The sequence below is a fragment of the Chiloscyllium plagiosum genome, chromosome 5, assembly GCF_004010195.1.
Source record: "Chiloscyllium plagiosum isolate BGI_BamShark_2017 chromosome 5, ASM401019v2, whole genome shotgun sequence".
Taxonomy (NCBI): Eukaryota; Metazoa; Chordata; class Chondrichthyes; order Orectolobiformes; family Hemiscylliidae; genus Chiloscyllium; species Chiloscyllium plagiosum.
The window spans coordinates 31,290,897-31,362,985 of NC_057714.1; positions in this window are offsets into that span (position 1 = coordinate 31,290,897).

Consider the following 72,089-nt stretch of genomic DNA (forward strand, 5'->3'; position numbering starts at 1 on the left):
CAATTTCAATGTTCGCAGATACCAAACCTGGAAGAATTATGAAGTGTGTGGCGGACAGCGTGGAACTCCACCAGGACAGTGACAGTTTTCAGGTTTAAGGCAGATCAAGATCAATGCTGAAAATGTGTTGTTGGAACAGCGCAGCAGGTCAGGCAGCATCCAGGGAACAGGAGAATCGATGTTTCGGGCATAAGCCCTTCTTCAGGAATCAAGATCAATGCAGAGCAGTGTGGTATGATGCACCATGGAAGGAATAACTCAGAAAGTCAATATAAAATATTCTAAAGGGGCGTGTCATTATAAAGGGGCGTAGGAGCAGAGGGTACATATGTGCACATCTTATTGAAGATGTCAGGACAAGTGGGGAGAGCAGTAAATATCACAGATTAGTTTCAGTGTCTGAGCTGTTTACAGGGGGAGGTGTAGGAGGGAGTCTTCGTGCTCCCTTCCTGGGAGGTGGTGGTGACGATGTGTTGTGAGCCCACCCTTCTGCCCACCGAGACCATGGGGATTCCATTTGTACCAGCTCGACACAAAAGGGTGATGGCATCAGGACCACTGTTTCTAAGTTGTGCCAGGGGGAAACGGAGCCGGCAGTGGGTTTAAAGTAAGAATTGCCTTTCACTGAACATTGTTCCTTACTTGGTCGGTGGGACGTGGATGTTTTAGAATCTCCACACGAGACGTCCCAGTCCTCTCCAGCACGTACCAGGGTCATCCCCACATGACGGGCGGAGGAGGGGTAAAGAACGGACATCGGGCATTCCACCACCCGTCTTGGCCCTTTCTGTCCTATTCCAGGCTGTTTCTCCTGGAATCTAGAAAGGGAGGGAGGGAGTGAAGGTGGGAGTGGGTAGCCCTGCAGTTACTCTGGTTCAGGTGGGATGGTGTCCAGAGTGAGTCGGTCCACAGTTTTGTATGAATGCAGTGTTATTTGTGTGGGAAGTAAAGTGGAACGAAAGAGAGAGAGAGAGAGACCGCATTCAGTAGTGAGAGTGGTGGATCATGAACCTTGTTCGGGGATAGGCGCTCTAACAAATATACAGTGCGTTTGCGGGAGCAGAGAGAATGCGGAGAGACTTATCCTGATTGTAGTGGTTCTGTTCGCCGAGCTGGGAATGTGTGTTGCTCCTGATAGAGCGGGGAAGGTTATTGACGCGTGCTCTTTATTGCTGGATACTTCTACAGACTGCAGGTACTGCTCTGAGCTGGGTGGTGAGTTCAGAACATGCTCACACCAATATCCTGTTTACCTATCATTCCTGGGAACATTGGCTCATGTTGCAGGATACTGGAGAAATGCCTTCATTTTAGCACTCTGGAACCATTCACATATCGTTCCATGACACTCTCTCTCAATCTCGCTCACTCTATCTATTCCCCAAACAGCTCCCATTTGTTGATACCTTAACTGATTTCCCCTGCCATCTCTCTCTGTCAGTGATGTTCACACCCACAGCACCCCCTTGTCATGGCGCACTGGAGATGTGGAGCTGTAAATGGATGGGAGCTGCACATCCTGTCACTTCCAGCTTGGGCTGAACGTTTCCCCTTTCTGGGTAGTGATCTCACACAGTATTAGTGAGCAACGTGTTAGGGTGATGGATACAGCACCACACCCTGGTCACATATCTTCTCTGGGTTTGTAGATCAATGCATTGCTATAATGTGCACAGTGTTCCGCTCTGGACTGATTGCAGGGTGGTGTTCAGCAGTACACTAGCCTGGTCTGCGCAGTGCTACATGCTCTGAGTTTATAGTGTCTGGTCTGGTTCTGTGAGGAGGATTGAGAATGTGATATAACTAATCCTTTCAGTTGATATGGCAATGCCTTTATTTTTGTTCTCAATCATGTGATTGGACCCTCCAAATTCTGACTCCTCCGGCCAGTCCCATTCTTCAGTCTAACTACATAGTTCAGCATCGTGTTGTCCCATGAGTAATTATCCAGTTTCAATGTGAATAACTGTTCTGTCTATTTCTCTGGTCTATGGCCTAGCTCATCCTGGAGCATTGGGATTTACCGCAATAAACGGTCACTCCTCAGAATCAACGCTCCGGGGAACATAGCCCCAGCCCATTCATACTCTCCATGTAGCTCAACATTACTCGCCACCACCACCCTACACAACACTGCAACACTGTCAATATATTTGGAAATATTTTCTTCATGCTTTCAAGTTTAACAACATCTTTCCTGTAGCAGTGAGAACACAATTAAAGGCAGTATTACAGAAGTGACTAAAACTAACGAAAGTGAGTATTGCAGATGCGGGAGATTAGAGTCGAGAGTTTGAAAACGTCGAATTTTCCAGCTCCTTGGATGCTGCCTGACCCGCTGTGTTTTTCCTGCACCACTCTTTGAACCCAGTATATATCCAAAATGGCCTCCTTCTTCAAAGACAACCATTTCCCCTCCCACATGGTCGACGATGCCATCCAGTGCATCTCATCCACTTCCCACATCTCCGCCTTCGAATCCGACCCCTCCAAACTCAACAGGATTAGAACACCCTGTTCCTTACCTTCCATCCCACCAAACCTCCAGATGCAACGCATTATCCTCCCCCATTTACGCCACCTACAAACAGACCCCACCACCATGGATATATTTCCTTCCCCACCCCGATCTGCTTTCCGTAAGGAACATTCCCAGCATGACTCCTTTGTCAGGTCCACACCACCCACCAACCCAGCCTTCATTCTTGGCAACTTCCACTGTCACCGCACGAATTGGAAAACCAGGACCCTAACCTCCGTCCGAGACCCCAAAGGATCCTTCCACACCTTTCAGAGTTTTACCTGCACTTACACAAGTCACCTACAGTATCCGTTGCTCCTGTTGTTTCCTCGACATTGGAGAGACAGGATGCCAACGTGTGGAACACTCCAGAGAATATCTCTGAGACACTGGCACCAACTAATCCCTCCACCCCGTGGCTGAACACTTTAACTTCCCCTCCCACCCGCCATAGACATTCAGGTCCTGGGCCTCTTCCACCGCCGAACATTAACCATCCAATGCCTGGAGGAAGAAAGACTGATCATCTGCCTTGGGACCCTGTAACCACATCGGGTGAATGTGGATTTCACCAGTTTCCTTATTTCCCCTCCACCACCTTATCCCAGATCCAACCTACCAATTCAGCACCGCCCAATGTCCTGTCCTACCTGTACATCTTCCTTCTCCCCGTCCACTCCACCTTCCTCTCCGACATATCACCTCCCACACCAACTTCATCGACCTATCACATTCTCAGCGACCTTCCCCCAACACCATCCCCTTCCCATTTATCTCTCAGTATCCTTGGGCCACAAACCTCATTCCTGATGAAAAGCTTACACAAGAAATGTCGATGCTCCTCCGATGATGCTTGACAGCCTGCGCTTTTCCAGCATCACATTCTCGAGTCTGCTCTCCAGCACCTGCAATCCTAAATTTGTCCCTTGAGTTAATGCATCCAGTAATTTCGCCACCAGACATCTTGATTAGCTTGTCTGTTAATTTATCTCTGTCCCTTTCTCCATTATACACAGAGTGGGACATATACAGCCCCGCAGTGCTCTGGCAATACTCCCACATGCAATGAAAACGTTTTTATAAATTGCAAGATTCATAGGCCATTCATCAGTAACCCTCAAGCATTCCATTCAGATTGAGAAAATATTCCCTTTTATTGTGATGAGAAATGTTATATAAGGAAAGGGTTAACTGAACTTGTTTGTTTAGTGACTTTGATTAATCTCGGTCACCATATTTTTTAAATTATCCTAGTGGAGAATTTCCATCTTTTAATGATAAATAGGCTCCATTCAATGTGTTATGCCATCGTATGGGCGGAAGCATCACCGACTGCACTAACAGGGATCAGCAGCTCTAGAGCGAAGGGGGAGGAAAGATCATTATCTGAGGATGTTAGACTTGAATGTGACAACAATGGATCAGAATCTGAGAACGTTAGACTGGAATGTTCCGACAATGGATCAGAATCTGAGTACATTATATTGGAATGTTTCAACAACAGATCAGAACCTGAGAACGTTGGACTGGAACATTACAACAATGGACAGGAGTTTATCCCATTATATTTGGTTTCTTTCTACAAATTATGATTGGTTGTCATTGCATTCGCAGATCTGTTGTGCTCTTCGCATTATTCAATATTTTTATTATCCTCTCCTGTCTATCGTTGGTATTTCTGGTAAGTCTCACCGTCCAGGTATTTTTCCTTTAAACTAATTGTGATTGCATTACTGTTCTTTCATATAGTATTCACTTCTTGCCTGTATTATAGTCCAAGTTGAGACTTTGAATCCAGATATTCACTCTGCAGATCATGTCTAACTGCATCAGTGAACTTGTTTAATTACTTACCCCCGCCTTGCTTCTGACAGTGTTACTCATGGATCTCTGTGCTGAACTCCTCACTTTCAGATGTTAACCATTGTCTCACTGCCCTTGTTATTTAAATATTGGGAGCGTGGTTGTCATTTCCTCTATTATATTTACAAACTCCGTTTCCTTTCTGGGACTCCATCTCATCCCTGGCCAATATTTTGTTTTTCATTCATTTCTGGGATTTGGGTGACGCTGGCTGGCAAGCATTGATAGCCTCCCTCTATTTGCCCTTGAGAAGGTAGTGGTGAGCTGCCTTCTTGAATCGCTGCAGTCCACTTGCTGTCGGTTGACCCATAATGCTGTTAGGGAGGGAATTACAGGATTTTGACCCAACCATTGTGAAGAGACAACGGTATATTTCCAAGTTAGGGCAGTGAATGGCTTGGAAGGGAACATGCAGGTGGTGGTTAAACCAGACGAATCGCAACATTGGTCAACCCTTTGGCCATGAGCTGATTCCAGACACCACGCCCTGACCATTATTAACTTTAACTATTCACTGTTCCAGAATATACTTCACTGGCATTACTCATCTGCTGTTTGAACCTTGAGCTATGTAATACAGAGTTAATGATGACAACAATCTGCTGCTGACACTCTCGGGTTGAAATCTGCAGAAAGAAATCTGATTCGAACTCAGACCAAATGTCCATCCATCTGACATTCATGTGCATGCTGATCTATATCGCTATTGTGTCTGGCAATGCCTTTATTTTAATATCCTCAAGCACTTTAACTCATCAGTCCATGAAACTCCCCTCAGTCTCTCTGTGTCGATTATCCAAATCCCTGCCAGTTGTTCATATTTAACCTGGTTTCCTTAAATATAATTTGCAATACTCGTCATGCTGGGCAGATAATCCAGTTTAGTGAGAAATGCACTAGCATAGTCTGCACAGCTCTCCATGTTGGCCTATCACCTTGTCGTAGCGTATGTTGTTTGAAGTGTTCCGTGAAACCGATTCAGAATTTGATGAAACAATCCATTTCAGCTGATCTGAAAATACCTTTATTCAATGATCTCGCTCTTGCAACTTTGCTTTCTAAGTGATCAATTATTCACTACCCAGTCTTTTTCTCCATATTTCCACAACATGTTCTCCGTTAATTAATTGTCTGTTTCTGCCTTAAATATAAATCTCTATATCCCCTGTATCTTTCCCCAGCCTTGGGCTTTGAGTCTAAAGTGTGTTAAGTGCTGGCATTTTGAAGCTCAGAAGCAATGAAATGGTGTGCTTCAGGCTGTTGTTCACTTCCCAGTGTGTGCCATGTGGTGTTCCACGGATGGGGACGGGGTGGGTGGAGGGGGTGGGGGGTGGGAAAGAGGTGGGCAGTGTGTGTCAGGCTGTTATTCACTTCCATGTGGTATTCCATTTTGGAAAGGGGTGCGTGTGTGTGTGTGTGTATCGGTCTGTAGTTCACTTCCCAGTGTGTCCCATGTGATGCTCCATGTTGGATAGGGGTTACAGTAGCTTTGACTCATATCTTTGAAAGATCGTCTGTGCCTGCTCACTGAACGTCTGACGTCTGTGGTTGTCCCTTTGAGCTGATTGTGTGGTCAGTAACACGAGGAATCCCCTTGAGTATTATTGTAAAGGACCAGGTGTCTAACGTCTCTGACAATTATGTCACTTAAAAAAGGTTTATTTTCTCCTTTCATAGGACATAGAACAATACAGCACAAAACAGGCTGAAGTAAATAACTTAGGAGACTTTTACGATGTTTTTTTAAATAAATCATGATAACAATGGCCAGCTGTCACAGACTGGGCATTCCAGGTTTTCTGAGCTGTAACAATCACCAGGTGCCTGGGGTGGGAGCAGGGTTTGACGCTTCAGTAAATGATCCCTAGTTGCAATTCTCTCTGAAATCTGTCTTGATGTTGTTTCATCCTGAATTGCATACGTATTTTTGCCAAGGGACGAGGGTGTCAATACATTGGAACCGTTCATTAGTGGAACGTACAGTATCTAATATTCTGTTAAGATTTCCAGTCGTTAAGTTATTCTAAACACCTCTTCTTTTTGTATGTACTTTTATTACAGTGTTTAAATAAATTGTGTTTTGCGTAAAGTTGAATGGTTTGACCAGCCGCATCACATCCGGAGCATCCATTTCACATCAACCTTTACTGAAAGGAAGTGGGGTGGCAGTGCTCAGTGGTTAGCACTGCTGCCTCAAAGCACCAGGGACCCAGGTTCAATTCCCACTGATGACTGCGTGGAGTTTGCACATTCTCTCTGTATCTGCGTGGGTTCCTTTGGGTACTGTGGGTTCCTCCCATAATCCAACGATGTGCAGGTCAGGTGAATTGGCCATGCTAAATTGCCCGTAGTATTAGGTGCATTAGTCAGGGGTAAATATGGGGTGCGGCTGGGTGGTTACTTCTTCGGTGGTTCAGTGTGGACTTGTTGGTCCGTATGGCCTGTTTCCATTCTGTTGGGAATCTAACCTAAGAAAAGGATGGCGTCCAGGCTGCTAGCTTAAAGCAATTTAAGGCAGTCTGGTCTGTTCCATAGCAAAGTGGAGACAATTGTCCAGTTGGAAATCGATAATTCCAAACTGGGTTCATAATTAGAATCCCCACAGTGTGGAAGCAGGCCATTTGGCCTAACAAGTCCACACCAACCCTTCAAAGAGTAAATTACCCAGAGGCATTCCCCTCCCCTAGTACTCCATATTTATCCCTGACTAGTCAAATAACCTACACATCACTGAACAGTACTGGCAGATTAACATGACCATTTCACCGAAACTACATATATTTCGACTGTGGGAGGGAACTGGAGCACCTGGAGAAAACCCACGTAGGGACGGGGAGAATGTGCACAGGGAGATTGTTGGACTCAAAGCCAACATCTTGTCGTTGTTAGCATCCCATATTGTGGGTGCTGAATTCGGTTGGGTTGTACAATGATTTATGTAATAATGGCTGTCTCTAAGATTTCTCTGGGTGAGGGCAAAGTGAAGTTGGAGATTTTACAAAAGATGAGCAAGGCAAAGCTTTTAGGATTAGCAGACAAGCTGGAGTTGGGTTTGTGTTTGTCTGTGAGAAAAGGAGATAATTACAACTGTAGTTTGGCATTTAAATTTTGTTGGAAAGACCATCAGAATCTTTGGAAATGGCTAGAGTTCATTTGCAGATGAGGCAGATTGAATACAAAAAGGAATTGAGACAGTTTGAAATACGATTAAAAGTAGAATTAAAAGAAACGGAGAGGAAAAAGAAAGACGGAAAAAGAATGAAGAAAAGCAGAAAGAGAGAGTTTCAACTTCAAACATTTGCAATTTGAGAGGTAAGACGACTTAGCAGGGTGGAGATGAAGGGAGTTGTAGGCTGGATCAGGAGGATAGTGAGGGTGAACAACTCTATGGTAGCCAAAGATCTGAGGAGGATCTGTTTAAGTATGTACAGGCATTGTCGAAAGTTGATGAAAAGGATGCAGAAGTCTTTTTAATTTCATTTGAGAAAGTGGCTAAACGGATGCATTGACCACTGACCATGTGGGTTTAGTTAATCCAAACAAAGCTGGTCGGTATAAGGAGTAAGGTATTTGCATTCCTATCGGAAGAGTATCTGGAGAGTATGAGGAGGTGAAGAAAGACATCTGAAGTGCATATGAGCTTGTGCCAGAAGCCCACAGACAGTGATTTAGAATATAAAAATGTGTCTCTCATTAAACGTACATTGAGATTGGAGAGTATGAGGAGGTGAAGAAAGACATCTGAAGTGCATATGAGCTTGTGCCAGAAGCCCACAGACAGTGATTTAGAATATAAAATGTGTCTCTCATTAAACGTACATTGAGATTGAAAGGATTAAACAAAGTAATTTTGAAAGGTGAATCTGGGTATTAAAAACAGAGCAAACCTATGACACTCTTAGAGAGATTCTTACTTTGAAGGATTCAAAAACTCACTTCCTGCAGTCGTGAGATTCGTGGGGAAGAGCAGAGAGTTGAAATGGCATGATTCGAGTCTGAAATGGCTGATGATCGTCAGTTGCTCCATAAATCAAAATTTGGCTTCTGGGAGGGCTTGAGAAGAATGTGCAAGATCTTAAAATATACACCTGTGTGTAAGGTTTAGTGGCATAGGCCAGAATTAGCAGGTAAAGAGGTTACAGCATTAAGACAAACAGAACCGTGTAAATCCATTAAGGTGAGGCATGAGGAAATTTGTCATTGAGAAGGACTATGACAGCGATGAGAAGTGCTCCATTATGTAACGTTTGTTTGGAGTGTCTGGTGACGCCATCAATTGTAAAATATTTCACAGTTGGGAAGGAGGCCTTGAACTTGCTGTTGTCATTATAACATTTCAGCATTTAAGTTGCCAATACCGTGTCAAGACAAATACATATACTGAACATAACGCCTGAACGATTTTTGACAAATTTAGGGAGAAAACGTCCAGTCTGTTCAGAATTGAATTGTTGCCATTCAATTTGGAAGTTATACAGATGACCGGACGAGAACCCATACTTGCTGACAAGTTGTCGAGACTTTGATGAAAAAAAAAACAAAGGCGTTCTGTCGCAGAAGTAAACTGACTGAAATAGAATAGAGTTGTGAATGTTAGCACGCTTAGTGTCAATGTAATATATGTGTATTGCAGTCTACTGAACCAATAAGAATAAAAGGTTTAAATGAGGCCATTTTTGTATATTGATTTTTTTTCACGTTAGAAAGGTTATTTTCTCTTTGCTTTTTTTTTGTAGAGATGTCTTTAAGGCAGAGATGCCGAACTGCCATCTGAAAACAGCTTAAGTAAATAACTGAGAAGAAATTTAGGTTTTATCAAAACATTGGTAACAATGGAAGGGCATTGGACAGGTTTTCTCGTTTTGATTTTAGCTGCAGCGTTCAGAAGCTGCTTGGGATCCCAGAAGGGTTGGAAGTTTCAATGCATGATCCACAGTTGCCAATCTCTCTGAAAACTCTCTTAAAGATGCCTGCTGGATTGGAGAACTTCACATAAGATTCTGTGTTTGAATTTACCTTTTTGTCAAGGGATTTGTTAATGGGATGTCCCTGCATTTGCGCAGTTAATTAGTAGAAGGCACTGTATCTAATGGTGGCGTAGGTGTTCCAATAGAGAAGAGATCGCAAATTGTTCTTCTCTTTGATTGTGTCTTAATTGGAGCGTTTGAATGATTTGCATTTTGCTTTACGTTGAGTGGGTTGACCAGTTGCAACACATCTGGAAAACACAGTTAACATCTACATTTGAAATAAGGAAAAGTTAGGGTCTAGACTGCCTGCTTAATATGTGTTGACGGGGTCTGGTCAGGTCCATAACACTTGTAGCTGAGGGGCTTCTGATTGTCTCCTGCTAGTGAAAGGTTAGTGGAGGTGCGGGAGATGGTTTTCTGGAGGTTGTGCAATGAGATGCTTCAGACATTCAGAGAGACTGGAGGATTTGGTGACCCAACTCTGGATGGAGCCTGGGAACTGCAGTTACAGCACCTGGGTCTGTTACATGAACACCAAATGGAGCAGTGGTTGCAGAGAGGGGAAGGTCTGAAACCACGGAGTGAGGATGTCTGGGGAAAGGGATCTGCTGGATCCACCCCGGGTTTTCCAGGAACAGCTTGCCAAGCTTTTCTCATTCCCTGCTCGACCTGCATGTGAGGTTTCTGTGGTCTGCACAAGGACACACAGATGTCTCTGCACATAAGCACTCCGAAGTTGCTCTCCATTTCCAGAACATGTTAGATTCCTCTGATCAAAATGGTTAATTCCATATTATCCACGTTAAACTTTTGCTGCCAGATTTTGGCACATTCAGCTAAACTGTTCATGCCCATTTGTACATTTTCTACATCTTCATTACATCAACCTAGTTTTCGACTTGTTTTAGTGTCAGCTGAAAACGTGGCTGTAGTGTTCTCTCTCCTCTCATGCAAATAATACAATCGATGGTAAATTGTCGGGTCATGTGGTCTGAACTCTATGGAATCCCAAATGTTGCCAACCACTAGCGAAACAACTGTTCTATCTCTCTGCATTTTGTTGGCTCACCAGCCCTCTATCGAGGCGAATAAATTCCTCCCAAACTCATGTCCTCTTATTTTACAGCTTAGTATTTTGTGCAGCGTTTAATCAATGCCTTTACAAAGTCCAGGTACTTTATTTTTCCAGGATCCCTGCTGTCTACTTCGCATGTCACATCTTTGAAGAATTTGCGCAAACAAATACTTTAAAAATGCTGATTCTGATGTATTTACTTTGCAAATCCCCTGTTGTTAATTAATTAATTATATAGTCTCACAAATTCTCTTAATTCCCAACAGTTTTCTCACAAACTTTTATTGACAAGTGAAGCTGATTATCCTAATTCCCAACTTTTCTGTATCCTCTATATTCCCTTTCCCATGTTCCTCTGAAATAAGTACAAAGCTTTAAAAAATCTGCTCCATTCCCTGTGTAATAGGCATTAGTGTCTGAATGGATTCATTCAGTTCCTGGTTTATAAGCTCAATGGCTGAATGTCCCCACGGTGTTCCCACATTATAGTCTCGATGGCCGGAATATCCTGATTTACAGATTCAAATTCTGCTTCTCCTCTTCCTGATAATATGTCAGAAGCCTGAAGCATTGTGGAATTTTCCTGTTGTTGTGCAACATTTTGAGTGGCTGAAAGATCTCTTCATATTCCTTCACAACAGGCTCGAGATGCTGAACAATGACCTCCTGCATCCCTGAAATAGGATCGAAGGAGTGATTTGTCGTCTTCTGTTCCCATACAACAGACACATGGGTGAATTACCTCCACCTTTCCAGAACAAGTTTCAAATAATTTTATCTCCTTCTTTAATTCTCGTGCTGAATGGCCTCCTGTCATTCTAGTGTACCACTCTCTTCCAGTTCCTGTGTAGAGACTTGAGGAGGCTGAATGGATTGATCCTATTGCTGCATAACAGGATACTGGTGCCTCCTGGCCTATTCTGCATGCAGTGTTATAGACTCAAGGGGCTGTTTGGCCTCCTCCTGTAACTTATAACAGGATTCAAGGGCTGAATAACCTTGTCTTGTTCTGGTGCAACAGGGTCGAAGTCCTGAATAACCTGCTGCTTCCTGTGTTACAGGCGAGAGAAAGGGAATTGGTAGTGTAATTGGCTTCTGTTGCTGACTCTTTCCGGTGTTCTACGTAAAAATAAGGTCACTTTTTATCCTTGTAATTTCTAATGCGTTTTGGATCATCCTGATAATCCTCCCCTTGTCAGTTAACCGCTTCATTGCAGGAATCAGTTGAAGGAAGCATCTCTGATCTGTTACAGAGAGAAAAGTGGGGGAGAAAATAAGAAAATTAAAGCAGGTCAGAGTGTACAAGTTCCAGCAAAGCAGCTCTTGGACCGGAAATACTGGAATGAAAGGATCCTTTTGTTGGAGACAAAGGCTAGTGGTGTATCTCAGGAATATGTCCTTGTGTACTAGCTATTCGCAAACATCTCAAACATTTGGTTGACGGAATCAATTGCAATTTATCTCAGTCTGCTGTGAGAGAAATGCACTGAGGAGATCCTCGGTGATGATGAGAATGCGGGAGGCTCACTGTGTTGAATGACCTACTCCTTTCCTGATGTTTCTGTGCAGTCTGTGGGAAAGCTCTGTCAATGTTGTCATAAGCTCTCAGATGTTAGGAAGGAGGTCTCTGCAGGGTCAACAGGACTATGATTCCCATCCCATTTTCTGATAACGAGGCTGGTGCCAGCTGTTCTGTCGGGTTATCATTCAAGACCAGGTAGCTCAGTCGGTAGAGCATTCGACTCTTAATCTGAGGGTCCAGTGTTCGAGTCCCCACTCGGGCGTCGGATTGTGGGTGGCACAGTGGTTACAGCACCAGAGACCTGCGTTCAATTCCCGCGTCAGGCAACTGACTGTTTGGAATTAGCATATTCTCACCGTGTCTGCGTGGGTTTCCTCCGAGTGCTCCGGTTTCCTCCCACAATCCAAAAGGGTTGTGAATTGGCCATGCTCAATTGCCCGTAGAATTACGTGAAGGGGGGAATGGGTCGAGGTGGGCAGCGGTTCGGTGTGTACTTGTTGGGCCAAAACACCTGTTTCCACACTGTAAATAATCTAACCTAAGATCACGGATCAGTTTGATACAATTGAATGATTTGTTTGACTGTTTCAGAGACTAGTGAAGAGTTTATCAAATGTCTCTGTGTCTGGTGTCACTCTTAGGCCAGACCAGGAAAGCACGGGAGATTCACTTCCTGAAAGTGTATTGTTTACAATCAACATTGGCTTCAAGGTCACAGTTACTGACACCAAATTTACGTTCTCAACATTTTATTAATTGCTTTTAACTTCCACCAGCTACCAGAGCATTATCCTGGTCTGGATTAGTAATCCAGTGACATTTCCTCAACAGCACCATCTCCACATGGGGAACTATCAGAAACCACATTGAGCAGGTAAATGTTGTGCTGCTTTAGTCATACTGTAATTATTTTCCTCTGAAGGGACTTATCATAGCAATTTTCCACATAGCCAGATAGAAGTCAGAATCGGAAATGGAATGAAACAGCTTCCCCAGAAACAGGCCTTGTTGTATATTGCCTATGTCATATCTACTGTGCTCAGATGTTTCTTCATGTCACATAGAGCGAATCAAATTATTTGAAAACTGCCATCTGTGGTGCTGTGGGCATTCTGACGAGGTGAGTTGAATCATAAACTCAACACTTCTGGCTCAGTATGGTGTAGATACGAATCCTTGTCTATTGCACTGATATGCAGGGCTGTTCAATTATTTAGGATGGGGACATGTATATGACCTTCTCCTGCAGTGAGTTAATTAATCCATTGATGACTGGGTGTGGCAGGACTGCTGAGCTTCGATCTGATCTGTTAGTCTTGGGATCATTGCGCCCTTTCGATCAGATGTTAGTTCTGCTGTTTGGAATGTAACCAGTCAAGTGTGGTAGCTTTAACGGGATGTCAATAGTTTTAGGTACACATGGTTCTGACACTGGCATGTTTACCCTTACTCGTCACTGAAGCATAGATCAGCTTGATGGTAATGGTAGCGTGAGGGATTATCCAGGGCAAAAAGTTACAGATTATAGTTTTATATAATTCTGCTTCTGCTGTTGCTGTGGTCTACAGCACCACATGGAATACACGGTTTGAGCTGGAATATCTCTAATACAGTTCTGCTGCCTGTTGCCCTGTTCACACCGAGACCCATTCACCCATCAGCCATGTACTCAGTGACCTACTCAGTTTCTGATGTACATGTCCAATTTTATATTCTCATCCCACTGAAGGTCTGTCCATGGTGTCACACTTCCAGTTTGTCTCATTCCACAACACGGTTTAATATATTCATCTGAATCATTTCCCTCCCACTGTGTGCTACCTTCTGTGTTTAGAGTGAATGCATCTCCCGCTGTTTCTCTCCCAAAGAGTAAGAGCTCTGTAGTGTCAGTGATGCCAACCTTACGTAGTTTCAGAACCAATGAATTTGTGCATCTTGTGTTATCTTTCACTCCCCGGTATATAGCGCTCCAGGTTGGACAGGGGGTTTGAGCAACGTTGACACACATCTTTGAAACGTGTTGAAAAACAGAAATTGCTGGGCAAGTTAAGCAGGTCTGGCAGCATCTGTGGAGTGAAAGTAGAGTTAATCATTGGTTCCAGTGATCGTTCTTCAAGGCTCACAGATTTTTTTTTTGTGCTGGTTTCAGATTTCCGGTATCAACAGTCATTTCTTTTATTGAAAACGTGTTTTGTTCATTTCTGGAGAACCCAGCAGATCTGCAGCATCTCCAGAGACAGAGAAACAGAGTTAGCATTTCAAGTCCAGTGTGACACTTCTTCAGAACAGAAAAGGATTGGAAAAAGGACTTTTTAATCCCTTGCCAGAGGTAGTGGAGGGGTGACGGTTGACAGACGATGTGTAGGTGCAATGCCACTGCCGAATGTACTTTTGTTTGTGGTAAAAGAGAATCAAATGTAAAATGAGTATACATTACATTGTAAAGGGGGGAATTGGGTCCCTTAATTGAAACAAACGATTCACAAACAGGGCAAGTTCATTGGGAGATCAAGAGAAGGAATGTATGAAGATTTGAGAACAGCCATAATGGCGTCATGCTGTGAAGTTATGGAATTGAATACAAACTTCTACAGGCTGTAACGTACCAAAGTAAAATGTGAGGTGTTACTCGAGCCTGGGTTGTGCTTCATTGGAACATTGCAGCTGCCCAGGACTGAAGTGTTAGCATGAGAGCAAGGTAGGTTATTGAAATGGGAAATAATGAGAGGGTCAGGGTTATTCCTACAGACAGAATGGGAGTGTTCCTCAATGCAGACTCTGTTTGGTCTCCCCAATTTAAAGGAGACTGAATTGTGAGCAGCAATGACAGGAGACCGGATTGAAAGATTACAAGTGAAATGCTGCTTCTTCTGAAAGGTGTGTGCTGGGTTGTTAAGAAATGAGGAATGTGTCGGTGATCTTTTCAAATGTCCAAATGTATTTCTTCTTATATGTAGAGTTCATAGTTCCACAATTTGGAGAGAGTAAGTACTACAGGTGCGAGAGGCCAGAGTTAATAAACTTGGAGCTGCATAAACACAGCAGACCAGACAGAATCAGAGGAGCAAAAAGGCAATATTTTGATCCTGACCTTTCGTCAGGACTGGTGAGGTGGAGGGGAGCCTAAAAATAGAATGATGGGATATGGAAGGGCAAAGGGTAGGCATGATGGTGGTGTATACATGCAGGTATGAGATTACTGTGATTGGTCTGTGGGAAGGATGGAGCAGATACGTGAGTGAGATGATGGACAGGTGGGTCTGGTCAGGGAGAAGGAACATGGGATAAGGTTGCGTGTGGAGGGACTTTGAAGCTTCTGCAGTCAATATTGAGGCTATTGGCCTATCAGCTTCAAAGGTATATCTTCAGGTGGTGTCCCTCTGACAGTGGACAGGCTAAGGATGGGCATGTCCCCGGACATGTTGGAGGGGGAATTAAAATGGAAGGTAACTGGAAAGTCAGGTTGGTTGTTGTGTTCAGAGCACTGGTGCTCCATACAGAGCCTGGTCCTGCCCGTCCAAGCACGTCTCCAACTTCCGATGTGGTCTCCTCTCTACCAGGGAGACCAACGGGAGATTCAGGGACATATTCATCGAGCATCTGCTCTCTGCACGCTTTAACCAACCCGACATTCCAGTTGCCATTCATTTCAATTACTCCCTCACACCCACCCCCCACCTTGCTCATCCAGCGACAGATCCATTCTTGGCCTCCTCCATGGGCAGAATGAGGCCAAACGGAAACTAGGGAACACAACCTGATCTTTCAGCTGGAGAGCTTACAGTTCACTGGTCTCAATATTGTCTTCACTGCCTTCAACATCTCTCCACCCACAGCCTCATTCCATGTTCCCCTTCCCTGACTTGACCGAAGCTGTCCATCTTCTTATTCGCATATCCCCTTCCCACTGACCAATCACATTATCCCCTTACTTGCATCCCCTATCGTCATCCAATCTATCCTTCCCTCAGCTCCACGCCCCTCCCTCTATTTACTTCCCGGCTCCCCTTCCCCGGCCCAATCCTGATGAAGTCTTTCAGCCTGAAACGTTGATTTTCCTGTTCCTAGGTTGCTGTCCGAGCTGCTGTGCTTTTTCAGCTTCATATGTATAACTTTCTCCGCAGAAACCGATTTTATTGCGCTTTTTATACATTTATTTTAGTCTGTTTACTGACAAGCTTATCTCAACATTCTCACTACAGGGTCAAGGAAACAGTTTCTTTGTCACGAACGTTCCTGTCTGCTTCGAAATGATTTCCTTTGTTATAACTTTTTTAAACCGTACTTTCAAGTCTGCTGTTCGCAGTATGATTGTAAATGTAACTCATGTTATGCTGTAGCTTAATCACACCACGTCCAATATGTTTCACAACTTCCTTGTTCTTATACTCCACGCATCTATTCTTAAACGTAAGGATCCATTAAGTCCTTCTCTACAACAGTTTCAACTTGCCTGACCATTTGTAATTTCCTGTCTTCTGTGTCCCTGTCTCCTTAAACGGGGAGGTTACATTTACCAGTTCTCCCTCACTCCAAAATTTCCTGAAAAATCACCAGCAATGCCTCCACATTCACCTTCGGCATCTCCTTAGAACTACGGTGTGTTCTCCAACTGTTCTCGCTGATTTATATAGAACATAGAACATAGAAGAATACAGCGCAGTACAGGCCCTTCGGCCCTCGATGTTGTGCCGATCCAAGCCCACCTAACCTACACTAGCCAAATATCCTCCATATGCCTATCCAATGCCCGCTTAAATACCCATAATAAGGGAGAGTCCACCACTGCTACTGGCAGGGCATTCCATGAACTCACGGCTCGCTGAGTAAAGAACCTACCCCTAACATCTGTCCTATACCTACCACCCCTTAATTTAAAGCTATGCCCCCTTGTAATAGCTCACTCCATACGTGGAAAAAGATTCTCACTGTCGACCCTATCTAAACCTCTAATAATCTTGTACACTTCTATCAAGTCACCCCTAAACCTTCTTTTCTCCAATGAAAACAACCCCAAGTGCCTCAGCCTTTCCTCATACGATCTTTCTACCATACGAGGCAGCATCCTGGTAAACCTCCTCTGTACCCGTTCCAGTGCCTCCACATCCTTCCTATAGTATGGCGACCAAAACTGCACACAATACTCCAGATGCGGCCGCACCAGAGGCTTATACAACTGCAACATGACCTCAGTACTCCGGAACTCAATTCCTCTACCAATAAAAGCCAGTACGCCATATGCCTTCTGCACCGCGCTATTTACCTGGGTGGCAACTTCAAAGATCTGTGTACAACTTCATCTTCCCCAGCTCCTTCTCCTTCCTGGTGGTCACTTTACTCACCTCTCCCCTCTGACTGTCTTGAAGTTCTGACATTTTACTGGCGTCTTCCACCGTGAAGACTGTTGCAATTTATTCAATTCCTCTACCATTCCATTGCTTCCCATAACTATTCAAGCTTCATTTGCAATAATTCCTTTGTTGGTTCTTCACTCCCTGTCTTCCTTGTTATATATCTAAAAAAATCTTTAAATGTTCTTTTACATGATTAACAAGCGTAATATCATATTTCACCCTCTCCTCCCATTTGCTGTTCTTAGTTATCCGTGCTGGAATTTATAGGCTTCGTAATCGTCTAGAATCCCAATACTCTTCACCACATTGTGCGCATTTTCTTTTGCTTTTAGCTGTCCCTGAGTTCGTTATAACGCACGGCTGCCTTGTCTTCCGCTGAATATCTTTCTCCTTACTTGGGATGAATTTCTGATGTGCTGCTGAATTATCTCCAGAAACTCCTGTCATTGCTGCTTCACCATATTCCCGTGCTCAGCTCCCCTTCCAACTAACTCTGGCCAACACCACTCTCGTGTCTTTTTATTTACATTACCCAATTTTAAGCCAACTCATCCAAAAATGACCAATAGATGTAAACTGAAGGAGGGAGGTTTGAGACATTGGACACGAAGAACGATTGGAGGATTTATTAACTAGATGGAAAGACAGTCACAGAGAGAGAGAATATAGACATGGAGATGTAAAAATAGGGAAGTCTAAATGATTGATAGAATTAGATGTAGTTCCGTATTTCGTTTGACAATTCCTGTGTGCTGTGGTCCTTTGTACAGTATATGTGCAAACAGATTAATCTGTTTAAATCCTGTATTTGATACCAGAACTTTTATCTCCATCAATATGACAGGCACCAACTGTTGAGAGAACCCAGTATATGTTTCCCAGTAGAAATTAGATTAACGGAAACATGTTGGCACATCAGAAGCAGGGATTTATCACATCCATACGATAAGAATGAAAGATTAGATCAGGGAATGCCAGAAACAGGCAGGAGGCAGACGGTACGTTGAGAGTAGGGGAACATAACCTCTCAGCTGAAGATTAAATAACATATTAATATTTTATACATTTTGCGCATCACATGCATCATGTTTGTTAAGTCTGTCTCTCTTGTTCATTCTGAATATGTTGCACACATATGCACAATCTTATCTTTCTGCACACTCACACACGCACACACACACACACTCTCACACTCACACGCGCACACACACACACTCTCTCACACTCACACACTCTCACACACAGACACGCACACACACACACAGACACACACACACCAATGACTGTTCAGCCATTCCATTTCAAATGATTCTGTTATGTTTACATTGTCACTTGCCATTCCTTCTTCTGAATATATTCTGCTTCTTTCACTGCATTTTATTTTATTCTGTCTGTTAAGAAGACAGTGGGGACGGATGGGGATTTCACTTTACTCCTCATCAGTCTCCACAGCCACTGTCTTCTATTCCTTTCTGTTTCTTAACCCATGAAAAATACGTACTGTGTCTGACCCTTGAATCCCAATAAACAGGTCAATTTTAAACAGAACACTTACTTTTGCGCGAAGGCTACAAAAAAATCTCAAAAAGAAAAGGCATACAAATTGTGCAATAAGATGTTTGCATCTTTATAAACAGATTATAGAATTGCATTATGTAAACGATAAACAATTAACTGGTAAGAGTTGTGAAAGAAAAATCCAGGGAAATCCGTATTTCTTGTGTATGTTCAGGGCAGTCGTGCCCAGAAGCAGTTTTTATATTGGAAGTTGTTGTGGTGGAGGAGACTTCTGTGTGGTAACAACATCTCGATTGAAGCTGTGTAATGATGACTATTCAGGCAGGTTACTGTCCCATCCTCGCTCTTGTTGGTGGTTCCTGGTAAGTCGATCTCTGTCCATTTACTAATTTTCTAACCCGTTGTGAATGTCATCGTTTGCTCTGTAGTGTCTATTTGGCAAAGATCCAAACTATTGTCTTCGCTTTCAATCACAATTTCCATTTCTATTCCATGAATTTCATATCCCTCACTTACAAGCATCTGAGGAGAAAGGAAAGTGTTCATAACCAAGATTACCCCATTTTATGTTGAACTGATTTATATCTCAATATTCTGTCTACCTCAAAACCTGTCCACTCCCACCGTCACAATATCCCCAGTCTTCACTTCTGCCTCAACACTGTTTCTGAATGAACCATCATCCACACCTTTCCAGTTACAATTGTCTTCTGGCAACTCTTCTCGTTGTACATATTTTGATCACAAAAGTTTTCTTACCTCGACCTGGACCTATGCCAGGTGCAAAGTGTGAAGTCAGTTTGATTCTAAAATGAGTTTCAGCATAACCTGTAATCTCACACGAGGGAGAGGACCAGGAAGTGACAGTTTCATTGAACTGTCTTGATTCTAGAACTTTCTGAGCAGGAGTGGGTATCACGTCCATCATCTCCCAATTGCAGTACTCTGATGTATTCACACAGTGACAGAATCCATCTCTGCCTGCTGCTGTCTCCATAATGGAAGGTACCGAAAATCTTCTCGAAATAAAATGGGACAGATTGACTGGTGAAAATAAGAACATGATTAGAATTAATAAAGTGAACTCATTCAACAACTAATTGAATTGAAAGTTGACAAGTTACTGCACCAAATTAGTTCCATTCGAGGTTTCAGGGAAGTGGCATTACAGCTAGTGAATGAGTTATAGAGTCATACAGGACAGAAACAGACCCTTCGGTCTAATCAGTCCATGCTGACTATTCCAATTCCAAACTAACGTAGTCCCACCTGCCCGCGCTTGGCCCATAGCCGTCCAAGGAGAAAGTGAGGACTGCAGATGCTGGAGACCAGAGCTGAAAATGTGTTGCAGGAAAAGCGCAGCAGGTCTGGCAGCATCCAAGGAGCAGGAGAATCGATGTTTCGGGTATAAGCCCTTCTTCAGGATAAAAGTTAGGTAGGAGCGACTGGGAGAGGGGCGTTGGAAATGCGATAGGTGGAAGGAGGCTCAACACTACAACTCCCCCTCCCACTCCACCAAGGACATGCAGGTCCTTCGACTCCTCCATCGCCAGACCATAGCAACACGACGGTTGGAGGAAGAGCGCCTCATCTTCCACCTAGGAACACTCCAACCACAGGGGATGAACTCAGATTTCTCCAGTTTCCTCATTTCCCCTCCCCCCACATTGTCCCAGTCAAATCCCTCGAACTCAGCACCGCCTTCCTAACCTGCAATCTTCTTCCTGACCTCTCCGCTCCCACCCTCACTCCGGCCTATCACCCTCAACTTGACCTCCTTCCACCTATTCTAACGCCCCTCCCCCAAGTCCCTCCTCCCTACCTTTTATCTTAGCCTGCTGGACACACTTTCCTCATTCATGAAGAAGGGCTTATGCCCGAAACGTCGATTCTCCTGTTCCCTGGATGCTGCCTGACCTGCTGCGCTTTTCCAGGAACACATTTTCAGCTCCCATTTCAATAACCTTCCTTGCTCTCATGCTGACTTTTCGGTGCTGAGCTGCTGCAAGGACACACAGACCATAGGGTGAAAAATAAACTTGGACAGAGTAAGGCGTGCAGGTTACAATACGCAGGATATTCAAAAAATGATCAATATGAAAAAGATCATCATTATTTGGAGTTACAGAGTCCATTCATCAGTCTAATATAACATCGCTAATACTTTATGTTCCTGAATGATTGCTCCCTACATTAATGTGCCGTCGGCATGAGGTCCTACAAGAAAAAATTAGGGATTTCGGAACGAACTTAACAAAGTAGGACATTGGAGGTAGTAATCTCAGGATTGCTACCAGTGTCAAGTGCTAGTCAGAGTAGCAAAGATAGAATAATCAGGAAGAACATGTGGCTTGAGAGATGGTGCAGGAGGGAAGGGTTCTGATTTTTGGGATATTGGCACCAGTTCTGGGGAAGGTGGGGCTAATACAAATTGGATGATCTACATCTGGGTCGGACTGGAGCCAATGTCCGATGGAGTGCATTTGCTCACGCTGTTGGGAACGTTTAAACTAATGTGACAGGGGATCGGGAAACAAATCTGTTTGGTGAACAGAAAGGAGGTAGTAACTAAAGCCTAAGTAACTAGATAATGAAATCAGCATGACTGAGGGGAAGAGGAAAAGGGAGCGGAGGATGAACACAGAGGGACTTGCAGTTTTAATGAAAGATGTATAGTGGGTAAGGCAGATGAACTTAGGGCTTGGAATAGTACCTGGGAATATAATGTTATTGATGTTACTGAGACTTGGTTGCGGGAATGGCGTGATTGGCAACTAAATATCCCAGGACATTAATGCTTCAGGCCGTGTAGAGAGGAAGGTAAAAGGGGTGGATGACAAATGTCACTGGTCAAAGAAGATGTCACAGCTGTGCTGAAGAGTGCACCATGGAAGATTCGAGCAGTGAGGTTGGAGGAGGGTGTATGTGTGTTTCTGTGTATATCTATTTAATGGCAAGAGACAGTGTGGCGGTGGAATGTAGCGTGTCTGTGTTTCTGTGTCTATGTGCTTACTGGCAGAGTCAGGGTGGTGGTGGAGGGTTTTGTATGTATGAGCATTTCTGTGAATATCTGCTTAAGGGAAGTAGGCAGGGTGTTCGTGGAAGGTTGTATGTGTGTTTTTTATGTATATCTGTTTAATGGCAGGAGTAAATGTGGTGGTGGAGGGTTGTGTATTTATGAGCGTTTCTGTGAATATCGGTTTAAGGGCAGTAAGCAGGTGTTCATGGAAGATTGTATGTGTGTTTCTCTATATATCTGTTTAATGGCAGGAGACAGGGTGGTGGTCGAGAGTTTGTGTGTGCATTTCTATTTATATCTGCTCAATGGCAGGAGGCAGGGTGGTGATGGAGGGTTGTGTGTCTGTTTCTTTGCATATCTGTTTAATGACAGGATGCAGGGTGGTCATGGAAGGGTTGTGCGTGTGTGTGTTTCTGTGTACATCCGTTTAATGGCAGGAGACAGGGTGGTGGTGGAGGGTTGTGTGTGTTTGTGTTCCTGTGTATATCTGTGTAATGACAGGAGACAGCGTGGTGGGGGAGGGTAGTGTGTGTTTGTGTTCCTGTGTATATCTGTGTAATGGCAGGAGACAGGGTGGTGATGGAGGGTTGTGTGTGTTTGTGTTCCTGTGTATATCTGTGTAATGACAGGAGACAGGGTGGTGAGGGAGGGTTGTGTGTGTTTGTGTTCCTGTGTATATCTGTGTAATGAAAGGAGACAGGCTGGTGATGGAGGGTTGTGTGTGTTTGTGTTCCTGTGTATATCTGTTTAATGACAGGAGACAGGGTGGTGGGGGAGGGTGTGTGTGTTTGTGTTCCTGTGTATATCTGTGGAATGACAGGAGACATGGTGGTGGTGGAGGGTTGTCTGTATGTTTCTGTAAATTTCTGTTTAATAGCAGGAGACAGCGTGGTGGGGGAGGGTTGTGTGTGTTTGTGTTCCTGTGTATATCTGTGGAATGACAGGAGACACGGTGGTGGTGGAGGGTTGTCTGTATGTTTCTGTAAATTTCTGTTTAATAGCAGGAGACAGCGTCGTGGTGGAGGATGGTGAGTGTGTTTCTGTGTATAACTGTTTAATGGCCGGAGAGAGGGTAGTGCTGGAGATTTGTGTGTGTATTTCTGTATGTATCTGCTTAATTGCAGGAGACATGGTGGTCGTGGAAGAATGTGTGTGTGTTTCTGTGTATATCTAATTAATGCAGGAAACAGTGTGGTGGTGGAGGGTTCTGCGTGTGTCTGTGTTTCGGTGTTTATCTGTTTAATAGCAGGAGACAGGGTGGTGATGGAGGGTCGTGTGTGTATTTCTGTGTGTATCTGTTTAATAGCAGGAGACAGGGTCTTCGTGGAGTATTATGTGCGTGTGTTTCTGTATACATCTCTTTAAGGGCTGGAGACAGGTTGGTAGTGGAGGATAGTGTGTGTGCATGTTTCTGTGTATAACTGTTTAATGACAGGAGACAGGGTGGTGTTGGAAATATGTCTGTATGTTTCTGTATATATCTGTGTAATTGCAGGACACAGTGGTGGAGGAGGGTGTATGTGTGTATGTGTGTATTTCTGGGTATATCTATTTAATGGCAAGAGACAGTGTGGTATTGGAGTGTAGAGTGTCTGTGTGTCTGTGGCTATGTGCATAGCGGCAGGAGACAGGGCGGTAGTGGAGGGTTGTGTATGCATGAGCGTTTCTGTGAATATGTGCTTAAGGGCAATAGGCAGGGTGTACGTGCAAGTTTGTATATTTGTTTCTGTATATATCTGTTTAATGGCAAGAGTCAAGGTGATGGTCGAGAGTTTGTGTGTGTTTGTTTCTGTGTATATCTATTTAATGACAGGAGACAGGGTGGTGATCGAGGATTGTGTGTGCATTTCTGTGTATATCTGCTCAATGGCAGAAGACAGGGTGGTGATAGAGGGTTGTGTGCGCGTTTCTGTGTATATCTGTTTAATGGCAGGAGACAGGGTGGTGGTGGACAGTTGTCTACATGTTTCTGTAAATTTCTGTTTAATAGCAGGAGACAGCTGGTGGTGAAGGATGGTGAGTGTGTGTTTCTGTGTATAACTGTTTAATGGCCGGAGACAGGGTAGTGCTGGAGTTTTATGTGTGTATTTCTGTATGTACCTGCTTAATTGCAGGAGACAGAGTGGTCATGGAGGGTTGTGCGTGTGTTTCTCTGCATATCTGTTTAACGCCAGGAGACAGAGTGTTGTTGGTGGGTTATATGTGTGTGTGCCAGTCTGTTTAATGGTAGTTGATAGGGTGGTGCAGGGTTGTGTGCGTTTTTCTGTATACATCTGCTTAATTACAGGAAACAGACTGGTGTTCGTGGAGGGTTGTGTGTGTGTGTTTCTGTGTATATTTGATTAATGCAGGAAACAGGGTGGTGGAGGAGTGCATGTGTCTGTGTTTCGGTGTATATCTGTTTCAGGGCAGTAGACAGGGTGGAGGTCGAGGGTTGTGTGCATGTATTTCTGTTTATATCTGCTCAATGGCAGGAGAACAGGGTGGTATTGGAGGGTTGTGTGTGCGTTTCTGTGTATAACTGTTCAATGACTTGACACAGGATGGTGCTGAAGATATGCATGTATGTTTCTGTCTATGTCTGTGTATTTGCAGGAGACAGGGTGATGGAGGAAGATGGTGTGTGTGTTTCTGTGTATATATGTTCAATTGCAGGAAACATGGTGGTGGTGGAGGGACTTGTATGTGTTGCTGTGTATATCTGTTTATGGGTAGGAGTCGGGGTGGCCGTGGAGGTTTTTGTGTGTGTGTGTGTGTTTCTGTGTAGACCTGTTTAAGGGCTGGAGACAGGGTGGTGGTCGAGGGTAAGGTGTGTGTGCATTTCTGTGTATACCTGCTCAATGGCAGGAGACAGGGTGGTCTTGGAGGTTTGTGTGAGTGCGTGTTTCTGTTAATATCTATTTCAGGGCTGAAGACAGGGTGGTGGTGGTGGAAGGTCTTGAGTGTGTGTTCCTGTGTATATCTGATTAAAGGCACGAAACACGGTGATGGTGGAGGGATGTGTGTGCGTTTCAGTGCATTTCAGTTTAATGACAGGAGACAGGGTGGTGATGGAGGATTGTGTGTGTATTTCTGTGTGTACCTGTTTAATAGCAGGAGACAGGGTGTTCGTGGAGTGTTGTGTGCGTGTGTTTCTGTATGCGTCTATATCAGGGCTTGAGACAGGGTGGTGGTGGAGGGTAGTGTGTGTGCGTGTTTCTGTGTATAACTGTTTAATGACAGGAGACAGGGTGGTGCTAGAAATATGTGTGCATGTTTCTGTATGTATCTGTTTATTTGCACGAGACAGGATGATGGAGGAGCATGGTGTGTGTGTTTCTGTGTATATATGTTTAATTGCAGGAAATATTGTGGTGGAGGGATTTGTATATGTGTTGCTGTTTATATCTGTTCATGGGTAGGAGACAGGATGTTCGTGGAGGCTTATGTGTGCGTGTTTCTGTGTAGATCTGTGTAATGGCAGGAGACAGGATGGTCGTGGAGGGTTGTATGTGTGTGTTTCTGTTTATATCTGTTTAATGGCAGGAGACGGGGTGTTCATGGAGTGTTGTGTGCGTGTGTTTCTGTATACATCTATTTAAGGGTTGGAGACAGGGTTGTGGTGGAGGATAGTGTGTGTGCATGTTTCTTTGTATAACTGTTTAATGACAGGAGACAGGGTAGTGCTGGAAATATGTGTGTATGTTTCTGTATATATCTGTGTAATTGCAGGACACAGTGGTGGAGGAGGGTGTATGTGTGTATGTGTGTGTTTCTGCGTATATCTATTTAATGGCAAGAGACAGTTTGGTGGTGGAATGTAGAGTGTCTGTGTTTCTGTGTCTATTGCTTGCTGGCAGGAGACAGGCTGGTGTTGGAGGGTTGTGTATGTATGAACGTTTCTGTGAATATCTGTTTAAGGGCAGTAGGCAGGGTGTACGTGGAAGATTGTATATGTGTTTCTGTGTATGTATGTTTAATGGCAGGAGTCAAGGTGGTGGTCGAGAGTTTGTATGGGCTTGTTTCTGTGTTTATCTTTTTAATGACAGGAGACAGGGTGGTGGTCGAGGATTGTGTGTGCATTTCTGTGTATATCTGCTCAATGGCAGGAGACAGGGTGGTGATGGAGGGTTGTGTGTGTGTTTCTGTGTATATCTGTTTAATGGCAGGAGACTGGGTGGTCGTGGAAGGGCTGTGCATGTATGTGTTTCTGTGTATATCTATTTAAGTGTTGGGGACAAGGAGGTGGTAGAGAGATACGTGTGTGTTTCATTGCATATCTGTTTAATGACAGGAGACAAGGTGGTGTTGTGGGGTGTATGGGTCTGCGTTTCTGTGTACATCCGTTTAATGGCAGGAGACATGGCGGTGGTGGAGTGAGTATGTGTCGTGTTTCTGTGTATATCTGTTTAATTGCAGGAAACAGGTTGGTGATGGAGGGTTGGGTGTGTGTGTGTGGTTTTCAGTGCATATCTGTTTCATGACAGGGACAGGGCAGTGGTGGAGGGTGGTGTGTGCGTGCTTGTATGTATATCTGTTTAATCGTAGGAGACAGGGTGGTGATGGAGGGTTGTGTGTGTTTGTGTTCCTTAGTATATCTGTTTAATGACAGGAGACAGGCTGGTGGTGGTGGGTTGTCTGCATGTTTCTGTAAATTTCTGTTGAATAGCAGGAGACAGCATCGAGGTGGAGGATGGTGAGCGTGTGTTTCTGTGTATAACTGTTTAATAGCCGGAGACAGGGTGGTGCTGGAGTTTTGTGAATGTATTTCTGTATGTATCTGTTTAATTGCAAGATATAGGGTGATCGTGGAGGGTTGTTTTTGTGTTTCTGTGTATATCTGCTTAATGACAGGATACAAATTGGGTGTCAAGTGTTGTGCGTGCGTATGTGTGCATTCCTGTGTATACCTGTTTAATGGCAGAAAACAATGTGCTGGTGGAGGAGGGTTGTGTGTGTGTTTCTGTGTATGGCTGTTTAATGGCAGGAGACAGGGTGGTGGTGTCGAGATGGTTGTCTATTTCTGTTTATTCTTGTTTAATTGCCGGAGAGGGTGTGATGGTGGACATATGTGTGTGTGTGTTTCTGTGAATATCTGTTTCATGACAGGGGACAGGGTGGTGGTGGAGGGTTGCTGAATGCTTCTGTAAATTTCTGTTTCATAGCAGGAGACAGCGTCGAGGTGGAGGATAGTGAGTGTGTGTTTCTGTGTATAACTGTTTAATGGTCGGAGACAGGAAAATGCTGGAGTTATGTGTGTGTATTTCTGCATTTATCTGTTTAATTGCAGGTGACAGGGTGGTCGTGGAGGGTTGTGTGCGTGTTTCTGTGTGTATCTGCTTTTTGACAGGAAACAAATTTGGTATCAAGGTTTGTGCGTGCGGGTGTGTGCATTCCTGTGTATATCTGTTTAGTGGCAGGAATCAATGTGGTGGTGGCGAGCCGAGTGTGTGTTTCTGTGTATGTCTGTTTAATGGCAGGAGACGGAGGTGGTTTAGTTTTGTGTGTGTTTCTGTGTATATCTGCTTAATAGCCGGAGACAGCGTGGTGTTGGAGGGTTGTGTTGTGTGTTTCAGTGTATATCTGATTAATCGCAGGAAACACGGTGTGGCGCAGGGCTGTGTGTGTGTGTTTCTGTGTATATCTGTTTAATGGAAGGTGACAGCGTGCTGGTGGAGGGTTGTGCGTGTGTGTTTCTGCATATATTTGTTTAATGGCAGGAGACAGGGTGGTGGTGGAAGATTATGTGCTTGTGTTTCTGTCTATACCTGTTGAATAACAGGAGACAGGTATTGCTGCAGGTTGGTGTGTATGTGTTTCTGCATATCCCTGTTTAATGGCGGGAGGCAGGGCGACTTTGGAGGGTTGTGTGTGTGTTTCTGTGTATATTTGATTAATGACAGGAAACAAATTGTGTGTGAAGGGTTGTGTGTGCGTATGTGTTTGTGTGTATATCTTTGTAATGGCAGCAGACAGGATGTTCGTGGAGGCTTGTGTGTGCGTATTTCTGTGTGGATCTGTGTAATGGCAGGAGATGGGATGGTCTTGGAGGATTTTATGTGGGTGTTTCTGTTTATATCTGTTTAATGGCAGGAGACAGTGTGACGTGGATGATTGTGTGTGTGTGTTTCTGTGTACATCTGTTTAATCACAGGAGACAAGGTGGTCATGGAGTGTTTTGTGTGTGTATTTCTGTTATATTTGTTTCGTGGCAGGAGACAGGAGGGTGGTTTAGGTTTTTGTATGTGTTTCTGTGTATATCTGTTTATTGACTGGAGGCAGGATGGTAGTGGAGGGTGGTGTGTGTGTGTAAGTGTGTGTGTCTGTATATCTATTTAATGGAAGGTGACAGCGTGATGGTGGAGGGTTGTGTATGTGTGTTTCTGCATATATTTGTTTAATGGCAGGAGACAGGGTGGTGGTGGAGGGAATATGTGCGTGTTTCCGTGTATATCTGTTTAATTGCAGGAGACAGGTTGGTGATTGACGGTTGGGGGTGTGTGTTTCAGTGCATATCTGTTTAATGACAGGGGATAGGGTGGTGGTAGAGCACGGTGTGTGCGTGTTTCTGTGCATATATGTTTAATCGTAGGAGACAGGATGGTGATGGACGGTTGTGTGTGTTTGTGTAAATTTCTTTTTAATGGCAGAAGGCAGCGTGGTGGTGGAGAATGGTGAGTGTGTGTTCCTGTGTATATCTGTTTAATGTCAGGAAACACTGTGGTGGTAGAGGATTGTGTATGCGTTTCTGTGTGTGTCTGTTTAATGGCAGGGGACAGGGTGATGGTGTCGAGATGTGTATGTGTTTCTATTTATATCTGTTAATTGCCGGAGAGTGTGTGATGGTTGATGCGTGTGTGTGTGCGTGTCTGTGTGTGTGTGTGTGTGTGTGTGTGCGTATCTGTGTAATGGCAGCAGACAGGATGTTCGTGAAGGCTTGTGTGCATGTTTCTGTGTTTATCTGTTTAATGGAAGGAGACGGAGGTGGTTTACTTTTGAGTGTGTTTCTGTGTATATCTCTTTATTGGTAGGTGACAGGGTGTTAGTGGAGGGTTGTGTGTGTGTTTCTGTGTATATCTGCTTAATAGCGGGAGACAACGTGGTGGTGGAGAGTTGTGTTGTGTGTTTCAGAGTATGTCTGATTAATCGCAGGAAACAGGCTGTGGTGCAGGGTTTTGTGTGTGTGTATTTCTGTGTATATCTGTTTAATGGAAGGTGACAGCGTGATGGTGGAGGGTTGTGTGTGTGTGTGTGTTTCTTCATATATTTGCTTAATGGCAGGAGACCGGGTGGTGGTGGAAGTTTGTGTGCTTGTGTTTCTGTCCATATCAGTTTAATAACAGGAGACTGGTATTGGTGCAGGTTGGTGTGTATGTGTTTCTGCATATCCCTGTTTAATGGCGGGATGCGGGACGATGGTGGAGGGTTGTGAGTGTGTGTTTTGTGTATATCTGATTAATTGCAGGTGACAGGGTGGTCGTGGAGGGTTGTGTGTGAGTGTTTCTGTATATATCTGTTTAATGACAGGAAACAATGTGGTGGTGAAGGGTTGTGTTTGTGTGTTTCTGTGTATGTCTGTTTAATTGCAGGAAACAAATTGTGTGTCAAGAGTTGTGTGTGCGAGCGTGTCTGTGCATGTGTGCGTGTGTTTCTGTGTATATCTGTTTAATCGCAGGAGACAAGGTGGTCATGGAGTGTTTTGTGTGTGTGTTTCTCTTATATTTGTTTCATGGCAGGAGACAGGAAGGTGGTTTAGAGTATTGTGTGTGTTTCTGTGTATATCTGTGTATTGATCGGAGGCAGGGTGTTAGTAAAGGGTTGTGTGTGCGTGCACGTGTGTGTGTTTCTGTGTATATCTGCTTAATAGCGGGAGACAACGTGGTGGTGGAGGATTGTGTTGTGTGTTTCAGTGTATATCTGATTAATGGCGGAAAACCATGGTTTTGGTGGAGGGCTGTGTGTGTGTGTTTCCGTGTATATCTATTTAATTGAAGGAGACAGTGTGCTGATAGAGGGTTGGCTGTGTGTGTTTCTGCATATATCTGTTTAATGGCAGGAGACAGGGTGGTGGTGGAAGGTTGTGTGCTTGTGTTTTTGTCTATAACTGTTTAATAACAGAAGACAGGTATTGGTGCAGGTTGGTTTGTATGTGTTTCTGCATATTCCTGTCCAGTGGCGGGAGATAGGGCGGAGGTGGAGGGTTGTGTGTGTGTGATTTTGCATATATCTGTTTAATGGCAGGAGAAAGGGTGGAAAGTGGAAAGACAGGTGGAAAGTTGTATGCTTGTGTTTCTGTCTATAACTGTTAAATAACAGGAGACAGGTATTGGTGCAGGCTTGTGTATGCGTTTCTGTGTATCCCTGTTTAATGGCGGGAGACAGGGTGGCGATGAATGGTTGTGTGCATTTGTGCTTTATTTATATATCAGTTGAATTGCAGGAGACAGCGTGTTGTTAGAGGTTTGTGTGTGTCCATTGCTGTGTATTTCTGTTTAATGGCAGGAGACAGAGTGGTAAAAGGGGATTTTGCGTGTGTTTCTGTGTATATCTGACCAATAGCAGGAAACAACTTGGTGGTGTAGGGTTGTGTTTGTGTGTTTCTGTGTACAACTGTTTACTGGCAGGAGTCTGGGTTGTGGTGGAGGGTGTTTTGTCTGTGCTTCTGTGCATATTTGTTGTGGTTCTGTTCGCCGAGCTGGGAATTTATATTGCAGATGTTTCTTCCCCGGTCTAGGTGCCATCCTCAGTGGTTGGGGGCCTCCTGTGAAGCGCTTCTGTGATGTTTCCTCCGGCATTTATAGTGGTTTGTCTCTGCCGCTTCCAGTTGTCAGTTCCACCTGTCCGCTGCAATGGCCGATATATTGGGTCCAAGTCGATGTGTTTGTTGATAGAATCTGTTGATCAGTGCCATGCCTCGAGGAATTCCCTGGCTGTTTTCTGTTTGGCTTGTCCTGTAATAGTAGTGTTGTCCCAGTTGAACTCATGTTGCTTGCCATCTGCGTTTGTGGCTACTAAGGATAGCTGGTCGTGTCGTTCCGTGGCTAGTTGGTGTTCATGGATGCGAATCGTTAGCTGTCTCCCTGTTTGTCCTATGTAGTGTCTTGTGCAGTCTTTGCATGGACTGCATCAAGTCACATTTCAAACATCATTTTAATCCACGTGCGCAGACATATAACGAAACATCTCTGTGGGGTGTGAACCTTAAGGCTCAGAGGTCGAGGCACTACCACCACTCAAAAATAGCCCCTAAAGCTGCAACATGATTCTCCTGTGTGTTCATTCATCAGCTTTCTTTGAACATACTGTGACACACCCCCACAACAGAATCAAGATCATCTATTCCAGAGAAAGTGACAGTACCACAAGTTCATGGAAGGGAATCGAATTCAGAGCTCTGACCCAGGGGCAGGGGTGCTACCCACTACGCAAGACTAAAACCATGCCCAGAATTTGAGTCATATTTTAAGTGTCAGTTTTCAGCTGTATATGGATTTATTAAATTCTGATTAACATTACTGAAAAACACAGGCAACAGTTCTCATTGTTAAACAAATAAAAGGTATTAGCCTCAACTATAGGATGATGAGTGCATGTGCTCTGCCATCGAGATGAAGAATGAACTACGTTATTTGCTTGGCTATGATTTCCAGCTTCAATAGCCATTATCTGTAATCTGCAAAATTAGGGCAAGAAATCTTGCAGAAACACTCTGCACTATGAGCGGCACGGTGTCACAGTGGTTAGCACTGCAGCCCCAGAGACCCGGGTTCAATTCCCGCCGCAGTGCGACTGACTGTGGAGTTTGCATGGACTGTATCAAGTCACGTGTCTGCGTGGGTTTCCTTCGGGTGCTCCGGTTTCCTCCCACAGTCCAAAGATGTGCAGGTCAGGTGAATTGGCCATGCTAAATTGTCCGTAGTGTTAGGTAAGGGGTATGGGTGGGTTGCGCTTCGGCGGGGCAGTGTGGACTTGTCGGGCCGAAGGGCCTGTTTCCACACTTTAGGATATTTTTTTCTAATTAATCTAAAGTGAGGGATTTCGAATAGATATCAATACTGAACACCAGAGATGAGGAAAGAGCACAATTTCTGGCCAAAAAACACTGGCCACTATTTCCAACCTCTCACATGTGGCTTCCCCCTTCCTGAAATTATTAAGTGATACAAGGCATCGGTTTACTTTTCAGCCTCTCCTTACCCTCTCCTCCCTCTGCTTGCACAAAGCAAATCAAGCTCTTGGTCTTTGGGAAATTCAAGGCCTGTGTTTGTAGGCCTTCTGGAGAGGGGAGGGCCGTTTAAACCTGAAGCAGGAGGGTGAGAGGCAAGTAATATCACTCATTGGGTTGAGGTGTGGCAGTTCGGGTTTAACTTGGATAAATGCGAGGTGTTGCATTTTGGTAAAATAAAAAAGCGGAGGGGGGGGCTTATACAATTAATAGTAGTGCGTTAGTAGTGTTGTAGATAAAAGGGACCTACAGGTGCAGATCGAATTCACAGAAGTTTGTGGCACTTATAGACAAGGTGTTTAAGGTTACATCTTTGCTCAGACTTTTGTGGTTACAAGTTGAGAAGACATGCTGAGATTGTGCAGGACATTGATGAATCCTCTTCTGCAGTACTGTGTGCAGTTCCGATATTGGAAGGAGATTATTAAGGTTCAGGAGAGATATGCCAGGATGACTCTAGGAACACCTCATCTTCTGCCTCGGGAGCCGACAAACACACGGCATGAACATTGAACTTACTAATTAGCAAACCTCCCCTCGACGACCCAGATCCCAGATCCGACCCTTTGACTCACATCCGCCTCTCGTGGGAACCTATCCGTCCATCTTCCTTTCCACCGATCTGCTCCAATTCCCCAGTGATCTATCACTATCACATTCTAGTTTCGCCCACCTATCACCAACTTTTCCCCCAGCCTCACCCCTACCACCCATTTATTTGTCAGCCCCTTTACTCCTTCGCAGTTCTGAAGAAGGGCCCTGCCTGAAACGTTAACTCTCTTGCTCCTCGGAAGCTGCCTGACCTACTGTGCCTTCTCCACTATCATGCTTTATCTACACTTAATTCTCCAACATCTGGAGTCCCCATTGTCTCTTAGGTGCAATTCTCTGCTTACCACACATGTCTGTTATAAAATCCCGCTGTCTTAAGTAAATATTCACTCCAGATCATGGCCTATAAAAGTTCTCTCAATCTCTTACTGATATTGTCATGCCTCAGCAGTAGTTATAGGGTCCATGTTTCCATTTATAAGCAGAGAAGCATGTTGGTGTTCCGATAACCTAATGGCATTACTTCCATATCCAATTCAGACTGAATGGTTACACACAATTAATCTACCAGACTCAACATTAGTTCCCTCAGTCACCCTCACATATCCAATCCAGACTGTGTAAATGTTAATCATTATTTTGAATTTTAATAAAACAGTATTGAATTGAAAGGCGTTGGCTGCAGCTATTTGTTCAGTGACTGTGATTAATGTCAGTCTGCGTGGACCCTAAATGTGTCACTGGAGGGCTTGCCTCTTTTATTAATTAAGGATTCAGTTCAAAGTGTTATCCCATGGTATGAGTGGGAGCATTGACTCATAATCTAGAGCCACAGAATAATAATCTGTTAATATGAAGGAATTGGCGGCATTGAAGTGAAACCATCATCATTAATTATAAAAAGCCATACTGCTTGCCTCATGTCCTTTAGTGAAGGCAATGGGTCATCCTCCCCTGATCAGTGTAGGATCATACACCAAATGCACTATATTCAAAGTCTGACCCTCTCTCTCTCTCTGTCTCTCTCTCAATCGATATAGGGAGTGGCGGTGGGGTGAGGGGAACGTCCTCAGAGGCTCTTGTAACCCGAGTAGAACCAAGCCATGGATTTCATCACCGTATCAATATCTGTTTAGAACATCATGAAAGACTGTCCATTCCCCTTAAGTTTCATTGCAATCATCTTTTATTCTCTCACAGCGCGAAAGATAAATCTTCATTCACCCCTCATTTTACCACCAGCCCAGAGATTAGTCTGTGTGAGTGCAAATCCACAGCAATGTGTTTTACTATTTACTGCCCTGTCGAACAGCTGAACCATCCACTCAGTTCAAGATAGGCATAACATGCTGCCCTGACATATGAGGGAAGAAAAAAAGGAAAGATAGCTCCCTTCCTCTGCCTGTTTCACATATTCCTACGGCTCATTTCCATTCAGGTGTGTGACCATTCCTTATTTAAAGTGCATTCTTTCTTAGTCTTTCCCTGAGTGTGATGTTCATTTCCCATAGGAACTCTGCTGCTGGCTTTGTTGATGCTCACATACAGATGTAAGGAGCTTTTACATTCCACTTCAGGTGCAGCTATGCGAGACGGAAAGGCTTTTTACGCCATAGGAAAGAAACGGAGATTCTCAGTGAGAAAAAGGAATTATTGTGAGAGTGTTGTTGAGGCAGTCTTTGGGACATTGTGGGCAGATTTTTTTTTTCCTTTACAAGAAATAATCGCCCTGCCACAGACAGAGTGCAAAGATTTTTCACCAGACTAATCCCTGGGATGGTGGTAAAATGAGGGGTGAATGAAAATTAATCTTTAGCGCTGTGAGAGAATAAAAGATGATTGCATTGAAACTTAAGCGGAATGGACAGTCTCTCATGATGTTATAAACAAACATCGATACGGTGATAACATCCAAGGCTTGTTTTTACTCAAGTTACAAGAGCCTTTAAGGACGTTCCCCTCACTTCACCCCCACTCCCTTTATCGATAGATAGAGAGAAAGTGTCAGACTTTGAATATAATGCGTTTGGTGTGTGATGTTACACTGAACATCACGTTATCCAAACACCTGAAAGCAGCCACAATGTCTTCATTCTAAAACAGTTAACTATTCCCATCATTTTCTAACCTCCATGGAGAACATGGGTCTGTCGACTCAGAGATAGAAGATGCCTCTTTGAGATTTGATGCAAAACATCTGGCTTCCATCCTCACTGCCAGCAAACCACTTTAAAGTAGCAGATGTTCAACCGGCAATTGCCCACGAGGAACCTCCATTAGTTTGTCATATTGGAGCATCAGTGACACCCTCCTGTTATGTATAACTATCCAATGGGGCAGAATGGCCTCCTCCAAATCCCATGAAACAGGTTCAAGGGTCTGATTGGACTCTACCTGATCCTGTTTAACAGCTCGATGTACTGACCAGACTCTTTCTCTTCCTGTGGAACAAGCAGGAGTATTGAATGGGCTGTCTCTCTAATTGTTCAGTAGTTTCGATGGGCTGAATGCCTTCCACATTTCTGTATGTAACCAGCTTGAGATGTTGAATGAGCTCCTCTTTTAACTGTGTCTGACAGCACTGTTACATGAGTGTTACCGACACTTTAACAGCACAAGCCTGAATGTTGTCTGGGTCTTACTGAACACATACACAGGCTGTATCAGGAGCTGATGGGAGACAAAATGTTCTGAACGTTGTGTAACCCTCTGTGACCATCCCCACCTCCGGTCTTATGATGGGGAAAGACATTGATGAAGCAACTGAAGATGTTTGTGCTGAGGAAGCTACCCTGAGGATCTCCTGAAGAGATGTCCTGGGACTGAGAAGATTTTCGGCTCCCACCCACAGCCTGGGTGTTGAAGTAACATTTTCCTTTGTGCTCTGAAAGACCCCCGGAGGGGACACCTGATTCCCATTAAGCTCAAATAAGATGGCGCTTCCGATGACATTCTTCGTCAAATACTGCCTTGATATCAAGGCTATTCATTCTTTGCTGAGCCCCTGTGTTCATATCAATAGGTGATGGAGTCTGTGTGGGGAGTGTTTTCCTCTCACAGAGGGTATTGAATGTCAGGAATTATCTTGTCTCGAGAGCAAGGGGAGCTACATCACTGAAAGTATTTTAAAAGGTGGTAGATGGATTTATGATCTGCCAGAGAGCTGAGAGGGTGTGAAGAATTGGACATGAAAGATGAGTTAATACGAACAGTAGATCGCCCATGATCGTATACAATGTCTTGATTATCCGAACGACCTGATCCTGTACATTATTTTTTCATATTCTGTAATTACAAAGTTAATGGTTGTAATTTTCCTGCACGTTCTGTTATTGAACGTTGCAATCACAGAGAGCAAAGTACTCTTTGAGTCATCAATTAGTGAGGTCTTGGGGCTGAATTCACAGTGAATCTGCGTCTATACCATGACCAACAAATAAAGCACAAGTTGCACAGAGGAGGCACTCTGTAAAGAGACCAGAGTTGTCTTTCTAACCCAGCCTTGGTTTTGAAGTAACATTTTCCAACCCACACCAAACAATGTGTGACAGCCTGGAGGGAATGAATGAGATCCTGTGTTACTGTGGACCAGGTGTTTGGAGTAAGATGCCCCCGTCAACACTAGTGCAGGAGGTTTGAGGGGCTGAATTGAACATAGGAACGTAGGACTGAGGATCAGGAGTGGGTCATTAGACACGTTGTCACTGCTCCACAAGGCACAAAGATCATAGTTGCTCTAATTGTGGTTTCAGCAACAGTTTCCTGTCTGCATACAATTTTCGTACATGCACCCGCCTGTCAAATGTTTGAATACAGCACAACTTTGAACAAATGCAAACATCCAGGCACCATAAACGTTTGGTAAAGGAAATTCCCACTTGAACAATCTAATAATAATTTCTCATTCGTGTTCTGACAAATGTTAGAGGGTCACTGTATCCTTTTCCAGTTCCACTCCTCCACTGGTTACAACAAATTTTAAATGTAGGCAGTTTAGTGATATGGCCAATTGTTTAGGACTCAGCCTGGGTCATTTTTGAGAAAAATGTGAAATTCAGGAAGTTAAACTCACAAAAAATGGTAAAAAGATAGAATGTCCCAAATGTTATTCTGCCTTTGACATTAATCTACTCACACAAGCTGTTGGTAATGGGAATTATTTGTGGAACAGTTGGGTTTGGCTGAACTCCCTTTGCTTCCAGCAGTGGAGAGATTCCAATGAGTCCTCACTAGGAATGCTTCCCAAGTGGTGAAGATAACTCAGGGATTTTATGGTCTCAGATTTTCCTATCCGGTGGACAAAGAAAGAGAGAGGGATCAATCAGCTGCTGCTTCTCAGGCAGGGAACATGTTTCTCCCTCTCTATGTTGAACCATACAATAATGTCAACTGAACATCAAACTGGGCCATGTGTGCTCTCCTGGAGCATTCTCTGGAATGGATGATAATGGACGATATGAAGGTGCATCATCGCTGTTGTTGTACACAGTGTCTTTCAACAGAAAAAAAGTTCCTGCTTTATCATCTGATGACATGTTTATATGCGTCTATGTAATTTGTTAATATCTGTCGATGTCTATATAATACATGTGTTGACATCAATGCATCTTATTCTTAAAATTGTTCTCTAGCTTTATACTCCTTAACAAGAGGAAACATGCAACCAGCTGAAACACCTTTCAGAAAGTCATGTATGGTTCAAGAAGATTTCTCATCTCAGATCAAAACTGATAACCCCCCACAACAAAAGGCCTTCCTTCCAGGAATGTGTGAAGGGAAACATCTATGAAACTCTTCTGAAAGAATTATATCTTTTTTTAAGTTTCGGTGATTAAAACTGCATACAGTGTATCCGATGTGGCCTCAGCAATGCCCCGTTCAGATGCAGTTAAACATTCCTCTTTAAACGTGATAACCTTTGCCAGAAACAACATCATTCCACTTACCTTCCACTTACCTTCTGCTGCATCTGCAGACTGACTTCATATAATTCATGTCCCAGGAACATGGAAACGGCCTGTATCACAGAGTTCTGCAATCTCTCTCCATTGCCATTGTTTTATCCTTCCTGCCACAGTAGACAACTCACCTTATGTTCTTTCTCTTGAAGGTTTGGTTACTAACCTTCCCTGTCTGTGTCACATTGCAGACTCAGTACCTCCATTTGACGACATCTTGAACGATAATCTTGGTGATGCGCTAATTGAGCTTTGCGCCATTCAGTTCCCTTCCTCCAGATCTTTGATACAGATTATTTGTCATTAATGATCCCACAATGATCTCTAGAGCACTACATTATTTACAGCTTTACAACCTGAACATAAACATTTACCTCTACTCTCTATTTCCTGTTAGCGACAGCTGCCCCGTTCCTGTGTAGCACATAAGGTGGGTTGAATGGTCTCCTCATGGTCTGTGTAATGTACTCAACGATCTGAATTACTTCATTCTCTATTCCTGTGTAACTCCTTCGAGGGGCAGAATGGTCTTCTCCCGTCTCATTGTTACGATCCTGCCTGACTGAAAGGGGTGGTCTCCTACATTGTCACAGCATCGAGGGGTGGATTTAGTGGAAACACATGGGATAGGTGCAGCAGTACATCTCTGTAACAGCCTCGAGGGAGGATTGACGGAACAACACAAGGGGTAGGGGCAGCAGTTTATCTCTGTGATAGCCTTGAGGGGTGGATTGAGGGAACAATACATGTGGTAGGGGCAGCAGTACATCTCTGTAATAGACTCAAGGATGGATTGAGGGCACAGCGCATGGGATAGGGGAAGCAGTTGGCCATTCGTCTGCACTATTTAGAATGCTAATGGCTGATCCGATTGTGTCTGACCATCCGTCTCCTGTCTGTTCCCAATAAACATTGACTCTCCTGTCCAGCAAAGATCAGTCGCTAGCTTAGCGTTGAATATCTTCAATAACCGAGGCTTCACTGCTCCCTGAGGATGATGACACCACAGATAGAACAACACTAAAGTGAAAGGGACGACCTTATTTAATTGAGGGACCCGTTATTTTAAACCGTGTTAACCTAACATCAAATCACCACTTCTTTTCAGACATAAGGACAGAATAATTAGGAATAAACATAAAGCATTCCAGACTTCAAACTTTCCGACATTCCCGCTGACCCTTTCCAATTAACTATGTATCAAACCCAGCATCTGCTGCTGTCTCAGGAAGAGAATACCTGATAGCATAACACCACAAGAACATTAAATCAAGGAGCAGAATGAGGCCATTCGGCCCGTCGAGTCTAAAATTCTATTCAATAATTTCTTACATGCACCTCAACCTCATTCTTCTGCCTTCGCCCTAGAATCCTTGATCCCCTTACAAATCCGAAAAATATCGATTTGCGTCTTAATGACACTAGTTTCTGTTCCCCTGTGTGTCTGTCTATGTGTGTTTGTGTGTGTGTGTGTGTCTGTATTTGTGTGTGTATGTGTCTCTGTGTGTGTGTATATGTGTGCGTGTGTGCGTGCTTGTGTGTGTTTATATATATACGAGTGTGTCCATGTCTTATTATCTGTGTGTTTGTGTGTCTATGTCTGTTTGTCTGTGTATCAGCCTGTGTGTTTCTTAACTGTGTTTGTGTCTATTCGTATGTGACTGAATATGCCTCTGTGTGTTTCTACCTGTGTGTATGCCTATCTCCTTGTAAGTATTGTGTGTGTTCGTATGTTGGGGTGCTTACCAATACTTCTGTGTATTTCTGTGTCTCTGTGTCTTTTCTTTGGATGTGAAAGGACTGTCGTTGGAACTGCCAGTGGGTTTAAAGAGAGAATTGTATTTCACTGAACATTGCTCCTTAATTGGTCAGTGGGACATGGATGTTTCAGAATCTCCTCACGAGGTGTCCGAGTCCTCTCTGGCTTGTACCAGTGTTCTACCCACATGGCAAGGGGAGGGGGTGAGGGAGTGGATGTCGGGCACTCCACCACCCGGCTTTGCCTTTCTGTCCTATTCCAGCCTCTTCCTCCTGGAATGGGAGAAAGGGAGGGTGAGAGGGAGAGTGGAAATTGGTGACCTGCTGTTCGTGCTGGTGCAGTTGGGAGGAATTGTGAGGTGTCTGGAATGCGTCAGTCGACAGTTTTGATTCCATACAGTATTATTAGTGTGGGGGGTACTGCGTAGGTGACAGAGAAAGTGAGGAAGAAATTAGTGAGAGCGATAGTGCCTGAGCCTTATCTGGAAATAGAGCCCTTATCTGGAAATAGAGCGTGAACCTTCTTCAGCGGGCGGGGGGGGGGGGGGGGTGGTGTCGGTGCGAGAACAGATATACAGTGAGTGAGAATATACGGTGCCTCTTATTCTGACAGAGCGGGGAGAGTATCGATGCTTATCCTGTATTGCAGAACATTCCTTCACATCATCTCAGCGAATATCTTGTCCAAATCTGTTACTAATAACGACACAGACCGTTCCATCAGCTTCCACAGAATCAGTTTAGGTAGAGCTTACAGATAGCAAGGAGAAGCAAATATTGCTGTGTTGTATATCAAAACCAAAACGCTATCAAAAAATCTCAGCATCATATGCTCCGAAAATTAGATAGGCATGTATTGTGGACAGTGCAATCTTATTCGATGGTCTCAAGTTGCATATAAACTGCATTAACTAAGTGACTGCTCATGTTGTGAAAAATAAATCCTGTTGAAGAGTATATTGTGAAGCAAACTAGAGAGCAGGTTATTTTGCATTTAGCATTGTGTGGTCAGAATGACGAATTAGTAACATTGTACTGAAGCAACGTTTAAGGAATAATAACATTAATAAAGTGCACGTTACACAGCGTATGTGTACAATATAGAATGCTTGAACTTTCTAGTTTAACATCATGGAAGACTGGAGGCTAAAGGGTCAAGATAGCTCCAGTGAATTGGGAAAGAACAATATAACATTCAACCACATTTCCCTGTCATTGCCCCGTATCCTTCTAATCCTTTCCTATCCGGGTATTGTCCAAAAGACTTTTAAAGGTTGTTAATGTATCCGCCTCAATCACTTCCCCTGGTAGCTCATTCCATATGCGTACCGGCCCCTGTGTGTAAAAAAGGTTGTTCCTCAGGTTCCCTTTTATTCTTTCCGCTCTGACCTTAAACTGAAGCCCTATAGTTTGTGACTGCCCAACCCTGGGGAAAAAGACTCTATCCATGCCTGTCACGATCTTACAGACTTCAATCTGATCCTCCCTCAGTCTCAACACATCGAAGTAACAAGTCCTAACTTGTCCAACCTCTCCCTATAACTCAGTCCATTGAGTCCTTGGCAACATCCTTATATATTTTTCTGCATTCTTTCCAGTTTAAAAACATCCTTCGTAAAGCAAAGTGAACAAAACTGAACATAACGCTACAAATATGGCCTCAGCAGCGTACTGTATAACTGCAAAAAAACTCCCTAATTTCGATACTCAGTGAAATACACTGATTAAAACTAGTGTGCCAAAAGCTTTCTTCACTGCACTGTCTCCCTCTGATTCAACTTTTAGAGAACCATGCACCTGAATTCCAAGGTCCCTCTGTTCCACTACACTCCTTAGGTCACAACCATTCACCATGAAACTCCAAACTTGATTTGACTTTAAATAATGCAAGAACTTACAATGATCAATATTAAAATCCATTTGCAAATTCTCAGGCGACTTCCCCAGCTGATCAAAGTACTGCTGTAATTTCTGAAATTTATCATAACGTTCCTCACTCTCCATGATGCCGCCTATTTTAGTGTCGTCTTCAAACTTATAAATCATGCCTGTACATTTTCATCTAAATCACAGGTATAAGTAATATGCAGTGGTCCCAGCACCAACCCCTGAGGCATTCCACTAGTTACAGGCCTCCAGTCTGACCAGCATTCTTCCAATATTATCCTCTGCTTCCTACCATCAATCCAATTTTGTACCTAATTTGCCAGTTTCCTCTCAATTCCATGCGATCTAACGTTCCAGAGCAGCGGAAAACGTGGAACCTTACCGGAGGTCATACTGGAATCCATATAGACTACGTATACCACCCTTCCCACCCCAATGATGCTGGTCACTTCATCAAAAAACTCCAACACATTTACGAGTCATGGTCTCCCTTGCACAAAGCTGTGCTGGATTTGATGAAGGGCTTTTGCCAAAACATCGATTTTCCTGCTCCTCGGATGTTACCTGACCTGCTCTGCTTTTCCAGAACCATTCTATTCTTACTCCGAATCACACCCTGTCTTTCCAAATGCAGGTATATTCAATATCTGTGAATCTTCTCAAGTAACCTACCCACTAGATTTTAGGTTTACTGGTCTTTAGTTCCCAGGTGTATCATTGTAGCCATTCTTGTAAATGTGCTCAGCATTCTCTACCCTCCAGTCTTCCAGGACCTCAATTGTTGGCCAGCAATGATGGAAAAGAGCCAAGCAGGGCTCCCGCAATTTCTTCTCTGTCCTCCTATCCTCCTGCAGTGTTCCTGAATGTATCTGGTCAGGACAAGGAGTTTTTAGAAATACTGCAAAGTCTGAAAAATACGTCTATTTATTTCAGGTACAAACATGAAAGAGTGAGAAAGTGACTCAATAATGGTTAACATAACAAATTAGAAAATATATTAATCATAGGAAGTGACTTCAGAAGAATTCCAGATATTCTAGAAAGCTGAGAATTCTTAGAAATTAACGATCCAGGAAAGGAGGACAATGAAACTGAAAAGGAAATCAAAAAGAGAACATACCTGCTAACAAACAGGAACGCAAAGACTGCATCAATCTACGATCTATATTTCAAAGGAAACAAAATAAAAGCAAGGTCAGATGTGGAAATTTGTAATCGGGAGAGGAGAGGTCATTGTTGAGAACAGGAAAATGGCCAAGACATCAACCAGTTACTTTACAGCTGTCTTCATCGAGGAATATCCAGAAAACCCCCCAGGAATACCAAGTGATCATATCGGCCTTCTGGACCTAAAGACATAAAGTCATTTCATATCAGTAACAAGGTAGTACTTGAACATGGAGCTGGATTGAGCATTGCTAAGTCTGACGAAACAGATGTACTTCATATGAAAATGTCAGAAATAAATCACCAATAGTAGGGTTAAATGAATTGTCGATGACTTTGTTTTATTTCCTGCACATTCTGCAGAGACCGGAAACTATTGTGGATAAACTTGATCCAAGCACTATCGATGAATGGAATGGATCCAAACAGCTACAAAGGGAAACAGACGTAGCGTGAGAACTGCAGACGAATTAACTTGACATCTGTAGGGAAACTGTTAGAATCTACATCACAGGATGACGTTTTTGATATCTGGAAATTAACAGCAACAATGGAGATAATCAGCATGCATTTCTGATAGAGAAATCATACTTGATAAACTTCGGAATTGTTTGAAGTTGTTTCTTACAGAATAGATAATGTGGAACTAGTGGAAGTGGTATATATTGGATTTTTGGAAGGGTTTCTATGCGAACTCGGTGAGTTTGTAAATACAATGAATGTGAAGGGTATTTGGAGGAATATATGTAAGTGGAAAGTTAAAGTTTGGTGCGCATTCTTTTAAGAGAGTCAGAACATCGATGTAAAGACATGTTGAAGCAGTTTCACAGCGTGTTGGTGGGACTGTACCTGGAGTATTTTGTGCGGTTTTGGTGACCGAATCTCAGAAAGAATATACTGACCACAGAGAAAGTGCAATGGACATTCTTCAGATTAATCCCTCAGAGGGTGAGATAGCCTGATGAGGAAACTCGGCCTGTGTTCTCTAGAGATTCAAAGAATGAGAGTTGGGTCACAGTGAAATTTAGAAAATTCACAAAACATCTGACAAGTTGGAAATTAACAGAATACTGCCCTCTGTCTATGCCACAGTCAAGGCAAATTAAGGCAGGATCTGGGACAGGCCAGTTAAGACTTCAATAAGGAAGAAATTCATCACTTGGAGGGGACTAACTAACACAGGGGCATGGAAACCTACTGGCAGACAAGCTCAGGGAGAATGTCCAGATATTCTGCAAGTGTCTCCAGCGGAACAGAATAATCAGGGAACAGGTAGGACTCATTAGTGACTTGCGAAATTGCATCTAAATCAACTTTAGTGGTAGGAGACAGAGGGTGGTGGTAGAAGGCTGTTTGTGTGATTGGAGGCTAGAGTCTAATGGTGTACCACAGGGATCAGTGCTCTGTCTCTTATTATTTCTGATTCGGAGATGTTGGTGTTGTACTGGGGTGGATAAAGCTAATAATTGCATAACACCAGGTTATAGTCCAAAAGGCTTATTCGGCGGCACTAACTTTCGAAGCGCTTAATCAAAGCGCACAACTACCTGGTGAAGAAGCAGCGCTTCGAAAGTTCGTGCCTCCAAATAAACCTGTTGGACTACAAGCTGATGTTTTGTGATTTTAAACCTTATCATAAAGGCTGCAGCTGTGAATATGGACGAGGGGTGGGGGGTGTCATAAGTAAGTTTGTGATTGATACGAAGATTGGCCAGGTGGTTGACAGTGAAGAGGAAGACACGGATGGAATGGTCAAATGTGTGGATCTATGGCAGATGGAATGTAACCCTGATAAACATGAGGTGATGCACTTTGCAAGAAGGAACCAGACTGGCGAGGATTCAATGAATGACAGCACACTAGGAAGCTCAGAGGGTACTTCTCCACACATCCCTGAATGTGACTGAACAGGTTATTGCACAATTTGGGAAAGCATAGGCGAGCGTAAACACAGCCTTTATACTTCGAAGCGTAGATTATAAGAGCTATGCGGAGCTTTGTTCAGACCAAGACGTAATACTGTGTGTAGTTATCGGAGCCACAATACAAGAAGGATGTGATTGTACTAGAGGGGGTGCAGAGGAGATTCACCAGGATGTTCCCTGGGATGGAGTATAACAGCTATGGAGAGAGGCTGGGTAAGCTCGGATTGTTTACTTTGGAGCAGAGAAGGCTAAGGGGTCCGTGAATCAGAAGGATAAGATTACAAGGGACATGGAGAGGGTGGATAGAGAGGAGCTGTTCCTTTTAGTCAAAGGGCCACACTTTTAAAGTGAAGGATTTGAGGGTGAGTGAGGATTTGAGGACTGTTTTTCATCTAGAGTGTGTCTGGAATGCATTTCTTGAAAGGGAATTGTCATGGTAACCAAAAAACCTTTAGAAAATACATGCTTGTGCTGTTGAAATGCCATAAGATTCACAGCTATGGGTCTTGTGTCGGAAAATGGGCCTAATGTAGACCGTGCTGTATTTCTGATGGAACAGAGATTGTGCTTCTGTTATTGTATGGATGTGGAAGGTCAATCATCGAGTAGCTTAAGATAGGAATTGATGGGTTTCTGAAGAATACCTTATCAAAGTATATATGCGTGAACTTGTAATATCTTCTGAAAATATGTCAATGGCAAAATTAAGAGAAAATGTTGCAGCTTTCTTACGGTCTGATACCAGATAATTGAGGACAGGGAAATAGCAGAACTATGGAATAAATACTTCAGTTATGCCTTCACAGAAGCAAAAAAAGAAAACTTCCTGGAAATAAGAGAGAACTTTTGTCTGGTGAGAAAAAGGGAATAGCAACTAAATTAGCAACTAAACAGTTTTAGAGAAAAAATATTAGACTGAAATTAATGGGCATAGACAAAGTCAACAGAGATTTATGAAATGGGAATCATATTTGAGAAAGTGACTTTTAACAAAATTATAAGAAGGTATCAACGCAATCAGATAAGTGGTGTATTCACCTTCATTTCAGGGGGATGTGAATGCAGGAATAAGGGTCATTTACTGCATCTATACAGGGCCTTAGTGAGACCCCATCTCGAACATTGTGCAATATTGTTTGCAGTTTTGGTCTCCTTGCCTAGTAAAGGACAAACCTGATTTGAGGGAGAGCAATGGAGGATGACCAGACTGATCTCTGGGATGACAGGCTTGTTCTGGGACCAGAGGATTGGGGTGACTGGGCCTGTATTTCATAGGGATTAGGAAAATTACTGGAGATATCATTGAAATATATCAAACTCTGACAGTGTGAGACAGATTGGAAGCAGGGATGATAGTTCACTTTATAGAAAACAGTCAAATCGTATTTAATACACAAGCGTTATCAAAGAACCGCGTGTATATTGAATAGAGGAGGAAACCTGATGAGCCTAAAGCACTACAACTGTTCTCGGTCTATATTTCACAATGTTTAAACATATTAAAGGATATGAACATTGTATGGGGAAAACTGCATTGAAGAGATGCTCGATCATGAACTAGCATGGGGAAATCTCAATGCATTGAATGACCTCCTCCTTTCCCAATGTTTGTGTGCAGTCAGTGGGAAAGCTCTGTCAATGTTGTCACAAGCTCTCAGATGTTAGGAAGGTCGCCTCTGTAGGGTCGATAGGACTGTATTTCCTGTTCGCTTTTCTGATAACGAAGCTGGTGCCAGGTGTTCTGTCCGGTTTTATCCTTTAAGATCTCAGAGCAGTTTGATACGATTGAGTGTCTTGCTTGGCCGATTCAGAGACCATTGAAGAGTTGATCACATGTCTATGCGTCTGGAGTCACTTTTAGGCCAGACTAGGAAAGCACGGGAGATTCACTTCCTGAAAGTACATTGGGGAAGGAGATTGATGTTTACAATTAACATTGGACACAAGATCACTATTACTAACACCAGATTTTATGTCTTGATATTGTATTAATTATTTTTAACTTCCACCAGCTGCCAGAGCATTATTCTGGTCTGGATTCGTAATCCAATGATATTTCCACAACAACATCATCTCCACAGAGGGACCTATCGGAAACCACACTGATCTGATTATTTCGGTGTTACTTGATACTCTGTCAAAAAAAGTCCCACCAATTTGACTGTCGTGATGGGAGTTCGAGGTGGCAATTGGTCATATTGTAATTATTCTCCTCTTCGGGGACTGGACATAGTTGAGTAATTTTCCACATTGACAGGGAGATGTCAGTGTTGGAGCTGGAATGAAACAGCTTCCCCATGGACACGGCTTGTTGTGCAGCACAAGTCTTCAGTCCTATTGCAGGAATGGGTCAGGGCCCACTGCCTTTGTCCTATCTACTGTGTTCAGCTGTTCCTTCATGCCACGTACAGCAAATCAAATTGGTTGAAAACTGGCATCTGTGATTCTGTGGGCATCATGGTGAGTGTGAGTTGGATCATCCATTCAACACGTCTGGCTGAGGGTATTGCAGACACCACATCTTTGACTTTTTATTCACTGATGTACAGAGTTGTTCCAATATTTAGGATGAGGATATTTGTGGAGTCCTCTCCTCCAGTAAATTGTTTAATAGTCCACCGACATTTATGCTTGGATATAGCAGGACGACAGAGCTGAGATCCGATCTGTTAGCCTTGGGACCATTTCCCCTCTCCATCAGAAGTTAATTCTGCTGTTTGGAATGTAACCAGTCACGTCGCTTTAATGAGTTGTCAACAGGTTTAGGTTCACGTGATTCAGATCTTGACATCAGCCCTGTATTCAGTGACCTAACCTGGTTTCTGATGCAGTAACACTTCCATTTTCCTATTCTCATTCTGCTGAGGGCATCTCCCTGGTGTCTCGCCTCCAATTTGTTACTTTAACTCAATCCATTTAAGGTAATAAACTAAACCGTTTCTTTTCCACAATGTCAACTTCTGTATTTGAAGTGAATGTGTTTCCCTCTGTTTTTCTCCCTGACCATGATTAAGAGCTCTGTAGTGTCAGTGATGTCAGTCTTATGCAGTTTCAGAGTCAAGGAACTTGTGCACCACGCGTTATTGTTCAGTTCCTAGTGTACAGTGCTCCATGTTGGACAGGATGTTTGAGCATCTTTGACATCCTTCTTTGGAAATTGTCCAAAAACAGAAATTGCTGAAGAACTTACTGAACATGTTGCAGTATATTCTGGAGTGAATGCAGAGTGAAACTTTCAGGTCCAGTGACCCTTTACAAAGCTCCCAGTTTCTCCAGCAATTTTTGTATTTTTATTTCCAGTATCCATAGTTATTTGTTTTAGTGAAAATTTGTTCTGTGCCTATTCATTTCTGCAGCAACTCAGCAGGTCTGTCATCATCTGCAGAGACAGAGAAAAATCATTAGGACTTCAAGCCCAGTGTAATACTTTTTCAGAACTGAAAAGGATTGTAAACTGGGATTTTTAATCGCTTGTCAGAGGTGGAGGATGGGTGACAGGGAAAAGAGGGTGTGGCAAAGATAAACGGGCTTTTAGCAGTGGGGAACGAGTGGATGATAGAAAATGTGTTTAAATTAAGGTGTGAATGGGGGAAAGGGGTTCTCTCTATTGAGTGCAAGATAAAGAAGACACAACCAGACAAGATCATCGGGAGGCCAGGAGGGAGAATGTTGACTATGTGGCATTATATAGATCTGGCCTTAAATACATTTTCACTGTCGAGATCATCGCCCCCTTGAGATAAAGGAATCCAGGAGTTGACTTCTTATTGGCACTAGTAAGTATTTCATGCTGCCTTAATATTGTAATATGGAGAAAAACAAATCACCATACGAAGTTTGGGCTGAGTATTGTTTACCTATCACGTTTAATATTGTTTCAAATTTGCTTACCTTTAAATGCTTGTTCTTTAAATTAATATCAAATGGAGTGTAGGAGGTTGGGTGGTGACATTGTAAAAGTTTCTAAAATCATGAGAGATATGGATAGGGTGAATAGCCAAGATCATTCCAACTGCATGGGGGAGTACAGCCATAGAAGGCACAGGTTTAAGGTGAAAGAGGAAAGATTTACAAGGAACGAAGGGGTAGCTTTTTTACAACACAGGGTGGTGTGGTTATGGGATGAGCTGTCAGAGGAAGAGTGGCAGATACCAGTACAGCTACAATGTTTAAAACTCATTTGGACAAACATATGATTGGGAAACAGTTAGAGACATATGGGCCAAATGAAAGCAAATGGGACAAGCTTAATTTGGAAATCCTGGCCTGCATGGACATTTAGAAAAGCTTCACGCAGAGTCAGTGTGTGTGTGTTTGTGAAAGGAAAACAATAATTTGCCCTGAAAAAATTATGCAAAGTATTTCTGGAGATGCCTGAGAATGTAACAAGCGGATTTGGTTAAGGGGATCTGGTAGACACCAGGCATTCCAGAGATTTTCCATAAGGTATTACAAAATAAAAGTTCTTACACAAGACAGAAGCTCGTAGGATGATGGATAATGTATTAACATGGGATGATGATTGGTGAGCACATAGAAATTGGAGAGTCTGGATAAATGAATCTTCATGATAAAGGTGTATCTGCTAGAGTACCACAGGTATGAGTCCGATGGCATCAGTTATTTACAATCTATACTGACAGCCCGAAGGAGGGATTTGAGTGCAACATATATCCGAGTTTATGGTGACACTGAGAACCAAAAGACAGGCTGTTATTTAATGGAAAAGACTTCCAGAAAAGGAGCAGTACAAAGCCTGTGTATTAAATATAAAATCAGTATGCTGATGCAGCAAGTAACTCGGTTGGTACGTTAGGCAGTTTCCTGGGATAAAAGGGTTGAGTTATTGAGAATCTCTAAAATGGTGAGGCGATAATTCATTGGGGTTTAAATGAATGAGGAGTGATACTGCAGAAACATACAAGACACAGAAGGGGTTAGAGAAGGTAGAAGTTTCAATTCTTGGGCAAAGTGTTGAACTCGAGGATAAAGATACCGAATAAGGAACATCGATTTCAATCTGAGATGCAGAGTAATGTCTTCTCTCCGAAGGTAGTGAATGTCTGGAATTCCCTAACCCAGAGAGGTGCGGTGGGATACAAGGAGTCGGCAAGAAAGTGGAGTTGAACCCTGGAGTAGGTCAGCCATGTTCTTATGAAATGACAGGGTTAGCTTGAGGGGCCGATTGACCTACTCCTGTTCCTATTTATTAATTTCACATGTTATGCTTTTGTAAAGTAACGGGTTATTTTGCTGGAAATCGTGTTATACAATGTCGCATTCAGGGAGAGCAGAGGATTTGTTGTTTTAACCCTGGGTGGGGTATGGGGGCTGTATTCCCAGCGTATATGGGTCTGCAACATGACCCACATCAGGAGCAGAAGTTACAGAGAGGGGAAGCCTGGAAACAGGGATTGGGGGGGTGGGGGTGGTGGTCACTTCTTGCTCCAGCTTGGATTTTCCAAGTACATTTTCAAAACTACACCGAATCATCGGAATTGCCTCGATTAGCAGGTCCGTGGGCTGAATGGAACATCAGAAAACAGGGCTGAGGGACACAAGTGGGCCATTCAGCCATTTCACACTACTCCACCAGTAAATAAGGTCATGGATCATCTCATTGTGATCCCAGCTGCACTTTTCTTTCCATGCACCATTATCCCTGATTCACCTGTCCATGGAAAATCAAACAAAGCCAGCTTCGATGAAATATAAAGGTACAGCCATCCCAAACTTCTTCGTATGAGATCTCCTATTTGACTGAAATTCCACTTTGTGAATTTCTCCTAATTCCTGCTCTGACGGATATTGGAGGGGGTCACTGTTTCCTTTCTCGTCCCACTCCTCCACTGCTGACACCAAATTTTAAATGTAACCAGGTTGGTGATATGGCCGATGATAAAGATCTCAGACTGAGTCCGGTTCAGTGACAGGAACAAGTCAGGCAGATTTCTTTAGTTCGCACCAAGTAGCTAATAAAACTAACGGATGTGCATGGTGGATCTGTGGTTAGTACTGCTACCTCCCATCACCAAGGAACTGCGTTCAATTCCAACATCGGGCAACCCTCTATATGGATTTTGATCATTTTCCCCATGTCTGTGTGGGTTTCTTCCCACAGTCCAAAGATATGCAGTTTAGAGCGGATTAGCCATGCTAAATTGCCCATAGTGCCCAGGGATGTGTAGATTAGATAGGTTAGTCATGGGAAATATAATTAAGCAATTCGTGGATATGTGTGCATAACGAGAGCTGGTGGATGTCTGGTGGCAGATCCACATCACAAGTAGGGATTTTATTTTCTTCTTTAACCGGCATAAATGCCACACGAGGGTTGATATCTTTCCCATTCCTGCGACAATCTTAGATTCGGTGGCATCCTGCACAATTGGGAATATTACCATTTCTGACAATGAAGCAGTGTACTTATTGATTAAGATTAAGGGAAATATAATAGATTCGAGACATGAGCGAATGTATCCCTTTATTCTTAAGACTAGTTGGTTAATTGAGTAGTTAAATTAGATTACTCACAGTGTAGAAACAGGCCGTTTGGCCCAAAACGTCCACACTGACCCACACCCCAAGCAATTTAGCATGGTCAATCTGCAGGAAATCCACGCAGACACAGGGAGAATGCGTAAACTCCACACGGACAGTCATCTGAGGCAGGAATTGAACGCGGGTCTCTGGCGCTGTGAGGCAGCAGTGCTAACCATTGTGCTACTGTGTTGACGACCGCAATGAATTTAGATCTTTCTTAGCCATTAATTCAGATTCAACCAATAACTCATCCACTCTATGAGAAATTGCTAAGGCTTATGCCAAGGGAATAATTATTCCTTATGATGGAGCAGAAGGGGGAGCAGGAACGCTGGTTTCAGGCAAAGCTGAGGGCAGCCGATAATGCATACTGTGATTGTCCCTCAGTGGCTAAGCTGCAGAGGATTACAACGCATCGGTCTACAGTGAATTCCACGCTCACGCAGACAGCCAAGAAGGAACTTACTTTTGCAAACCAAAGTCTGTTTGTACATGGGTGATGAGCCAGGCAGTTATTTATTCTATCTTGCCAGGAAAACGATCGCCCCCTTAAGCCATTACCTCAATTAGGGAAGGTACTGGGATCCTTACCTTCAATTCCAAAAAGATTAATGCCTCCTGTCCGAGAGATTTCTCCGAATTATTTCAGACTGAACATTATGAGGATATATGGATTAAGATGGAGTCATTTTTCAAGAACCTGGGTCTTCCACGAGTCACCCCTGAATAAGTGTTGTGTCTTAATGCACCACTAGTAGAGACTTCTTCTGTTTTTTTTTCAAGATTAGAGATTTGATTAAAAATCACAATTTTAAAAGACACTTATAGATCCAATCCAGAGAAGCAGGTGATTATTGTAAAGAATACACTCTCTGTCAGCACCCTTTACCATTTGTTGGATTCGGAGATATGCGAGGATATTTGTGAAAATGCTCGAAGGATTTTGATCTGTAATAGAACCCATTGCATGCAGTTGAAAAATCTTCATAGGTTCTATCTGACCCCAGGTTTTCTCTCAAAATTCAAAATGGGATTATCTTCAGCGTGTCCTAAATGCAGAATGACTACAGACACTCTTACTCATTGCATGTGGTCCTGCTGCAGGCTTCGTATATATTGGAGCACTGTGTTAGGTGTGGTAGAGTGGATCTTGGGGACCGAATTGGAGATGGACCTGGTTTCTCTTTTCCTGGGCCTGCCCAGAGTATCTTACGCAGATGCACATGGGAAAAAAAAATATCCTTAATTTCTATGCTAGGAAAAATATTATGTTGTGTTGTATATCTGAAAATTCCCCGGGTCTGTTGAGACTTTGTAAGCTCATCATGGAGCATATCCCTTTAGACTTTCTCACCAGCATGCTGCACCAAAAAACAGAGATTAATATAAGTCATGGAATCAAGGAGTCATGGAGATGTACAGCATGGAAACAGTCCCTTTGGTCCAACCCATCCATGCCGACCAGATATCCCAAACCAATCTCGACCTACCTGCCAGCACCCGGCCCATATCCCTCCAAACCCTTCTTATTCATTTACCCATTCAAATGCCTCTTAAATGTTGCACTTGTATCAGCCTCCCTGACATCACCTGGCAGGTCATTCCATACACGTACCACCCTCTGTGTGAAATAGTTGCCCCGTAGTTCTCTATTATATCTTTCCCCTCTCACCCTAAACCTATACCCTCTCGTTCTGACTCCCCGACCCCAGGGAAAAGACTTTACTTATTTACCCTATCCTTGCGCCTCATAATTTTGTAAACATCGGTAAGGTCACCCCTCAGCCTCTGACGCTCCAGAGAAAACAGCCCCAGTCTCTTCAGCCTCTCTCTATAGCTCAAATCCTCCAACGCTGGCAACATCCTTGAAATCTTTTCTGAACCCTTTCAAATTTCACAGCATCTTTCCGATAGGAAGGAGACCAGAATTGCACGCAATATTTCAACACTAGCCTAACCAGTGTCCTGTACAGCCGCAACATGATCTTACAACTCTTGTACTCAATACTCTGACCAATAAAGGAAACGCCTTCTTCACTATCGTATCTACCTGCGACTCCACTTTCAAGGAGCTATGAACCTGCACTCCAAGGTCTCTTTGTTCAGCAACACTCCCTGCGACCTTTTCATTGCGTGTATAAGTCCTGCTAAGATTTTCTTTCCCAAAATGCAGCACCTCGCATTTATCTGAATTAAACACCATCTGCCGTTTCTCAGCCCATTGGCCATTTGGACAATCTGAGGTGACCCTCTTCGCTCTCCACTACACCTCCAATTTTGGTGTCATCTGCAAACTTACTAATTGTACCTCTTACGTTCGCATCCAAATCTTTTATGTCAATGACAAAAAAGTAGTGAATCCAGCACCGATCCTTGTGGCACTGCACTTGTCACAGGCCTCCAGTCTGAAAAACAACCCTCCACCACACTCTGTCTTCTACCTTTGAGCCAGTTCTGTATCCAAATAGCTAGCTCTCCTTGTATTCCATGAGATCTAAACATGCCATTCAGTCTCCCATTGGGACCCCCATCAAAACCGTTACTGAAATCCATATAGATAACATCTACCCCTCGGCCCTCATTAATCCTCTTTGTTACTTTCTCAAAAAACTCAATCAAGTTTGTGAGACATGATTTCTCATGCACAAAGCGATGTTGACTATCCCTAATCAGTCCTTGCCTTTCCAAATACATGCACATCCTGTCCCCCTGGATTCCCTCCAACAATTTTCCCATCACCGATGTCAGAGTCACTGGTCTATAGTTCCCTGACTTGTCCTTAACACCCTTCTTATACAATGGCACAACGCTAGCTAACCTACAGTCTTCAGGCATCTCACCTGTGACTATCCATACTACAAATATCTCAGCAATAGGTCCGGCAATCACTTCTCTAGCTTCCCACAGAGTTCTAGGGTACACCTGATCAGGTCCTGTGGATTTATCCACCTTTACCCGTTTCAAGACATTCAGCACTTCCTCCTCTGTAATATCGACATTTTGCAAGGTGTCACCATCTATTTCCCTACATTGTATATCTTCTAATCCTTTTCCACTGTAAATACTGATGCACAATACTCCTTTAGTATCTCCCCCATACTTCCTATGATAGCAAAAATATTCTGTTGTGTTGGATGTCTGAAAAACCTCCGGGTCTGTTGGGAGGTTGTAAACTCGCCATGGACAATATCCGTTTGGACGTTCTCACCAGTTTGGTGCACCGAAATAGCAGAGATTTGCATAAAATATGGCAACCCTTTTTAGATTACCGCGATACAGGCTTATATGCCACTCTAAAAAGGGCTTTTATATAGCCATGGCGATGTTGTCTACTGAATCACATATTAAGAATTATGAACGTATGAATGTCTATCAGTTCCTGCTCTCGAAGAACGAGAGCTATCATTTTGTTATGCTGAGCCGTATTATTTATTTATTATTTATTGTTTATTTTTGTTTTTCTTCTGTCCGTTTAGAGACTTTAACTTATTTTGTATATACATGCACATGGATGTAATTTTGTTCATATATTTGAGTTGTTTTGTTATTGGTTTAATATAATCATAAACTATCTTTATCAATAAAAAAATTTGTTAAAAAATTAAAATGTTAACATTGATAGATTATAGTCTCAAATAACTCTCATTAGAGAGACCAGTCAAGGTGGTTTACGTTGATGGTCACCACACGGATGATGGGGTGAGGTTGAGAGAGCATTCCCTTCTTGGTAACCTCTGTCAGTGTGGGGAATTGAACCTGCGCTGTTGGCCTCCCTCTATATCACAAACCAACCATCCGACTGAGTGGGAGACTGTGTAATGTTGCACACAGAATCAGTCACAGAAAAAGGGCAAGAGAAATTTTAATGACAAGGGAAAAAGTGGACTCGAGATAAAAATGTTCTATGCTAGAAATTATATTTTATAATGAGAGAAGTGTTTGGAAGCTGTCTTTGACTGAATACAATAAGGTGAGACAAGTGAAATAACCAGAATGACTAATTGTGGTTGGAGACCGATAACCATAAAATACGAGCATGTTTTTGAATGGGCTGTGGAAAACATGCTGATTGTTGCATGAATTTATAAATCAGATGAAATATATTGTAAGGAGAGTCCATCCCCATGAGAAATGCCTTCTGCACACATGCAAGAAGAAACCCAGGGTATGAAGTGCCTGAGAATCGTCTGCTCGGTAACAGGAACCTGGGGGTTGAATGACTGGAAGTTCCTGTAACATGGAGCTGAAAAAACCATCAGAACACCCCCAAACAAATTGAACGTTGGAGCATATTTTAAGTACTGAATGGCCTCATGATGGATTGTAATTGTGTGTGATTTGAAAAACGCACATCTCTACTCCATCCTCTTACGTGTTACGCACTGGGGCACAGCCGTTTTCCTGAAACTGGGAATAAGTTGGAACAATACCTGGAACATTCCATAATTGACATTCTGCAGAATATTCTCTAACTATGTGGGGGACATTAGAAAGGCAAGAGAGAAAGAAAGGGAAGGAGCTGCATTCAATAGTGTGAGTGGTGGAGCATGAGCCTTGTTCGGTGATCGGTGCTATAACATACATACAGTGAGTGTGAGGGAGTAGAGAAAATATGGTGACCCTTAACCTGACAGAGTGCGGAAGCTTATTGATGCTTGTCCTGTTTTGCTGGACATTTCTTCAGACCCCAGAAACTGGACTGAGCTGGGTGGTGAGCGCAGCCCATGCTCGGTGGATCTGGTAGTGTGGCTCCCTCTGTGAAGCGAATGGTCCCCTTTTGTACTAGCGCATCCACCAGGATCTCCGTGCTGCTGTCGACAAACCGTAGTGTAATTTCCCCTTCATTGCCATGCTTGGGGAAAATGTGCAGGGCAACTCCAAACTGAGAAAGCGCAAGTGTGCCCATTGATCTTTTAAAGATGGCACCTGTGTCAGGGATTACGGAATATCCAGGGGCATCCGGGCGACTGTGAGTACCTCTCGTCATGATGTGTGGGAGAATCGGGCTGGCATTATATGAGAGGTACACTATGGAGTGGGATGGGTAGTAAATGAGACGAGTTTGGTACGATAGCACCAGGAAACTAACTCGGCCTCGTGCAGACAACCCCCCTGTCACACTTAATGAAAATGTCACTGCGACAGTTTTTTGTTAGATTCAGCCCAGTGATGCAAAGATTCTGCTATCCTCACTCCCAGTTACAAAGCTGCAGAACAAATGCTCATCCAAAACTCTCCATCGCCTGAACTCACAGCAATATCCCTTTCACTCATAAGTCTTCATAATACCGACCCGTGTTGCATAATACTATCGAAATGTCTTCATTTCAGCATTCTGAAACCTGTGAACATATCCTTCCATGACATTTTATCTCAGTCTCCCCCCAGCCCCCCCCCCCCCCCACACTGTCTTCACCCCAAAACACACTCATTTACAGTCATATTGCACGAGACTGCCAGAATGACTGGCCATTTGTCCCAGCTGGTCCATGGCAACCAAAATGTCCATCCAGACTCACCCCATTCCCCTGCCCTTGTTCTGTATCCCTCCAAACCTTTACTATCTGTGTATTTGTCCAAACGCCTTTTCAATGTTATTATTGTACCCACCTCAATCACTTCCACTGACAGCTCAGTCCATATGCGTACCAAACTCTATGTGAAAAAGTTGCCCCTCAGTTTCCTTTTTATATTTTTTATCCATTCCACACAATAATGGATGTCCTCTAGTCCTCGATTCCACAACCGTGGGAAAACATTTTGAAGTATTCACCACATGCAGGCCTCTCATGATTTTATAAGGGCTACACTTCTATAAGAACCCCCTTGGTTTCCTACGCTGTAAAAAAAAAATTCTAACCTGTCAAACCTCCGCCTATAACTTAAAGCCTTTAGCCCAGGGAACATCTTTGGAAATTTGTTCTACGTACTTTCTTGTTCAATAATATCCTTTCTAGAGCAAGGTGAACAAAACTGAACATAATACTCCAATACAGCCTGACCAACATCCTATGCAACTGCAACATAACGTCCCAACGTCTATACTCAATGCGTTGATGAAGGCCAATGTGCCAACAGCCTTCTTCACTGTCCTGTGTCTCTGTGACTCAAATTTCAGACAACTGTGCACCTGATCTCCAACATCTTTTTGTTGCACTACATGCCTTAAGACACTATCATTCATCATTAAACTCCTACCTGGATTTGACTTTCCAAAATGCAAGACATCACACTAATCTATATTAAACTCCATTTGCTATTTTTCAGCCCACTTCCCAGGCTGATCAAAGTAGTGCTGCAATTTCTGATAATGTTCCTCACTGTAAATGATGTCTCCTAATTTAGTGTCATCTACAAACTTACTAACCTTGCGTGGTGCACTCTAGTCCAAATCACTGATATAGATAGCAAACAGCAATGGGCCCAGGACCAATCACTGAGGCACTTCACTAGTCACAGGCCTCCAGCCCGACAACCATAAATCCACCATAGCCATTTATTTCATAACGTCAAGCCAACTGTGTCGCCAATTTGCCAGTTTACGTTGGGGTCCATGTCATCTAACCTTCCAGAGCAGCCAACCATGTGGAACCTTATCAAAGGCCTTACCCAAATCCATATAGACTATGTCCACGACCCTGCCCTTGTCAACCTTCCTGGTAACTTTCTCAAAAACTCTATCAAAATTTGTAAGGCATCATCTGCCATGCATAAAGCTATGCTGACTGCTCCAACTCAAACTCTGTCTTCCCAAATGCATGCATATCTTATATCTCAGAATCTTCTCAAGTGGTTTACCGAAAACAGATGTGAATCTTACTGGCCTTTATTTCCCAGGCTTTTCTTTGCAGCCCTTCTGAATAAGGGCACCACATTTGCTACTGCCCAGTCTTCCTGGACCTTGCCCCTGAACTATCTTCTCTCGCCACGTGCAGTGCTCTTCGTTGCATCTGGTCAGGACCAAGAGATTTATCCGACTTTATGCATTCTAATATGTCCATCAGCACCTCTACTGCGATATGGACTGTACCAAGATATCGCAACTAACCTCCCAAAGGACACAGGTTTTCATGTCTTTCTTCATGATAAACACAGAGGGGAAATTGAGGAACTCACCCATCTCTTGAGGTTTTATGCATGTATGCCCACTTTGGATTTTAAGGCGTCCTATTCTTTCTCTAGTTGTTCTTTTTATTTACTTTACTGAATCTGGATTCACTCTAATCTGCTCAGCCAAGGCTATCTCATACCCCACTTCAGCCCTGCTAATTTCATTCTTCAGTAAACTCCTGTATCCCCTGTGTACCTCCAGAGATTCCCTTGGTCCCAGCTACCTGTAACTGAGCGACGCCTCCTTTCTTTCTGGTCAGAGCCTCAATATCTCTTGTCATCCAGGGTTCTCTCTTGCAGCCTCACTTTCCCTTCACCCTCACAGGAACATATCGACCTTGAACTAAAGCTTTTGAAACCCTCCCGCTTTCTCGGGATCCTTTTACTTGGAATCACACTACTCCAATCAAGCCCTGCAATCCCCTGCCTAATTCCAACAAAATTCGCCTTGCCCCAACTTAGAACTTGAATCTGTGGATCAATTTTGTCCCTACCACACCTATTTTAACATTAATACAGCTCTGGTCACTTTTCCCAAAACGCTCCCCCACTTTACCTCCGTCAGCTAACCATCCTTATTTCCCCAACAGTAGGTCGAGTTTGTCCCTTCCCGAGTAGGATACTCTATATATTGCTTGTGGAAACTTTCCTGAACACACTTAACAAATTACGTTCCATCTAAGTTCTTAACCCTCTGGAAGTCCCCGTCTATGTTAGGATAATTAAAATCACCTATTATGACAACCCTATTGCTCCTGCAAGTCTCGCCAGTCTCCCTGCATATTTGTTCTTCTAATTCCCATTGATTGTTTGAAGGCGTATAGTACAACCACTATAACATCACCATCCCCCTCTTACTTGCTTGCATCATTTACAAAATCTCATTGGATATTATCTCAGTTATTTCATCTTCAAATACTAGAGTGATACGCGCCTTAATCAGAACTATTTGTATTTAAATTGTTTCCATTTACATCTGTTCCTCGCAGTGACATTCACATTTGCAGCACCCCTTGTCAAGGCACAGTGTAGATATGGAGCTGTAAATGGATGGGAGCTGCACATCCTGTCAGCTCCAACATTGGCTGCAAGTTTCCCCACACTGGGCAGTGATCTAACACAGTGTTACTGAACAATGCAACAGCCTGGGGTTATATATGAATGAACCAGTGCGGTCTGCACAACTCCTCTCGCTGGACACTGAGCCCAGGATTATAGATCCAGCATTGGTGTGGGCTGCACGTAGTTTCACTCTGCACATAGCCGGATCTACACAGTGCTCCATCCTGAATATGTAATGGATGGGCTGGTTATGTGAGTTGGATTGCGAATGTGAGAGAACTAAACACCTGGCAATGCCTTTATTTTGTGTTTTAATCCTTGTGATTGGACCCTTCAAATCCTGACTCATCCGGTTAGACCCATCCCTCTGGATGAGTCATGGTGACTGTTGTTACAGCATCTTTGCCGGCAACATGACCAATAAATGGAGCAGAGGCTGCAGAGAGGACAGTCTTCGTAAAATGGAATGAGGGAATCACCATCAGATCAGCCGTGGTCTTAGTGAATGGTGGGGCAGGATTGAATGGACCCCACTAATGCAACTTATCATATATTTCTGTTTGTTCCAAGCAAACTCCCCTTCTCTCCCAGTGTCCCATACTGGTGGGGAGTAAGGCACCCCGTCCTATTCCTGCATAACAGGATCCTCGGGCCTCACTAGCCTCCAGATTTCCCTGTGCCCCAGTTTTGAACAGTTGAATAACTGGCTCCTGTTCTTGTGTCCCAGTCTTGAACAGTTGAGTGACTGTCTCCTGTCCCCGTGCCCCAGTTTTGAGCACTTGAATGACTGCCTACTGATCCCAAGTTTGTGAAAATACATGTCCTCCTCCTGCTCCTTAGTAACAGGCTCCAATAGCTCTGTGCTCATCTGATGCTCCTGTGCAATGGAGGTGAGGGACTGAATCGCGTCTTCACATTCTTTACAGCTTTTTCTTGACTAAACGCCTTTCCCCTGTTTCTGTAAAACACCATCAAAATCGGAATGATGTATTTTTGTATTTGACTCTCTGTAATTGAGCAAACAAGCCGATTGTTTGCTGAATAGTGTCCTCCTGTTCCGTGTTATACATTGAAGAGTCAATAGACTCTTAGAGATGTACACCACGGAAAAAGATTGTTCGGTCTGGTCATCGATACCGCCAAATATCCTAAATTAATCTCGTCCCCCTTGCCAGCAGGTGGCCCATCTCCCACTACACACTTCCCATGCATACACCCATCCAAATGCTTTTTAACTGTTTTAACTGTACCTGCCTCCACCATCTCTGTTGGCTGTTCAATCCATACACACAGCAAACTCTGTGTGAAATTGTTGTCCCTCATGTCCCTTTTTAAATCTTTCTCCTCTCACCTTAAACCTTTGTCTTCTAATTTTGGACTCGTCTATCCTGGGAAAAGACCTTATCTATGCCCCTCATGATTTTATAAAGTCGTTTAAGGTCCCCCCTCGGCCTCAACACTTGAGAATAGCCCCAGCCTGTTCAAACTCTCCCTGTAACTCTAACCCTCCAACACCTGCAACATTCTTTTAAATCTCTTCTGCACCCTTTCAAGTTTGACAACATCTTTCCGACAGTAGGGTGACCAGCATTAAAGGCAATATTGCAAAAGTGGCCAGACCAATGTCCTGTACAGATTTAACATGTCATGCAAGTGCTTCGACTCAAAGCACGCACCATTAAAGGGAAGATCACCAAATGCCTTCATCACTGCGCTGTCTACCTGTGACAGCACTTTCAAGGAACGGAGAACCTGCATCACTAGTCTAGCTTTGCTGCCTCACAGGGCAGCGATCTGGGTTTATTTCCATCCTTGAATGACTGGCGGTGTGGAGGTTGTACATTCTCCCCGTGTCTGCGTGAGTTTCCTCCGGGTGCTATGTTTTACTCCGACTGTATAAAGATATACAGATAAGGGTAGATTGGCCATGCTATTTTGCGCACTGTACCCAGGGATGTGTAGGGGAGGTGGATTAGCCATGGAAAATGCAGGCTCAGAGGGATAGAACAGGTGTTTGTCCAGTGGGATACTGTTTAGAGGTTCGGTGTGGCCTCGATGGGCCGAAAAGCCTGTTTTCTAACTGTAGGGATTCGATAATTTCTATGGAGTTCTCCTTCATTGGCAGCTTTCGACAGGGCACTACCTATATGTCTTGCCTTGATTTGTCTGACAAAATTCAACACCTCACATGTAACTAAAATATACTCTACCTGCCACTCCTCAGCTCTGTTTACCTGACATATGCCTCCTTCCTTACCTTGACCAGAGCATCAATATATCTTGCCATCCAGCACTCCCTGCACCCACCAGCCTTGCCCCTCTCACTAATAGGAACGCGTTGGCTCTGGACTCTCTGAAACCAAGTTTTGATGACCTTGGATTTTCCAACCATCCCTTTACCTGTGAATAGGGTATTCCAATCAGCCTTTCACAGGTCTCGCCTAACACTTTCAAAATTAGCCTTGTTCAAAGTTAGAACTTTAATGTTTACATCAGGTCTTTCCTATTCCAAAACTAATTTAAAACTAATATTTGTGCGTAACAGAAAGTTAAAGAAATACTTCCTGCCGTTCTGTAACAGGCTCGAGAGGCTGAATGGGCTCCTCGTGGCCCTCTGTAATAAACTGGAAAGGCTGAATGGCCTCCTCCTTTACCTGTGTAGCAGACCCGAGACATTAAATGAGATAGCAACCCGTGGATTACGAGCAGCCGTTAAACTGTAGCTGATGGAGGTCCATCACTTCTCAGTTACAGAGACACAACAAACACAATGTATTCCCGGTGCCCACTCAGTAACACCTCATGCAGCTGCAGTGACACATCCCTTTGTTTTGAATGATTCTGTTGGCAAAATGTGCTGAAACATGTGTTCTGGAAAAGCACGAAATGTCGATTCTGCTGCTCCTTGGATGCTGCCTGAGCTGCTGCGCTTTTCCAGCAACACATTTTTCAGCTCCGATCTCCAGCATCTACAGTTCTCACTTTCTCCTTGTTGGCAAAATGTGCCAATATTCTAGATTTCCACCTTTGCAAGTAGCAACAGGCTAATATGGGCTGAATAGCCTTATACTGTCCCTCTGTAAGAGGCCCATAGGGACAGAATTGCTTCGGCTTGTCGCTGAGCAGCAATCTCAATGCTCTGTCTCAAAAGTATGAACGGATTTGGTTGCAGGGCACTTAAAACCAGGAGTAGCCTCACACTGGTCAATAAGGAATCTAGAAACTTGGCCACCCGACCTTTCTTTATGCAACCGATCTGATATTTTATAACTGCTTCTTTCATAAACAGAGTGGAACATACGAAGACCCCTGCAGTGTTCTGTTAATACTCTCATATACAAGTTTAAAAAAAAGATTTAAAGATTTATAGTCCATTCCATTTTTCATTATCCATTACATCCAAACCTAGTATATGTTCTCTTTTGTAGTTATATGAAAAGTGATATGTGGAACTGGTTAATTGAGCCTGTTTGCTCAGTCATGATTTGGAGATGCCAGTTTTGGACTGGGATGTACAAAGTTAAAAATCACACAACACCAGGTTATAGTCCAACAGGTTTAATTGGAAGCACACTAGCTTTTGGAGCGCCACTCCTTCATCAGGTGATTGTGCAGGACACACTTCTAAGGCACAGAATTTATAGCAAAATTTACAGTGTGATGTAACTGAAATTATACATTGAAAAATGCCTTGATTGTTTGTTGGGTTTTTCATCTGTTCGAATACCATGATAGTTTCACTTCTTTCATGCGTAAATCACAAAACCTGTTCTTAAAAAATGTTGCATTCTCAGGTTAGCTGTAACAGTGAATTTTAGCTAAACAATATGTTGAAGATGTTAGCCCCCTGTGTTCTCTATCTATGCCATGATGTTTAGATTGATTCTAATCTGAAAAGTGAGATAACAGAGTTTTACATGAAGCCATACAGTTTTTGAGCTCAGAGTTTTACATGAATTCATGCAGTTTTTGAGCAAACTACAATGTAACTCTGCAAGTACAAATTCATCCCACAAAATGTATGTGTGCATGTGGGTCTTTGTCGGTTTGTGTGTCTGTGTCTGTCTGGGTTGGGGGCTGTGAGTGTGAGAGAGAATGTATATATGTGTGTAGAGTTGCAAAGTGTCTTAAGTCTGTGACAGGGTGCATGTGTGAGCGTGGGAGTGTGTGTGCGTGTCTGGGGTGGGGGGTTTTGACTATCAGTGAGAGAGAGAGTATATGCGTGTGCATGAGTGTAGAGTGGTCTAAGTCTCTGAGATGATGCCGTGTGAGTGTGGGAGTGTGTGTGTGTGTCTGTAAGGGTGTGTGTGAGTGTCTGTGTGCGTGCCTGCGTACATGTGTGTCCGTATTTATTTGTGTGTATAGGAGTGTCTGTGTGTGCGTGTATAGTGCAATGGTGGTCACCTGTAATGTGACATGAACCCAAGGTCCCTGTTGAGGCCCTCCCTATGTGTATCGAGATGAGCTATCAGCCTCTGCTCGGCCACGTTTCGCTGCTGCCTGTCCAGAAGTCCGCCTTGGAGGATGGTCACCAGAAAGTCCGAGGTTGAATATCCTGGACCACTGAAGTGTTCCCCAAATGGGAGGGAATACTCCTGTCAGTTTATTGTTGTGCGGTGCCCATCCATCCGTTGTTGAGGCCTTTGCTCAGTTTCCCAGTGTTTGTTCAGTGACTGTGATTAATGTCAATCTCCATGGGTTCTAATTATCCCAGTGGAGGGTTTCCATCTGTAAATGATAAATAGGCGCCGTTCAATGTGTTATCCCATAACATGGGCGGGACCATCACCGACAGCACTGACAGGGATCAGCAGTTTTGGAGAGAGAGGGAGGATGATCAGAATCTGAGAACATTAGGCTGGAATGTTCCAACAATGGATCAGAATCTGAGAAAATTAGACTGGAATGTTCCAAAAAATGTATCATAATCTGGGAAAATTACACTGGCATGTTCCAACAATAGACAAGAGTTTATCCAATTATGTTTGGTATCTTTCTGCATTTAATTGGTGGCAATTATCATTGCGGATCCATTACGCTCTTCTCATTATTCAATATTTTTATTGTCCTTGCCTGGCTATCATCGGTGTTCCTGGTAAGTGTCACTGTCCACATTTTTCTTTCTATAAACCAGTTATGACTATATTACTGTTCTTTCATATAGTCTACACTTCTTGTCCCTATTATCTTCCTGTTGAAACGCTCAATCTATATATTCACTCTACAGACCACTACTAACTACATCAATTAATGTGTTCAATTCCTGTCTCCGTCTCTGCTCTGACATTGTTACTCATGGGTCTCTATGTTGACCTCCTCAGTTTCAGCAGAGAACTATAATTTATTGTATCATTGCCCTTGTTATTTAAATATTAACATCATGGAGGTCACTCTCTACAGTTCTGGTTACAAACTCCACTTCCTTCCACTGTTTCCCTCCCATCCCTGGCCAATATCTGCGGCTGAAGCAGACAAGTCACAACTGTGGGAGATCCCTTTGACCATGAGCTGATTCCTGACACCATGCCCTGACCATTTCTAACTTGACACACTCACCACTCCAGAATATATCTCACTGGTTTAGTCCATCTGCTGTTGAACCTTGAGTTATAAAATACAGCGTTAATGAAGCCAATAATCTGCCACTGACGTTCCGGCTTCAAACCTGCCGAAGCAAATGTGATTCGAACTCACACCAAACTCCCATCCATCTGTCATTCATGTGCACGCCGATGTATGTTGCTGTTGTGTCTCGCAATGCCTTTATTTTGACATTCTCAAACACTTTATCTCATCTGTCCATGAAACTTCTCTCGTTCTCTCTCTGTTGATTTACAAAAAAGCCGGCCAGTTGTTCTTATTTAGAACAATTTCGTCCATGTGCATTCCTTCTCAAACAATGAGTTTCGCATTCAACCACGCCTGTCGCGCACACACACGCACTCTCTCTCTCAGTCTCTGATGAACACACACACGCAGTAAACCTTCCCATTGTAGGCAGTCATCTGATGCAAGTATAGTTAGCATATGATAGAAAAGATTGCAATACTCTCTATGCTGGCAGATAGTACAGTTTACTGAGCAACACACTAGCATGGTGTGCAGAGCTCTCCATGCTGGGCAGATAGTGCAGTTTACTGAGAAAAACACTAGCATGGTGTGCACAGCTCTTCATGCTGGGCTGTCATCTTGTCCCAGTTTATGTTGTTTGTGGCGTTCTGTCGAGCTGATTCAGAACTCGATGTAACAAACCATTTCAGCTGATCTGACAATGCCTCTATTCAATGTTCTCATTCTTGTAAGTTTTCTGTCGAAGATCTCACTTCTCCAGTTAGTCCCACTGCTCTGTCTTTTTCCCCATATTTCCACAACATCTTTTCAGTTAATTAACTGTCTGTTTCTGTCTCTAATGTGAATCTTTCTGTCCCTCTGTATCTTTCCCTGGCCTTTGCTTTTGGCTCCCTAGTGTATCGAGTGCAGGCATTGTGAAGCTAAGAAACAGTGAAATGGTGTGTGTCAGCTGTTGTTCACTTCCCGGTATGTCCCATGCATGGTCCATGTGCAGGTGTGTTTCAGATGTTATGAGACACATCCTTGTAACTTGGTCTGTACCTGAATTTGTCCCTCTCAGGTGACCTTGCGATCAGTAGCACGAGGAAGCCCCGAGAGTAAAGGACCAGGCATCTGCATTGTGTGACAACGCTGTCAATTTTTAAAAAAAGTTATTTTCTCCTTTTTTTTTAAAATAAGAGATCTTAAAGGCCAAACTGTCTGCTGAAAACGGCTCAAGTAAATAACTTACAACGCTTTTAGGGTTTTTAATAAATAGTAGTAACAACGGCCTAGTAACTTATCCCCAGCTGCTACTCTCTGAAACCTGACTTGATGCTGTTTCCTGCTGGATTGGAGAACTGTATGCAAGTATGTATGTCTGAATGTAACTTTTTGCCAAGGGGTGTGTTTATGGGATGTTGGTATATTGGAACAGTTCATCTGTAGAGGGTACTGTATCCATTATTCGATTCAGGTTTCCAATAGTTAAATTATTCTAAATTCCTCGTCATTTTGAATTGATTTTCGTTAGAGTGTTTAAATATATTGTGTTTTGCTTAATGGTGAGTAGTTTGACTAGTAACATCACATCTGGAACACCTACTTCACATCTACCTTTAAAATAAGAAAGGTTTGGCATCCAAGCTACCCTCTTAAAATAGTTTGAGGCAGTTTGGTTGGTCTATAGCAAACTGGGGACTCTTGTCTGGTTCTAAATCTATAATACCAAATTGGGTTTAGAATTCCGACTTGAAAGGTCATTTCAGAATTATTCATCATCCCTCTTATAGAATCAGAGGGTCATGCAGAACCGAAACAGACCCATTAGTCCAATTTGTTCATTCCGATCAGATATCAAATCTGATTTAGTCCCATTTGCCAGCATTTGGCCAATATTCCTCGTGTGATTGGACCCGCCTTGACCACTTCCTCTGACAGCACTTTCTGTATACACACCACTCTCTGTGTGATACATTTACCTTCAGGTCCCTTCTAAATCATTCGCCCGCTCCCCTTCAACCTATGCTCTCTTGTTCTTGACTCCCCTATCCTTGGGAGCAGAACATGGCTGTTCAGAATATCCATGCCCCTGATGATTTTATAAACCTCTATAATGTTGCCTCTCAGCCTCTGACACTCCAGGGGGAAACACCTCAACATAATCGGCCTCTCCCTATAGCTCAAGCCTCAGGTCCTGGAACATCTGTGTAAGTCATTTCTGCATAAAACCGAGTTGTACGCAGTATTCTTAAAGTGGCCTCACCAACACCCTGTACAGATGCAACATACCACCACAACTCCTATGCTCAATGCTCTGACTGATTAAGGCAAATGTGCCAAATGTGTTCTGCACCATTCTGTCGACCTGCGACTCACTGCTACAGGTAATCATGTACGTAAACATCAGAAAGTTAACATGATGGTAGTGCCAGCAGATAGGAGGACCAGTGATACATTGATCATTATTGCGATTAGATTGTGTTGGGAACATGAGCTTAACATGTCAGGAAGTGAAATCAAATCAATGGGTTCAGGGTGGTTAATATACAAAATAACAGATAGACCGGAGTGAGTTACAGACTGGAATCTAATCTAGGGATTCGGGTGGTTAATATACAGAATAACAGATATCCCGGAGTGAGTTACAACCTGGAATCTAATCAAGGGGTTCAGGGTGGTTTAGAAATGAATAACAGATACCCGGGAATGAGTTCCAGCCTAGAATCTAATCGAGGGTTTCAGGGTGGTTTTTCTTCAGAATAACAGGTAGCCCGCAGTGAGTTACAGCCTGGAATCTAATTGCAGGTTTCAGGGTGGTTTATATACAGATTAACAGATAGCCCAAAGTGAGTTCCAGTCTGGAATCCAATCGAGAGGTTCAGGGTTGTTTCCAGAATGACAGATAGCCCAGAGTGAGTTACAGCCTGGAATCTAATCGTGGGGTTCAGGGTGGTTAATATACAGAATACCAGATATCCCGGAGTGAGTTACAGCCTGAATCTCATCGAGGGGTTCAGGGTGGTTTATATACAGAATAACAGATAGCCTGGAGTGTGTTACAGATTGGAAACTAATCGAGGTATTTAGGATGGTTTATGCACAGAAAAACAGATACCCTGGAGTGAGTTACAGCCTGGAATCTAATAGAGGGATATGTTCACCTTTTTTAGGTGAAATAACTTGTAACTGGGAGTGAGTCACAAAGTGTACTATTGGCCAACTGGTTTCAAATCTTGACTCACATAAACATAATGCAGTCACAAACTACACAACTTTACTGACTCCCAAATTTCCTAGTTTGAGGACTATCCTCCTCGGTTTTCCCCTTTCACTGAAGATATTAATCTTCCTTTTATACTGCACTGCCATTCTGGTTACAGTGCTAACTATCTCTCACTGTCTCATTTATCTTCAATCCTATTGAAACATACTAAAACCAACAGATGCACAAAGTTCCAGAAAGAGTTTTGTTCAATTGCAGGTGCATTATTTTCTTTTATTTGTAGACAACACACAATTTGAACCCACAGAAGGTCAGTGTGGGATTTGAGAAACCCTTCAATTTGGGATGAGGCCTAGCCAGGCAGGATTCTGATCCAACGCTGCAAATCTACAATTCAGTGGCTGAGCTCTTTCAGGTTTTGTATATTATGTTTCTCTCATATATTAGAAACTTGGAAAGTAAGGCAGACCTTACTAGAATGTCGCATTGTCTCTCTGCCTTAATTGTAAACAGGTTCTGGGATTTGCATTTTAATCACCTTCAAAGAGCTGTCTCCATTTCCTATCTCTGCTAGCATCAATGAATTGAAATGGCTTTTGACACATTGCCCACTCTCCCTTGCTGAAAGTATTCCTGACACAAATCAGTCAGGCAGACATTTTAGATTTGTCCACAGCCACCATTTTATTTCAGCAAAACGATGACATTGAGTTTATAAATGAGGAAAAGCAAGAGAGACTGGCAACATCAAAGAGTTTGAAAATGTATAAAACATTGAACATGCACACAGAATCACAGACACAAAGAATCACACACAGAGAGATGCAGACACCTTCCAGAAACTGTCTCCATTTCCTATCTTGCCAGGGAATTCATGTTATGATGATGCGTTCATGCAGGACATAAACATCGTTTGAGACAATCCCCATTGTGACAGAAATTCAGCCCCAGTCTGAAACTTTGAGATATGTAACAGGACAGAAATGAAACAGCAGCTTTCTGTGTCCCTGCGCCCAATGTCAAATTTGACCGTTTAGTTTATCTTGTCTTCGGTCTAACATCCAACAAGGATCATTTCACAGATCCAATAACAGATCCCCAGGAGTGAGTTCCAGACTGGAATCTAATTGAGGGGTTTAGGGTTTACATACTGCATAAGAGATACCCAGGAGTGAGAGACAGAGTGGCAACTAATCGAGAGGTTTGAGGTGGTTAACATACAGAACAAAAGATAACAAGTAGTGAGTCACAAAATCACGGAGTCATACAGTCATAGAGATGTACAGCATGGAAACAGACACTTTGGTCCAATCCGACCATGCCGACCAGATATCCTAACCTACTCTAGTCTCTTTTTCAAGCACTTGGCCCGTCTGCCTCCAAACCCTCCCATTCATATACCCATCGAGCTGCATTTTAAATGTTACAATTGTACCAGCCTCCACCACTTTCTCTGACAGTTCATTCCATTCATGTACCACCCTCTGATTGAACAAGTTGCCCTTTAGGTCTCTTTCATATCCCCTCTCACACTAAACCTATGCCCTCTAGTTCTGGACTCCCCACCCCAAAGAAAAGACTTTCTCTATCTATCCTACCCATGCCCGTCATGATTTTATAAACCTCGATAAAGTCACCCCTCATCCTCTCATGCTCCAGGGAAAATAACCCTAGCCTATTCAACCTCTCCCTGTAGCTCAAATCCTCTAACCCTGGAATCCTCCTTGTAAATCTTTTCTGAACCCTTTCAAGTTTCACAACATCCTTCCGATAGGAAGGAGACCAGAATTGCACGCCATATTCCAACAGTGGCCTAACCCATGTCCAGTCCAGCCGCAACATGACCTCTCAATGCCTGTACTCAAAACACCGACCAATAAAGGAAAGCATACCAAACGCTGCCTTCATTATCTTATCCACCTGCCACTCTACTCTCACGGAGCTACGAACCTGCACTTCAAAGTCTCTTTGTTCAGCAACTCTCCCTCGGACCTGATTATTAAGTGTATAAATCCTGCTCAAATTTGCTTTCCCAAAATGCAGCACCTCGTGTTTATCGAAATGGAACAGAATTGAAGGTTTTGGGGTATTTTTGAAACATGCGAGTCACACATACATGGAAGTGAGTTACACGTTGGAATCTAATCGGGAGGGTTCCAGGTGATTCACATAATCCCGACAGTGGGATAACAAGCCCTTCAGCCCAACAAGACGACACTGACCCTCAGAAGAATAAGCCATCCAGACCCATTTCCCCACATTTATCCCTGACTAATGCACCTCACATACACATCCCTGAATACTGTGGGCAATTTTAACAGGGTTTGGATTGGATGGCTAATATACAGACTAACAGATACCTAACAGACTGGAATCTAATCAAACGATTGAAGTGGCTAATGTACAGAGCCCCTTAAAATTGGAAGTCAGTTACAGATTGGAATTTTATCAAGGGGATTCGGGACGATTATGTGTACAATAACAGATACCCCAGAGTGAGTTACAGACTGGAATCTAATCGAAGGTTTCAGGGTGGTTTATATGCAGAATAACAGGTAGCCCGGAGTGAGTTATAGAGTCATAGAATCATAGAGGTGTACAGCATGAAAACAGACCCTTCGGTCCAACCTGTCCATGCCGACCAGATATCCCAACCCAATCTAGTCCCACCTGCCAGCACCCGGCCCAATTCCCTCCAAACCCTTCCCATTCATATACCCATCCAAATGCCTCTTAAATGTTGCAATTGTACCAGCCTCCACCACTTCCTCTGGCAGATCACTCCATACATGTACCACCTTCTGCATGAACAAGTTGTCCCTTAGGTCTCTTTAATATCTTTTCCCTCTCAAACGAAACCTATGCCGTCTAGTTCTGGTCTCTCTTACCCCAGGGTAAACCTCGATAAGTTCACCCCTCAGCCTCCGACACTCCAGGGAAAACAGCCCCAGACTGTTCAGCCTCTCCCTGTAGCTCAAATCTTCCAAACCTGGCAACATCCTTGTAAATCTTTTCTGAACCCTTTCAGGTTTCACAACATCTTTCCGATAGTAAGGAGACCGGAATTGCTTGCAATATTCCAAGAGTGACCCAACCAATGTCCTGTATAGCCCCAACATGACCTCCCAACTCCTGTACTCGGTACTCTGACCAATAAAGGAAAACATACCAAACGCCTTCTTCACTATCCTATCTACCCGCGACTCCACTTTCAAGGAACTAGGAACCTGCACTCCAAGGTCTCTTTGTTCAGCAACACACCCTAGGACCTTACCATTAAATGTAGAAGTCTGCTAAGATTTGCTTTCCCAAAATGCAGCACCTCGCATTTATCTGAATTAAACTCCATCTGTCACTTCTCAGCCCATTGGCCCATCTGGTGCAGATCCTGTTGTAATCTGAGGAAATCCTCTTCGCTGTCCACTACACCTGCAATTTTGGTGTCATCTTCAAACTTACAAACTGAACCTCTTATGCTCACATCCAAATCATTTCTATAAATGACAAAAAGTAGAGGGCCCAACACTGATCCTTGTGGCACTCCACTGGTCACAGGCCTCCAGTCTGAAAAACAACCCTCCACCACCACCCTCTGTCTTCTACCTTTGAGCCAGTTCTGTATCTAAATGGCTACTTTTCCCTGTATTCCATAAGATCTAACCTTGCGAATCATTCTCCCATGTGGAACCTTGTCGAACGCCTTACTGAACTCCATATGGATCACATCTACTGCTCTGCCGTCATCAATCTTCTTTGTTACTTCTTCAAAAAACTCAATCAACTTTGTGAGACAAGATTTCCCACGCACAAAGCCATGTTGACTATCCCAAATCAGTGCTTGCCTTTCCAACTTCATGTGCATCCTGTCCCTCAGGATTCCCTCCAAGAATTTGGCCACCAAGAACTTGCCCACCGCCGAGATCAGGCTCACTGGTCTATAGTTCCCTGGCTTGTCTTTACCGCCCTGGTAAAACATTGGTACCACGTTTGCCAACCTCTAGTCTTCCGGCATCTCACCCGTGACTATCGATGATACAAATACCTCAGCAAGAGGCCCAGCAATCACTTCTCGAGCTTCCCACAGAGTTCTCGGGTACACCTGATCAGGTCCTGGGGATTTATCCACCTTTAACCATTTCAAGACATCCAGCACTTCCTCCTCTGTATATCTGCAACATTTTGCAAGATGACACCATCGACTTCCCTGCAGACTATATCTACCATATCCTTTTCCACAGTAAATATTGATGCAAAATATTCATTTCATATCTCTCCCATTTTCTGTGGCTCCACACAAAGGCTGCC